Source organism: Spea bombifrons, chromosome 12 (genome assembly GCF_027358695.1).
Source record: "Spea bombifrons isolate aSpeBom1 chromosome 12, aSpeBom1.2.pri, whole genome shotgun sequence".
NCBI classification, from domain to species: Eukaryota; Metazoa; Chordata; class Amphibia; order Anura; family Pelobatidae; genus Spea; species Spea bombifrons.
The window spans coordinates 28,319,572-28,390,982 of NC_071098.1; the positions used below are offsets into that span (position 1 = coordinate 28,319,572).

The following is a 71,411-nucleotide window of genomic DNA, read 5'->3' on the forward strand; positions in this document are numbered from 1 at the left end:
AATAGTTGGTTTTTTTTACCCCGTTGGAGAGACAAAATAGTGATATTTTCGTAATATCTTGAGAATGAGAAAATGCATATGCTGGAAGACGTTAGCAAATCTATCTTTATTCTCCAAAACTAATTAAACAGGAATTAAATAAATATATATATTTTTTTTTTATTTTTTTATTCGAGGGGTTTGTGATTATTTCTAGAATTTAGCGCAAAGTCGAGGGCCGGATACATCCCATTCCGTATTAAAATTCCCTAATACCTGGCTCGAAGGTATACATTAAGGGTTGGATAAACGTATATAGAATTTAGGAACCATATACAATATATAATTGTGGTCAGGCTCAACCAAAAAAAGCAAAAATTGCAAAAAAAAATAAAATAAAATTAAAAAAAAAAAAAACAGCAAAAGCCAAGTAAATAATTGAGCGCGCGTTTCGTAGGATTCCTCCCGTAAGATATATAATTTATTGATCACGTTTCCCTTGAAACGAAGCGGCTATATTAAACTGGAGTTGGCTTTAAATCACGGGAAGAATAAGTGGGTCGCTTGCAGCTACAACGGGGAAGCCGTGAATACCGACTTTGCGGCGCGTTAAAATATTTATTTCACGCTTTTTTTTTTTTTTTTTTAGCGCCAGCGGCTCGATACAGAATCACCCGGATAACAGGGACGGTGAAGACAAACAATTTGATCTTCATCATCACAAAAAAAAGCCGAGACCCTGCCGGTCATATATCATATATATCATCATATAATAAAGCGAGTCGCTCGGCGGACTATGGCCTGTGTCAACGCGGAGTCCTAGCGGCAACGGAAAGGCAGGGGTAGTCCGGCCGTTAACAGATAGCTAGTCGTAGGGAGATATCACCTAAACGCTGTATATCTGCGGTCCCCTTCGTACGGCCAATGGAATGTACCCACAGTGGGTATAATGTATAAAAAAGGAGTTTTGGTAAAAGTCAAAAAGGTGCAATCGCTGTAGCAATCACTAGGATCCTCCTGAGTGCCTGGCAGTGGTTTCAGGACTTACATTTAAGTCCAAAGGGATTGGTCTATGATGTCATCAGAAAGTCCTATTTGTCAAAATAACTTAATAGTTAGAGTTCTATTAATATATTTTGTTAACTCTTTGTGAATCTTCCCCTTTAACAATATTTCACAAAGAATTCAAGTTAAACGATATACACAAATATAACATAATATAATTTCTTTGCGGAACAATAAAAGGAGATTAAGCTACCTCCACCGCTACCGAAAATGGCTTATTCTAGACCCGCGTCATTTTAAGGAACATCTCACATATTTCTAGCTCAGGCAAAGGGTGAAGGCTTGGAACGCCATGATACCTATCAGACTATGTACGGTTTATATTAATCTTTGGATCTGCACACGTAGTGTAGAGTTATGATATACACAAGACAAAAAGTGGGGGGAAAAAACCCAAAAAATATTTATAAAGCAAATGATGTCATCAGCTTGGCTTTGTCCATGTTGCCTGCCACAGTACATACGCGTTTTACTATGTTACATACGTAAAAGTAGTATGATGTGTCGAATACATACAGAATTCCTGACAACCATCACAATTTTTATTGGCCAAAGAGGACCGTTTGTGGTTGGAGATGTGGCCAGAGAGCTGGGCTTCAATAACCTTTCATGTGCTACTGATGTATAGAACTAAGACATATAGAGGAAGAGAGAATGCCTGTTGGATGTGTGAAGTAAAACAATGACCGTACAATGGGTATCATTTATACCCATTGTACAACGCTGCGGAATATGACGGCGCTATAAAAAACAACAAATAATGAATACTTGTGATTACGTGGTCCACAAGACCCCATGTGTGCTGTCTGTCGCTAAATAAAAGTGTCTGAAGATTCACTGAGGATACTGATCTCATTGACCATCTTACATCAAACCATAAACTCGTTTCTTGGCTTCTCCTTAGCCCTCCATACACGTTTTCTTTGGACATGGACAAGAACCTGTCAAGGTCCACAGAACTCACCGAGCAGCTTTTACTATTAGCTTGGGGCATCGTGGTTCTGATGGACCCACGGATGTCTTGAGTTCCACGGACATCAGTGATCAAGCATTGAGAAGAAGATCATCCACATAAGTTGGGACGGCCTATAACAAGTAGGAAAAGCATGGCTAAAGATGTTGGAGGCCCTCTAAAGGATTCAAAGGTTTGGAAGAACCATTTACCTGCTTTGGTTGGTTTTATTGCATTTGCATTATTTTATATTAAACACTTTCTATTTATATACGCCATCCTAGTAAAAGGGCGCATGTTGTTGAATGTGTCTGTAAAAGGGTCAGTAGTATACTGGTTGTGTAGGCTACATATACTGGTTTGAGCAAGGAATGGCTCCTGCCAAGGAAAGAAGTGGAAGCGCTAGATCTGACCTTGAGCTTAAATAACATGCCATTTGTGATGGGTGGGAGAGGCACAAACGGGAAGGGCCAAGGGCCAACCAACGAAGGTTCAAAGCATTGACCGGTTTCCGTTGAGAAAGACTAACATGTCCACGTGTTCGGCGGCCAGCGCAGACCGCTTTCTGTAAACGGTCACACCGGCATCTGTGAAGAGCCAACTCGAGGGCACCGAGGTGGCAGGTATGGCCAACAGTTTACGGGCGGCCCGAGCAAGAAGCGGGTACTGGGTGTGATGCATTTTCCACCATTGTAACGGATCCTGACATAAGGAAGAAGCTTCGCTGGTCTGGAAGCTGCTAATCTCCTGCTCTGCTTGTTGGTTGACGGTACTGGCTGAAGAATTTCTGACGTTGCATAAATCCCCCAAAAGAAACTCAATTCCAGAGTCCAGCTTGGTTTTCTTTAGAGGAGGCCTGGAGTTTGGAGGTTCAGGTGCGCTAAAAAGAGAATCCGTAGCCGGTATCTTTGACAAATTTGATGCTTCGTGCTTTAGTAAGTGGAGGGTCTCCACGCGATCCGACTGGCTGAGGAAGTCGAGGCCCCGGAAACGCGGATCCAAGGCACATGCCAAGTTAAGAACCTGATTGACCTCACAGTCCGAGAACTTAAAGCTCAAATCTTCGTGAATGGCCTTTTTAATGTTTTTTGAAAACTCGGAGTCCCATTCATTGGGTGCTAAGTGTTTATAAAGCAAGCTGGTTATCACGGGCTTCACCAGCGATAAACCAGCAAACTGATCTTTGGTGAACGTTGAGGTAGCAATAGCTAAGGGTTTGAGGATATCGACCATGTCCTGAAGAACGGACCAATCGTCACGCTGCAGAATAGCGTTATTTTCTGTCGTTGTTTCAATTAAGCTTTTGAAAAACTTGCCGTGGTCTACTATGCTCTGCAGCGCAGCGTACACAGCGTACCACTTGGTTCCATCACATAGGAACGTTTTCAGATGGACCTTCAGCACTGGACCATGTGTAGTTAGCTCCTCACTTTGAGTGGATGAGGAGCAAAGGGTAGCGACTAGTCTTCGAAACCTATCTAGCGCGCCATTTATGGTGGGATGCTGAAGTACGGCTTCTATGCAGCCCCTCAACACCTGTCCTACGCAAGGTAGAGATTTCCATCCCACCTTTGAGGCTGCTGCCTTAACACAGGGGCTGTTGAGTCCTACTGCGTAGAAGGTGTTCTCGCGGATTGCCCACTCTTCTGCAAAATCAACAAGCACCGACGTCAGGTTGTCTTCGGAAACCTCTTCCGGAACAACCTTGCTGGACAGCACCATATTCCTGAATTCAAAAGCTTCGTCTACATAGTGGATAGTGATTGTGAGGTAGGACAGCGAACCGCCGTGTTTCCAGACGTCAAGGCTCACAGAGCATTCCTGTAGACCCTTCACCAACTCAACCACTTTGAGCTTGGCTTGAATGTACATCTCCTGTAGGACTGTATGGGCCAAGAACGAGGCAGCTGGTAACTTGTAATTTGGATCCATGATTGACAGCATCTGAGAAAACCCTTCTCCTTCGATGATTTCTACAGGCATCAGGTCCCGGACAATAAACTCTGCTACGGCCTTAGTTGTTCTCCCAACAGTGGGAGTCACTATTGCTCGGGAAGCCGTTTCTCGCGGGGAGACGGAGTCTATGTTGTTTTTTTGTGGGTCAACTACAGCACCCTGCGTTCCTACCAACTCGTTATATTCCCGCCTGTGCTTGTATATTAAGTGCTGTCTTAAATTCGTGGTGTTACCGCTGTAAGAGAGTCTTACGCCACACAGCTTGCAAATGATCTTCGTCTTGTCAATGATCCGGCCGTAGGCATCTCCATGAAAGCCAAAAAAAGTCCAGTAGCGGCTCTGAGCTCGACCGAGGCTCACCAAATTCTGGGTTCCCTCGAGTAGTTGGAAGCCGGAAGAAGGATGTCCTGCGTTGTTCAACGAGTAGCTCGATTTGTGTGGCTGTATTAGCGGCGTGACGACATCGCTGGCTACGAGATACTGGCTACGAGGTATGTGACTGGATCCCGAATCCAATGTCTTCACGTGTAGGTCCTGGAATAGCTTCATCAGTAGTTCCTTCTCTCCAAATTCATATTTAAAATGCTCACCTAAGAAGAACAATGCAAACAAATATGATCCAAGTCTCCTTACATGTAGGACATGAGTGTTTATATGGCGCGGCGAGACATCTAATTACCCAGTCTGAGTCCGAGCGTCCTGGCGTACTCTTCTCCGATCCAAACCAGGAGCTCTGTGCCCGAGGGAATTAACTGACAAGCTCGGTAATAGATTTTACCCCGGTACTGAAACACGGTCAGGTTGTGCTCTTCCTCGGTGGATGCGCAGGCCACGTACCTGAAAGGAGAATGAAGAGAAAACGTGATACATTGACGCAGCCGAAGGACGGCCGTGGAACGAAGTGGCCGATACCTACTTAGAAGCAAATGTTATACCGCCGATAGAACGAGGCTGTAAATGTGTCTGGGCTAGTCCATTGTGTTCAACCATTCACTAAACCTATATTAGATCCAGAAGAAGGCAAAAAATCCTTCTTGACTCCAAGGAAGTCGGACTCACCCTGGATCATCATTCCCTTATCTCCTTCCACTCGTCATAACCCTGCATGCATTTCATATCTTTTTTATATATTGACCGAATTGGCCAAAACCACTTCCGATGGCGTCTATTCCACAATGTGTCCGCCATAACCGTAACGGGACCTTCTCTGTGTTTAAGACGAAAGCTCCTTTCTTCCAGTCTGAAGGGGATTGAAATTCAGCAGTTGTTTCAATCCCCTAACGAAGAAACAAAGAATCTGTTGGCAGATCGGCCCCATTCGGCCCCCGTCTAGTCGCCCATTTCTCCTGCTGTAAAGACTCAAACCAGTCGTTGGTCTCATCGTAGATTCAGGAGCCATATGCCTATCCCATGTATGTTTAAATCCCCTCATGGTATTACCCTCTACCACTTCTGCTGGGAAGCCGTTCCATGTATCTACCGCCCTCTTCCATTTCCTTAAACCACATCTTAGTAGTAGATAGATGGCTGAGATCTGCACTGATTCTTTATACATAATGCTGATTAGGGTTTATTTACAGAAATATTAAACATCCTCAACATTTTTAGCATAAAAAAAAATTTAAGCATTCAAATCTCTTACCTCATCCAGCTGCTTTTTGAATCATCGCTGGCATCGATGTAAAAATATGACCCATTCTCTCGTACCTAAAGCCAAAATATAAACATTCCAGAATAGATTATCCATACCATGAAGATATCCTTATTATTAGTAGTCAGCTAGGATTCTGCCAGCTCTACACACCTGATGTAAAGGTATACGTTAAGCAGGGGGTATACTTGGGAGGCATGTGCTTTCACTTCAATGAACAACGCATGGAACATTTCTGAATAAGAATGTACTTAAAGATAATATAAATATATATTGTATTTGTCTGCGTTCACTTAAACTGGGTTTATAAAGTTTGAACATCCAAAATGATCCGGGGGGGGGTTACACACAGCCCTCATGCCATTGGCTGAAAACACCATCTAAGGCAGGACGATGGGAGGAGCATGTGCAATAGAAGCGTAAGGTATGCTTATGGGAGGATCAGAAGGCGGGGCGATGGGCGGAATATGGGCAGGGCAATGGGATGGACATGGTGCTGGCTGATGGAAGGGACATAGGGGGCTCCGGCTTTACGCCCCTACTGGCCCCCATGACGGTGTTGCATGGCAATGAGGTAGAACTCTGCAATTCAAAAGTGACCGTATTCTAGAATTCACCGAAAATCGCCCGAGAATTCTATGTATGTATTTATTGCAGTGGTAACGTTTGTCCCTTGTTTGGATGTCACAGGGGTGATCAGAAAGACCTACTAAGACCTTAAAGTAGAGCGGTCCTTACCGCCCAAGAATATAGCGTGCAGTCGTTCCTCTCCACTAAGATATCCCCTTCATAGGGGCCAAAGATGCAGCCTCGAGGGATGACTGGGATTGTGCACCATACGCCAAACCCTCCCTGGGACCTCTCTTTGACCACCAGCCCCTCCGGCAGGGACAGCAGAGCTCGGGAAGGCACGTTTTCTGGAACAGGCGTGTCCAAGATAAACGTCGGGGACCCATGTTGCGGGCAGGAGTCTCTGAAGTATAAGCGGCAGTCCTCGCAAACTGCAACACAGAGGAGAAAAGAACGTACAAGTGAAGCCAACCTGAAGCCAACAAGATCAACCTTATCTTCAGGCCCTCAAGAAGCAACCTCCCCCTCCCTATTTAGTCCATCTTAAGATGGGAAGAGGTTCTTTGTATCGAGTCTCTTCTCATGATCCATGAGACAAACGATACTTACAAAGTAACTCGTCCTCCAGCTGAGCGCAGGCCTCCTCCGCAGACTGCATCATTTGACTGACGTCCAAGAACCTGCGGAGGAAAGGCAGCTCATCATGGTTACTCAGATAACTCTTCGCTTCATACTGTGTTCTACATGACATAAAACAAACACTAATTAGGACAAGGACATCAATCAAGCGCTCAGTATTTACAGCTGCTTCCCGTAAATGTCTCCTTTAAAGGCTAAACTCGTTAAAGGGGTAGTAAAGCGTCTTTATAAACCAGGGAGGTGGCTTATAAAGCGGTTCTGGAGACGTGCGAGATCGGGGTCATGCAGCCTTTCCTTCGGCCAGAGGCACGTGCTGAGCCCGGGTTCGTAATCCTAAACGAGAGGAGGAATCTGAGGCGACTCGCGCCCCATCACTCTTGTTGGGGGTAGAGGAAGCCAATACCACTTTGGGCAGTTAGAGGTACGGCTGCCATGATGTAATATAGAGTTGAGCATCAGCCAACATGATACTGTTACAGGCTGAGCTGAATTAGAGTGTGAGCTTTCAAGGCAAAATGTCCAAACAGGAGACTTAAATTGCCCTGAAAGTAATAATATTATATCAGGTTTCACATACTGCTTTTATTAAGTTATACAGGGCAAACACACACTCTCTCTCTAACACACACACACACACACACACACACACTCTCTCTCTAACACAAACACTCTCTCTAACACACTCTCTCTTAATAAAACATACACGACTTGGAACTAGTGATGTGCGGTTCATGAACGAATCGTTCTTTTGAACCGATTCTTTTCAGTGATCCGGATGAATCGGTTCAGTAGACTGAACGATTCATTTGTAACAGTTCAGTCTGTGAATCAAGAACTGCAGTCGTAACCTGAGGTTACAGCTCATTGATTCACAGACTCGTTCGCAGCACACAGACACCATACTGTTATAAATCAATACAGGATTAATCTTCACTGCCTTCCCACCTTTACCTCTAACTGCACCTTAAATTAACCTGATTAATGCTCAGTCCTCAGCATTAGATTAACCCTAAAGACCACATTAACCATAACTGCCCCTAAAATAACCCTAAAGACCCCATCAACCATAACTGCCCCTAAATTAACCCTAACGACCCCATCAACCATAACTGCCCCTAAAATAACCCTAAAGACCACATTAACCATAACTGCCCCTAAATTAACCGTAAACACCCCATCAACCATAACTGCCCCTAAATTAACCCCACCCCCCCTAACTTTCAGCAGCCCAAATATTAATTTTATACTTACCATTAGATGAGTTGCTTAACAGTGTAGTTATAAGGAAAGGGGCGGGGCCAACCGTCAGTGTGACTGCAGGGAGGGGCTGGGAAGCAGTAACTGCTGTGGGTGACACTGAGTGAACCGAAGAATCGGATCATGAATCGGTTTATTTCAGTGAACGACTCGAAATGAACCGATTCACTTTACTGATCCGAACTTCCCATCACTACTTGGAACATCTGCATTGCTCCACTCCCACAATGCACTGCGCATGCGTGACCGGGATCGTGCGCGTGACCTGCATTCACTGCGATTTATCGATTAGTGGCCGCGCACCTATCTACCGCAAACCCACCCCCACCTCTTATTTCGGGTATCGGGAATAATCGCTGATACGGTTTCCGATTGTTCGCCGATGCCAGCGGCAGAGGATGCAGTTAGGGCAGCTGGGTCTAGCAACCGGATTCCCCACCCCCGTATCTACAAATATCGATATCGAATCGAGAATTATCGCCAGCCTTACCTTTACGATAGTCGAGTATCGCCGTTGCAGAGATGTTGCTCGCGCGCCATACGAACGCACGTAATTTCTTCAGAAATGTCGATTTTTCTCGGGCGAATGTACAGTCTGATACCGCGGGTCCAAGCCCCGCCCCCGCGGCCTTTACCGATTGGACATATCGATTGGTAATCAGTCCGTGATGGACGAGTGTAACAGCCAATAGCGTTTCTCGCCATCGTTTGAGCTACAGGTGCTCGGCCAATCAGAACCCCGAATTGTTAGTAATACTTAACTCGGCTTTGCGCTACGAAATATCTGATGGACAACTGACCTAACCAATGACAACGTTGGATGTGCAGGTCCAGTTCCTGTCTAAGAGGGAGACTACCATTAGCCAATCAAAGTGCCCTTCAGGGAAAGCTCCTGCCCACTTTCCTTTGGATTGATGTCCAAGGCGGCCAATCGGTACGGAATGCTGCTGGAAGGACTAGTAAACGCTCAGGCTTTTAAGACGGTCTGTCAGCTGCCGGGAAAGCGAACGGGAGGCGGGCAGCTGCAGAGCGGTGCTGCCTGCAAGGGAGTGCAGTGCCCCTGCTCGTTGTACAGCTCCACTGAATATGCTAGCGATATCATTTTTTTATTTTTATTTTTATTTGTTGGCCAAAATGCAGCAATAGCCACTAAAGTAGCTCCAGAAAGATATTGGTATTTAACACAGTCTCAGGGTGAAGGGGCAGATTATCCGGGTCACGCGGTCTGGAGCCGACCCCTTCCTATTCTCCCCCTGCTGTGATCATATATAAGACCCCCCAGTTGGTGCTTTTGCTCCCAGTATGTTATGGTTCATATCCCTGCTTTAACGCAGGTGACTCAAGTGTCTCTTTAAAAAAAATGACAAGTCAAGGTTTCCATGGGGGCCGGTATTAGAGCTATTTGGGTAACCCATGATGGGCTATGAAAGGGTTAATGTCTCAAGGTCGGTGCTTCTCCCTAACCCAATACAGCAAAGGTTAAGGCTCAGGGGTTTGAGGATCCTGAAAGTCTTTTTCTCACACAAATTATCGTGCACCTGTTTAGTCTTTTGGCCCTCGTGAGCATCCATACCGAACTGACTGCATGCGGCAGCCGTGTCCAGCTCATGCGCAGCTCCCTGGGGTTGGAAGCCAACCCAGCATGAATACCATTTTTATTTATCTCCAAAATATTTTTGACTTTTTTACATCTTTTGGTAAATGGAGTGTCGGTAGTGTGGAGATAACCGATCAATAATTTATCAATCAAGTCAATTTTTAATTTTAACGTGATTGGTTAAATAAATATGCAGTGTTAGGAAATATCCCCAAGGGGGCGCTGTTTCTTTTTTATCTAAAAAAGCACTTTTAGTTTAACTCTTGCTCGATCCGATAACCGTTTTATCAGGGCACGATACCGAGGTATCGTAACGTGAAAAAAGGCGCTCTACGTAGTGGGTGGCAGTCTCTTTATTACAAAAATACTATATTCTTTCCAAATTGGTTTTCAGCTTTTTGTTGTTGTTGTTGTTGTTTCTAAAAAGAGCTATTTGTAGCAAAAATGTACTTTCTGGTTCCCACGATTGGCATGGGGACTGTCTGCTTTTTTATTTGAGGCTAACCTTAGGGTCCATTGGGCCCTTCAAGATCTAGCAGGGACTGGAGTTCTGGAGGGCACATTAGAGGTTTCTGCGGCTGCCAACTTTGTTGCAAGACGATGCGGTTGGTTGGACACCTAGAAGATCTCTAAAGTACGATCCTGCGGTTTGATGCCTACAGAAGATTAACATAAATAATTACGGGAGAATACTGCATAACGTGTGATCTGGGGTGGCTTCAACCTGCTAGAGGCAACCTTCGCAGAGTAATGGAGACCAGCCACCAGCAGGTCCTCTTTGATCTGGGCAAACACGTTTCTTCAGTCCCCTTTAAAATTGTTGGATACATTTAATTTACTAGTTAATTAGCGAATTGTTATTGTTTAGCACATGGTGTATTGTGCAATTTCCATATCAAAGGGAAGTTAGTGGTTCCCTGCCCCCCCCCACCAAGATTGCTACTAGAAGCGTAGGTGACCGAGAGCTTCATCACAATACAAAAGCACCCTATTCACCCCAGATCTAGCACCTACACTTACTACACACATTTGTAGTGAGCTATAGATACACGGCGTGGGCATACATGCCATAAGCTTTTGAGCAGGATCCTCATTGCCCGATCCGTCAACGTCAATTAACCAACTTTATTAACAGCACTTGAAAAAATGAGTCCTTTTGGCTAAGAGCAAGTGAGTACCTGTGAGAGATGGAAAGCGTGATCCTCTGGACTGAAGGCCAAGAGTGCGTCTTGGAGCCCAAAGGATGTTTGGTCCACCAGGTCACTTGGTGAAAATATGCACTATTAACTTGTGCACAATGCCAATAAGGGCACCGTCTGCTCTCTAGGCCCCTCCTGTTCACCTTTTTTTTATTTTTCACTCCTCTCTTAAATGACCCCAGCTTATGGCTTTGGACCTTTTGAATTTTGGCTACAGTCAGCAGAATTCTGTCCAGTTTCTGGAGAATGGCTTTGGATCTTTCTGAGGAACTCATTTTGCTTATTTTATAGCCGATAGACTACACCAACCGTCTGTGATTATTACTCGGAAGAAGTACACCTTGATAGGTCTTTGACTCCAGCTACAAATGGATCCATCATCATGCCAAAGTTCTCTATTAGCCTATTGTTTACGCTGTTATGGACGGAAGTCTGTTATTCGCAGATACTGGTCCTTTTATCCTCACCAGTGGTCCACACAAACTTTTCTTAGGTGGCCACAAGGCATATGTAGTAAGTGAAATGTTGATGGACTTCTGGCACATGCAGTTGACCAAGACCACACGATACATAATTACAAAAGGCAGAAGAACATGTTCTAGAGGAACAGTATGGGGCATGGCCTAGGAGGGTATGTGTTGGCTAAGGGTTCACGGGCGTTCTCTCCAGTGCATATGAAAGGAAACTTTATCCTGTACTGGGCTACCAGAGGAGCATCTTAGGGCAGCAGGAGAGTCAAGCATGACCAAGGATTCTAAGACCCAATAAGAACAGCCAAGGATGACCGTGTTTTAACTACATTGCCAGGGGTACAGTAGGTAGATCTTAGACAGTATAGGTGACCCTACTCCGACATATGAGGACTGGCATCAACCTCCTTCTTCCTGTGAGCCCAACTCATAATGTCCTGGTCACTCAACCGGCCATTCCAACCCACGTTGGTTGTGGGTGGAATTCAAGCCTAGAATGTATACATTGTTACTGTTAAAGTAACTCAACAAAGACGCTATAAATATTTTGTCCTCTAATACAATGTATCTATAATCAGAGGCAAAAGTCTGTGTGCATGCAAACCCCGGGCGATGAATGAAGCCCTCTTGTTCCTGCGCGACATGCAAATTCCAAGGTGTGTTTAGATTGTCCGCGGCTCAGCGAAATCAGAGAAATTGTTCTCGTTTTCTTGTGTGAAATAAGTTTGTTTACCTGAATATTTAAATATTACCATTCATTGGAAATGTCAACGAAGAATAATTTAAACTAAGGTTATGCTGCGGCGGCGCAGGCACGAGCTACTTCAGGTATTCAACAATTACACAAAACATTGTAACAAAAACAATTAACACAATCCATTTTTATTGGTAATGCCCCTTAACTGTGGTCTTTCTTTGGTGGCAAAAGGACCTCTAGGACTAAAATATCTCCTGTGTGATGATCCTTTCGGCTTCGGTCAATACGAGTCCCCTGAGTTTTGGGGCAAAAGCCCTGAGACTCCCAGGTATGATTGTTTCCCGGAACCAGGACATCGTCACCCATCGCTCCCCGTGCTCTAAACCGACGTACAGGAGGGAGGGGATCGAGTTCCTGGGGGTTTAAAATTCATTTTAAATAAGAGATTTTTATTCATGCAAATCCTTAAAGGCTGCCTTATTTGCATGATTTGCATAGCTTTGCATAACTTTTTGATGGGCTCAATACATTTCAGACCTGTGAATGAAGGTGTGCCTCGTGCGAGAAGTGTTAACCCTTTCATTGCAGATTCACTCGACGCCAAAACAGAGCGGTGCTCAGTAAAGTAGGCTTAATATCAATAATAATGAACCCATTGCCTGGCGCAAAGGGTTAATACATTGTGTAGTTTAACCCCCAGGACGATAATTCTCCCTTTCTCATCCTTTAACCCCTTAATGACAAAGCCTGTAGCTCACAATGTATTGTTTTTAATGGGTTTAAGGACAACCCACTGTCCTTAAGGGGTTAAACCACTAGCGTACCTCCAAGTGTCCCTTAATAACACAGGCAGTCCCTTTTTGGGGACTTTTTTCCTCCCCTGATGCCGCTCTAGCAGGTGGCGGCTTGTGACAGATATTAAAACAGCTGGGACCTATGTGATACCCCTTCCAGCAAGATGCGCCATTTAATTTGAATTTCTTAATTTGTTGGCCCAAAAATTATTTTATTATTATTATTATTTTATTTATTTTTATTCTATCTAATTTTTTCACCCCGTAGACACTTTTTGTAAATGTGAGCGTTGTGTTATACGGAAGCCTTTACTATACCCGTAACTTTTTTCCGGAGCTTGGCTATAGTTTTAAGTAAAGCCCCTGGTAACTTCATTTGCATTATGGCCCCCAGAACCTCGTCCTTTGTTCCCGATCTCCTCCCTGATGCCACTAAAGAGAAATTCCAAAGCCCGGGGAAATCTCTTCCTGATGCTGCTGTGAATTCTAAAAGAAGGATAAAGAGACGCTTTTTCCTCCGAGCGGAATTCCACGGGAGGAGCTCCAGCCCATTCAAGGAACAATAGCGGGGGTCTCGACAACACAGAGACCGTTTAGGTCCTCCACCTATACATTTGCTAGTGAAATAGATAGCTCTAGGCATAGGTGAAATGCGCAAGGAACGTATATTGGTGAAGCATTAAGCCATATAAAACGACAGCAATGTGTTTTTACCAATAATTGCATTTATTTTAATAAAAAATAGTTGTCTTTATTGCAATTTATACAGATTTTGTGCAATATGCACACATTACATGACGTTTGCTAATAGAACGCCATCAGATTCTCTAGCGCTGTTGCAGTAGGGGAGTGTGAGATAAAACGTAACCTTTAATACAGTCTAAACTAAAAAGTCCCATAATGGGGCTAAAAACAAACTAAAGAATAATACATACAATAGTAAATAAATGCTATATATATATATATTATATATTTATATTATATTACCCTATATAAGGAGTAATCGAAGAACCCAAGGGTCCTCACAACCCGAAGATCACATTCTAGGGATTGCTTATAGCGACCGGCTCGGAGTTACTAACTAGACACCCGACGCATTGACGAAGCCGGTCGTTTGGCGCTTGGGTTGTTTTTTACCCTGTTTGGGGGCTTTATAGTTGAGACTTTTTTAAAGGTTATGCTTTAACCAAACGGGGTTCCTATACTAGCAATCCCAGAGGTGTATTCTACATCTCAACCGCATGTCCAGCGGGTGTCCTTGCCAGCGAGTGTTATAGATATATAGATAGAGATTATATATATATATATATCACACACAGATATTTTTACTTAATCAGTCAACGGCAGATCTATTTAATCTCTTCATGTTGGTTCATAGAAATTAATACGGTGCCAGCCAGCCAACCACATTATGCAATGGTGAGCGATGCCCAGAGTTGGGTAACCTGGTACGTTTTGTTTTTGAAGCGACGCAGCCGCCGCTAACTCAGCATTAAAACTGTCCTTATTTATAGAAACCGAATCTGCCGACAGATTGGCCCCATTCGGCCCCTCCAGGTTTCTCCTGCTGTAAAGACTCAAACCTTAATCAGTCGTTGGTCTCGTGTTAGATTCAGGAGCCGTATGTCTATCCCATGCACGTTTAAATTCCCTCACTGTGTTACCCTCTACCACTTCTGCTGGGAGGCTGTTCCACTTATATACCACCCTTTTATTAAAGTAAAACGTTCCATTGAAGCCTGTGACCCTCTAGTTTTAGATTCTAATCTCCTCCTTTGAAATAATCTCCCCTCCTGCTCTTTGTCAAATCCCTTTAAGTAATTAGATGTCTCTCTTCTCTCCCCCAAGCCGGTCCTATTGAGATCCCTTGAGTCTTCCCTAATTTTTATCCTGTAAACCATTCGCCAATTTAGCCGTCCTCCTCTGAACTCTCTCCAATGTGTCAAAATCCACCCGGAGACGGGGTCTCCAGAACCGTCCCCACTACTCTAGGTGAGGTCTGACCACAGATCTGTCATTTCTGGTTGTCCACCTAAACCTACACAATTCTACAACGGCGCAAAGTAAACTTACCTGGTCATTTTTTATAGTTAGTTTTTTTGTGTCCTATTGTATAGAAAGTCATTGTGATCTCGGACAGCCGTGTAAAAACATTTGTCTGCAGAGGACTTTGTGACGATGCAGGGACTGTTCCAGAGTAATGTTTCTTATAAAAACACGGCCCTTCCCTGTTGGTTTTGGACGCAGAGCTGATGATGGTTTTATAGCCACAACGGTGTCGCGCAGCTTAGTAGATTAAATATTAAAACAGCCGGACTGACAATAACGTTGACTATTTATTTAATAGCTTTTCATGTTTTGACGCAATACCTACCAACAGACCTGGAGATCCCAACAGGGAAATGCAACCTAGTGTAGATTTTTTTTAATTTTTATTACTAGTAATTTTCCTTTGTTGAGCTGAGGCCTTCAAGAACATCGTAAATATATAGAATTGAAAAAAATGGTTGGTGTCACCCCCATAGACCTTCTCCAGAGAGAGGAGGCGAGACAACGCAATGGCGCCCGCGGCCTGGGGACGGTCACCGCGCAGTTACAAGACTAGACTACATCCCAGTGCGCGGACGTCACCGCGGTCTGTTGGGTCTGATCGGTCCCACCGGCGTCTCTCTATTGCCCCTCCCCGAGAGTGCTTAAACCTCCGATTTGGGCCACCGTGCCCCGGATGGAGGAAAGCAAGCTCCAAGCCTGTGGGGGGAGAAAAAAAAAAGGTCATCAGAGGACGGCAGGTTTGGGGGTCATCCCCAGTGATGGTCCACATCTGCCTCGGTATTGACACCACTGATTTTTTTTTTGATTTTTTTTTTTTACTGGAATTTAATTTTAAATTTAATTCAATTGAGTTTTTTTTTGTATTTGAGCTCCACTGGGAAATCTCTATAAAATATATACATTTTTAATATTTTTTTTATTTATTTAATATTTTTTTAGTATTAAAGTGCGTGTTGCGCTTAATATTTTGCACATGTTAATATCGTCAAAAATTAGGAAATATTTCTGGGGATGTGGCCTGAACCACCCAGTTTGGGGGGGGGGAAATGAATAAAAATCCTTAAAATATAAGGTGTCTTGCGGTATGTTTTGACTTTGTGGACCTACCTGTGCATTTACCGCATATTTTATTTGACTTGATTATATATGGGATTTATCTGTAGTCTCATTAGCAAAAAAAAAACCCTACGAGGAGCAGAAGAAATATTCGGAAAATCCCATTTTTAATCCAAAATTTGGTAAGGCCTTTTAATCGTTAAATTCCAATATTTTTTACACCTAGAATATTCTTGGTTTATCGCCCTGAATTTGGTGTCACGCGGACCTCCGACCCATTGTCTGAAGCAAGACTTCCAAGCGTCTTGTCTTGAGGTTTTAATAGATAACTTCTGAGGTTTTGAGGTCAGCAGAAGAAAGGGGCCTGATGGACAGCCTTCGTCCAAAGCACTTGTCACGCGCACAATAGGACCTCGGGGACACAGGCTATCTGTGTGGTTACCTCCTTAGGAATCCCATTGTTGGAGATGCATGCATTCGGGTGAATGGGACTTTCTTCCGTGGAACTTATTAAATTAGCTCCATCTTTGTGTCCGTGTTTACCGGTAATATTACGTGCATGTACCGAGGAAAAAGCAGCATTTAATGATCTTATTAGCCAATTACCAAGCAGTGTGGTCCTGTCTACAAAGACCCTTTAAAAAAGAAATGGCGTACGAGTCTTGCCATCATTGAATTAACACAATATGAATGAATTCAAGTGATAGTAACATTAAAAAATGAAGAGAATATATAAATTAAAATAATTTTATATATTTGGGTCGGTGGAATTGCTATTAAATATTCCCACTAATTTAATGTTAATTAAAAACCCAAAAAAATGATTGCTGGCTCGTCGGTGGGATTCACCAGTCATAATGAGCTTGGGTACACTTCAAGGCCATGTTTGGCTGGATGTACATGTATAAAAAAACATGGAATTGAAGGGAAGGATAAGGATTGGTGGCAACTTGGGGTATCTGTTCTTCGACTGGTTTACTGCTTGGTTAGGAATGTTAAAAACCAAGTAGATGAGGGGCAGATCAAGAAAAGGTTCCAAATATTACATTCCATGAATCATTTCATAGAAGTTCTAACACCCTGACACGTATCAAATGCTATTACTTAGAAATACTACAAAAGGATCCAGTATTGGGGGTATGTTTGCTTACTACAATTTTGAGATGCCCCTTGTGGGCATATGTGGAATTGCAGCAATGCTTTTGTGACCTGGTGGTGTTGTAGATTGTAATATAACTTTGTCTACTCCCACCTAGGTCCACCCATTTCTGACCCATCTTGCCCCCTTGACTACAGCTGCCTCTCTGGCACCACATTCCACCATATACACTAAATAGACACCTGACCATTACACCAACAGGGACTTTGATGACATCACATTCTAAATACATAGACATTAATATGTAGTTGGTCCTCCCCTTTGCAGCTATAACGGCTTCCACTCTTCTGGGAAGGATTTCCACAAGATTGTGGCGAGTTTATGTCGGCATACCAAGACATTGTGGACAATGCTCTGCTTCCAACTTTGTGGGAAGAGTTTGAAGAAGGCTCCTTTCTAATTCAGCATGACTGCACCCCAGCGTACAAAGCAAGCTCCATAAAGACATGGTTGGATGAGTTTGGGGTGGAAGAACTTGACCGGCCGCACAGAGCCCTGACCTCAGCCCCATCAAACACCTTTGGGATGAACTGGAACGGAGATTGCGAGCCAGGTCTTCTCATCCAACATCAGCGCCTGACCTCACAAACGCTCTACTGGATGAACGGGCAAAATCCCACAGAAACTCTCCAAAATCTTGTGGAAAGCCTTTGTTGTTATAACTGCAAAGAAGGGACCAACTTCATAGTAATGTCAATGTTTTTTAGGATGTGATGTCATCAAAGTCCCTAATGGTCAGCTGTCCCAATAGTGTATGTTGACAGGCCGACAGCCACGGGCTTTGAGGTGAAGACTTCTCTATAATGCCCAAAGAACATCGCTGTTTTCCATCAGTATCATGCTGAACATCAGCATGCAGTTTACCTTTCTTCAGCTTTATGGAGTGATTCATATTTCTGCCTTAGGATATCAAAAAATATTTCTTTTATACTCACTGCCCCCTTCTCTTTTTGTTTTCACCCCGAGGATTGTATCAGGAGGAGTTAACAGGTGGGTTTTTTACCATTTATTTACTCCAAACTCGGTAAATGTGATCATTATGACCATAATATATTGTTTCTCCAGGGCGTGAATTCCTTACTCTGTTTGAAAACTAAGAAAAACATGGGGCCTCTCCTCTATCGAAACACATATCGTAATTATACGGGCTGGTTTGTAAGTTACAGTTAAAAAAGATAGTTATGTAATTATAAAATACTTATTTAAAATAAAAAAATAAAAGTGACATGAATAAAATGCCCATGGATTTCGTAGATAATTCCACCCAACTTTGTCCATTTTAATTCCTTCTCCATAAAAAATGGACTTTTAATCTTTCTTTTACGATTTTTTTTTTCTGCCAATTCTGTATGTTCTATATGTTCTTATTACTGCGTGATTTTTTTTATTTTTTAATTTAAAAAAAAAAAACAAATGCAAATTAAAAAATAACCCTTCTTTAATATACAAAATTTGAAATCTTTCAATTTATGTCCTGATAGATCACCAAAAAGATAAATCGATGAATGTCCACAATCTACTCTTTCGAGCATAAAAAAAAAAAAAAAAAAACTTTATAAAACTCGGAAGATTTACCTATTTTGAGTCTGATTTTAATAATCATATTTATTTAAAAAAATGGTAAGAAGCACGTTGGTTGATGTAATTGGAAGGAAGCTGAGGTTTTCATGTAGAAATGATAGAGTGGTCTTGTGAATTCAAGGATCCCTTCTGTCCCAATGGCTGCTTAGATACCAGAGGTTTAAGAAGCCACATGCTTTTCTTTATGTTCTTCTTAATCCGTGCTTACGCCGAACAGAAGGGAGGGGAGTGACCACCATACGCTCCATCAATGGAAACCTCCCCTGTTTTCTTTCTGGAGAAAAAGACTTCCATTTAATGGGATAAATGAGCCATGTTTGAAAAAATAGCAGCACGCAGTGGAAGGACCATGTATCAGTCTGGTGCTGGCATGGGGAACAAAGCTCGGTGGCCACCTTCATTCGGAAAATTAGGACGGAGGTCTGTATGAGAGGCTGGTCTGCAGCTGTTAGCTACTTGGCTTCTGAATGCCTTCCTAACAACAAGAATCCTAGGGGCCCAGCGGGGAAGGGAACACGAACACTAATTACACGGGTCAAGGGTCCTATCCAACAAGAAGATCTTGGATAAATCATTGCAATGCCCACTTGAGTCATTAACACTCTACACAGAGCAGCTCGTTTCAAATATGATAATCCTGCTGGCGAAGCATTGTGGCCCAGAGATATAAAGACTTTTAATATCAATGAGCGGCTAATGCTGAGACAGAAGAAACGTGGATCTCGTTAATGAGATTTAAGGAAAGAAGGCAATGACGATATCTATAGAATGGACATCCTCATTCCAACTCAGAAGACAATAGTTTGCCACATGGTGCCAGATGCTTGAGGTGGCTTATTATTTATATACGAAGATCAGGCCCACCAGCACACAACAGGGGCCGATATCTTATTACATGGGGAACATGAGATCTAGAGGAGAAGAGGCTGGGAATAGGTTCAGACCTACAAGGCTGGAGGACCCTGGATTCAATATGTCCAATTCCATGACATTTATCCAGATGGAAAAGACCACCGGTATTCTGGTATGGAGAATGTACTTCCAGTCCAATATAACATAGCAGCACCCAACAAAGTACAGGAGGGGTGCAACAGGTTGAGGTGGTCAATATATATGAATATATAGAGATACATCAGGGTAGTCCTGGAGATAGAGCTAGCTAAAGGCTGGAGATGAGCATTGTGTGTACTTGGGGTGTGATGGTGGTAGCTACATCATATATTTCCCTAGAAAATACTACCATTAATGCACTCTCCATTCTACAACTTAAGAAGGGTCATCAAATTCAGAGGAACAACTTAATGGTGAAGAATAATCATCATCATCATCATCAAAGTGATAGGTCCACTTCAAGGGTTTAAAAAGACCTCCCAAGGGACAATTTTGAAGTCTTACATTATTTCCTTTAAATTCTAAATTCAGAAGAAGGTCTGGCAACACAGTCCAGGATGAAAACTAGGCTAGGACAGGATGGTCCCATGACACCTGTCTCCGCAACTGGGCATCTAGTCTGCCCATCTTTTGGTAAGTCTTTGGTCTCGTAAGGAGCCATATCCCCACCCCACCCATGTTTAAATTCCCTCACTGTATTAGCTTCTACCACTACCGTCGGGAGGCTGTTCCACTTATCTACCACCAGCTCAACGAAGTAAAACTTGCTTGCATTTCTTAGCCTCTGACGCTCTGGTTTTAGAATACATGCTCAACTCCTAACGTTACTCCTCCTGGTGCTTTTACTGAAGCCTGCCATGCATTTACATACGTATGTAATTAAACAGATAAGCACGGGATCGGCCCTCGCGGATCACTTGTAGGGCGGCTTCTGCCCCCAACACTGACATTGACATTGAATCCTGGATGACCCCATAAACTATAAACTGTCCACTATATTTGCACAAAAACCCGATGCTGTATTGCATGAAAATAATTTTGTGCAACGATGAAGATTCCCCAACTGTGGGGTGAAAGTGTCAGGTATGACAAGTATTTATTTTTTTTTCACTTATTTTTGAGCGTGCATATCTCTCTCTCTTTTTTCGCCCGATTCAGACAAGTGATTGATTCGCCCTGAGGTCTAGCAATCTAATTCAGTAGCAAAACACCCCGCCTTGCAAAACAGACCCCTTAGTGAATAGAAACGATGAGGTGTACTAACCCACCCACTAATCTACTTTTAATACAGTTCAACGTAATGCGGTGCGTTGATTGCATTTTTATTAACGGTCTCCAGTTTTAATTTAACCCAGGGGTGGACTCCAACTCTGGCACTGCATGGGTTAATTCAGTTTCATAGAGATTCCCATTGGACATTTTATATTGGTTTTGAAAATATAGGAATACACTGAAGCTTAGAGGGATTTTTATGAGTCACTTAACCTCCTAAGAGTTTTCAATTCACTAAAAAATGTTAGATTGTATACAAATGCACATACTTATTTTTGTTAACGTGAAATTGTATCTGTTTTGCGTAAAATAATCACTTGAGCTATTACAAACAGATCTCTGTAGAGATACAGTGTACATCCGAGCCCCCTCTTCATGACTAACCTCAGTTCTATTTAAAAAACACATCAGATTATGTAAAAATTGCACATACTTGCTTTTGTTAACATGAAACCTTAACTATTTGCATGCTTTAAGTCATTAATCACCTGCACTATTACAAACAGATCTCTGTAGAGATACAATATACATCTATGTAACTGCAGTTCAAAAGTCAGACCATAAGAAAATCGTTTTTTTTTCATAAAACTTTTTTCTTAAGAAACTGCAAAGCTAATAGAACATTTTATAAAAATATATATTGTAAACATAAGCAAAAATGTTTGCTTTTACAAAACTCGGGTTAGATATTTTTTAATGAATTAAATACATTTTAAAAGGAAATACTGATAAAATATATTTTCTAGATTCTTTTTCTGATTATGTGGCTATTTGTAACAATATTTTTGTTTGGCATATATGGAAAGTTTTTTTTGTATAATTTCCCAGATTACAGTAACCTCTACTGTTCCCATTCACAGCCCTCTAGTGTATGTGTGTGATATACAGATTATCTAGATTTCTTCAGAAATCTGTGGCATCATCTTCCAAGGTAAAGTGTTTCCTTGTGAAAGAAGAGCTGGTAGTCCTAGTGGGAGGGAGGAGAGAAGGTGGTGGTGGTTGGGGGGGTTGGTTATCTGGAGGAGAAAGTGATATGTGTAACATGCTGCTTAAGGAAGTACACAATGAGAATAAAAAAGGCATGTCATGACCAGTTGACAGAGGGGAGTTACCTCTTTTATAAAGATCCTGCCTCATTCCGGGATACAGCTCAGCAAAGGGAGGAGAGGGAAGGTCAGATTAGACCAGGAGCTACAACCAATAAACCCCATCATTCCAACTGAGAAGTCACTGGGTAGCTAAGGAGAGCACCTGTTACAATTGCCTGAAGCTCTGTCTCCAGCATGGACCTCTCAGAAGAGCAGGATGTGCATCACACAAGCCCCCAAAAGCATCTGCCTAGAGGACACCGCAAAGGGACAGCTGCCACAGGGTCCCCCCAGAGATTAAGGTGTCAGAAAATTGTTAACGATGGGGTTTTGTCCTCTACCTCTGAAAGGCGCAACGAGAGGGAGAGGAACAGGGTGAAACTGGTCAACATGGGTTTTGCCAAGCTCAGGCAGCATGTGCCCCAGGCTCAGGGTCCCAACAAGAAGATGAGCAAGGTGGAGACCCTGCGCTCAGCTGTTGAGTATATCAGGGCTCTGCAGGCTCTGCTGATGGAGAGGCAGGGAGGAGGACCAGCTGGAGATGGTCAAGGAGGAGGACCTACCTCTGATGGACTTTCCCCGTGTGGGAGCAGCTGTTCTGGTGATTCTGGGTCCATGCCTTTGTCACCGAGGTCCTGCTCATCCTGCACTTCTGAAGAATGCTCTAGGGAGGACAGCAGCGTTTCTGATCCAGACTTCTTCCTAAGGCTACATGGCTGGGGATAGCAGGGCATCAAGGTTAGTGCTCCCACCATTTAACCCTTTTACTTTAGCAATGGGTAGCCCTTGTTTCACAGGGGGCAACTATGTGTGAATACTTAGACTGTAAGCTCTTCAAGCCAGAGATCTCCTTTCCTGATGTATCCATGTCTATTGTACCCCAATCATACCGTGGCAGAGGTTATGACAAGTTTTTACATTTGTTATAATCGTTTGCTTAGATGTAATAAGGACGTTTCACTTTACTGAGAGGGAGGTAGATAAGTGGAACAGCCTCCCAGTAGAAGTGGTAGAGTTTAATATAGTGAGGGAATTGAACTATGCACAGGATAGGCATACGGCTCCGGAATCTAAGACCAAGGATTGATTAAGGTTTGAGTCTTTACAGCAATACACACAGGAGACTAGCTTGACCAAACCATCATTTTCTGCTGTCAAACTTCTTTTCTGCTGGGTTAGGCATGGGCTGAACTCCTTTTCAGTTTGTGATCTAACACCCATCACTGCCAACCAGACTGAAGAAGGAGGTGAAGGATGGCTCTAATTCAGCTGTCCAGCCTTTTACAGAAGCATACAAATTGTCCAAAAACCATAATGCATGGGTTCAAACCCTTTTACAGTGTGATACATCTCATTGCAGTGATGGGTCAATACTTCTTGCTGCCTTGGCTCCCTTGCCAAACAATTATTGTGTTGCCCTCTAGGCAGATGCTCCTTTAGACCATATGGACAGTCCGGACTTGTTGTGATAGATTTTACTGCTTGTACAAACTTTGATACATTGAAAAGTATATACAATGGGCAGGGATTCGTGGTTGTAACTCAACAGTTTCCACCCATCATCTTCTAGCCAAGTAAAAGAAGACCTTGATGTCCACCACCAGGGTCCTTGTAGAAGAGACGCAGCCAGATTTGTGTTCATTTTAATTGAGCTCCATCAAAAGACCTGTCTGTGTCCCTAGTCTAATCCGTGTTGAATTCTAAACCGGATAGTTATGGAAACAAATCCTAGCATCAGATGAGAACCAAGTGGCCAATATTTGGCCATTCCCTCTAAGAATGCCATCACAGGCTGAGATAAGTGTCCTACTCCTTAAATCCTTATCTGTCCATCATGTCTACTAGAAGCAGATTCCAGGCTCCAGTGGCCTTTCTCTAAAAGTTACCTCTTCTTAATGTCCTTCTCTATCTCTTGTTCTGTCCAGCCCCCCCCACGTTGGCCATTTGATAATTTGAGAAGCATGGGAGTATACTGGGGAGCAGGATATATTGAGTTACAGATTAGACCTAGAAATAAGAACTTTTTCAATTGTCCAGAAGTTCCATTTTCCTACCTGGTCCTCCTTAGCATTGTCTTATGTTCAGGATATAAGTTCTCTCTTTCCATCAACCTACACCACTTCTCCTGGAACACTCGTCCATGGATCCACCACCCATCCACTGAAAGAATGCCTAATCACATGACATCGAAGCCTCTGACCTAGCAGTAGAGAATTACTTATTGTCCTAGCTTTTCTCATCCTATCAATTAGTCGTCTCTCCTGCGTTTTATTTTCCCTTCTTTGTGTTTTCGAATGTTTTCTCCCTCTTACCTTCTCTATCCCCCAAGCTATAAATCATACGTCTATTATTCTTCATATTAAAGATTCTTTAAGCTTCTTAGATTTCTTCTCCTTATAGATTCTCTAAGCTTCCCTGATAATACGTATCCTCTAAACCAGGATTTAGTAGCCCCTTCCACGGATTTTCTCCATGGTATCAATATCCTCCTTGGAGGGTTTCCAATACCGAAGTCAATACTCCAACTTCAGTCTATAAAGTGACCCGAGCGCCTCCCACGGCCGGTTTGTTTGGTAGAAAGAGAAAGTTTACTCTTGGTATTGAGGTTCTCAGTGTTTGTTGAAATTCCCTCTCCTTGTCTGTGTTTGCTGAAATCGTCTTTTAATGGAGACCAATTCAGAGTCTCCTTTTTTTAAGATGCATTTGTGATTTTTTAGGCTTATCTCCTGACATCACTGGAACCCGCTCTCGTATTTGTTTTAGCTGTCTCTGTGTTTTCTAAGACCCCCCCTGTGTCAATATTACATATTTTAGAGAATTTAAATGAAAGCTCTTCATCGATCTCTCTTGAGTAGGATTTTAGAGCAGAACTTGTTCTCACCGTGTTTTTTTATCACTGTGTATCTTTAAATACAATATATTTCAACATTTTTGTAGCAAATTTTCAATATTATAAAGTATATTTCCAGAAAGCAACAACAGTTGGAGTTTGTGGCTGTTAAGAGAAGATGTGTCAGGTTTTATTAAACCCTAGGACATTGGTAGCTCCATCTCTTTAGAATGCGGGCAGAAAACCCACCACTAGCCATGAGGCTTCTTCCCAAAAAATTAGACCTTAATCACCTAAATGTGGCCTCAACTCCAGAGCGCATATTGTTTGGGACAAAAATAGTCTAAATTGGTGTTTCTACACCAATGTAGGCCCGTGGTAGGGCTGCCGATGGGTTTTATCCACATCATGGTCCCAGGTGCCCAACGAGCTCACCAAGACTCTTGGCCAAGAAGAAGTTGAGGAACACCCATGGACCATCTCCAGTCTGTTTTGAATGCTTATGGTTACGTTTTATGGAGTCCTCTTCCTAAAATCTATACATTTTTTTTAATTCACAGGCTCCATCATTGAAAGACGTCACATCACCGATGAAATGAATGACCGCAAGCTGCAGCAGATACACGGACAAACATCTACAGAGAGAATACGCCTTCTGCCAGGATGGCAACGAAGTCACTTTGACTATAAAATAGAATATAATATATACAGACCTATATTTATGTGGAATGTTGTATATAGACGCTGTCATTTCACGCTGCCATCTACCGTAGGCGGGACTAATATATTTTGGTTAAATCAGTATTTAATGCCTGATAGGTCAGGGGTTACACGGACAATTCACTAAGAACCGTGCAGAGATAAAGAAAGCCCAGAGAAGCCACAAATCCATGCCTTAAGACTTTTTTTTTTGTTTTTTTAAATAGAACCACGTCTATTGTTTTCCGAAATACTTTTTTTTTTTAGAAGTCAAAAAGGCCCCGATGCGCTGCGGGCAACGAGTGACACCGAGTATAACTCAGAATAAGTCAACTAATGGATCCAAATGCAAACAGAGCCACGGCTTACTAACCAAACACGAAACAATGAATGAAAGATCTGGGAAGTATTGATGGTTACAATAATATTTGTCTTGTTTTAGACCTTGGGTTTGTTTTTTAGGTATACCGGGTACGGTACGGAGTTAACCGACTTTCTTTTTTTGGTTTCTTTAATAACAAAAAGTTTTTAGATCGGATTTGAATACCGCGTGCGTAAAGGTAGAGGCATTAAATGCACTTTTTGGTTTCTTTTGTAAATACCTTTTTTTTTTTTTTTTATTGTCCGCCGATCACATGACCCGGTCTACTTCAAAACACGTTATAATCTCAGTTTACGGTTCATCTGATCTGTCAGAGAGGTCGTTAATCAGCTAAGGGCTCGGATACAATGTAAGAAAAATGATGAACAGATGCCAAATAAGTCTAAAAGTCAGTTTCTGAATACAAAAAAATGTGCAAACTCATAACTATATTCTTAAAATATTTTTTTTAGTAATAGTTTATGCTCTATAGGCCAATTTAAAAAAGGATAGTGTCCCTTTAAATTATTTTTTTGCATTTTTTAATGCATATCACCTAAGAAAACTGCCCAAAATGTAATGAATATTAAAATCTAGGAAGGATCTTCATGTATGAAAATATAAGATGTATATATATATTATTTTTAATTATTTTGTTTTAATTTTTATTTTTTTTTGGCAATAATGTTAATTTTATTTTAATTTTAATAATGTGGACGATGGTGGGGAGGGATCGCCGCAAGAATAACCTTCTAAGATGAGACTGATCTAAGATTCGGGTCTTTAAAGCAGCCTAGATGAGCCGGCTGGGGCCGATCTGCCTCCGAATGCTATGTATCTATCACCCCAACACGTGTACATACGGAATGAAATGTGTATCTACCTCCAACTACTAGTTATTTCCACGCGCCAATATTTTAACCCCCTTCATGACAATGGCCGTACATGTACGGGCTCAGAATGCATTGTCCTTAAGGGGTTAAACACGATTTGGTATTGAATTATCTATGTAGTCTTTCATTTTATTATTATTATTGTTAATTTTGCTGATAAAAAATAATTTTTAACTGGAACATTCGGGGGGGGGGGGGACTGAAAATACCATGGAATTGGAGAGGATAAATCAAAATTACAAATTTATTACCAAAAAAAAATGTGGACATAATTTCAAGAGCCCACAGCAGCCTAATGTTGAGGAGAAATCCGTCTTTTGGATGGACGGACGGACTGGTGCCTTAACCTTCTATTGCGCAATCGTGATAGGAAGTGCCCAATATCCGGTTAGATACCACGGAGCTACTCCTCGGGAAGGAGAGTCGCTCAGTCACCAAGTGCATGATGGGAACGCACGTTAAACAAAAACCAGACGCTGGGTCGAAACGCAGCTACGTATTCACACAAAAAAATTTAAAAAAAAAAACAGAACTGTAAAAAATAATTTATTTGTAGATATTTCATTTTCTCGGATTTTATAGGCTGGAATTTTTCCATAAAGCTATTTTTCTATTAAAAATCTGTAAATAAATATATATATTTTGTCCTGTATTTTATTTTGTTGAATTGGATTAGCGTTTGGGGGGTATTTCGTCCAAAACTCATTTGCATTGCTGTGATATTTTTACTGGAGGGAGGGGAGAGGATCAGTTGGGGATCGAAGAGAGGAGGGGGTGGGGTTGAAAAAGGAAAGGGACCCCCCGCCGCTTTATTATGGAACTAGCTGCAGAACTATAGGTGATTGATATGGGATTATCATCCAGACAGTCCCCCTTTCTGCATTTCTTTGCTTCCCTAGTTACTTTTTAACTAGTTGTGAAGTCCAGGTCACATCCCAACATGCCTACTAACCTCAGTTTCCCTATTTCCTCCCCTGATGCCCCTCTTTCTTCCCCTGATGCCCCTCTTTCCTCCCCTGATGCCCCTCTTTCCTCCCCGGTGTCTCTTTCCTCTTCTGATGCCCTCTTTCCTCTTCTGATGCCCTCTTTCCTCCCCTGGTGCCCCTCTTTTCTCCTTCTCTGATGTCCCTCTTTCCTCCCCTGGTGCCCCTCTTTCCTCCTTCTCTGATGTCCCTCTTTCCTCCCCTGGTGCCCCTCTTTTCTCCTTCTCTGATACCCCTCTTTCCTCCCCTGGTGCCCCTCTTTCCTCCTTCTCTGATGTCCCTCTTTCCTCCCCCGTGTCTCTTTCCTCCCCTGGTGCCCCTCTTTTCTAGGAGCTCGGAATGTTTGCTGGGTATGAGGGCATCAAAGGGTTCTACAGCCCTAAAAGCCCCGATAATGTACAAATTGAATGCATTAATGTTTCTCCAAATACCTTCAATAATCTCAAACTAAAGTTTTCCTTTACTGAGAGCGTAGTAGGTAAATGAAACGGCCTTCCAGCAGAGTTGGTAGAGGCTAATAGCTAATAGAGGGAATTTAAGCATGCATGGGATGAGGCGAGACAGATAGAATGCACTGTGGGGTGCAGTCAGGCCCAAAATACAAATAATAAAGTAAATAAAATAAGGTAAATGACTCAGAATTATTCATTCAGGTGTAAAAATAGATCATGCGTGTGATTGCGCCTGTGTCATAGATTAACACGCGCACAGAGCTGAATCACGGAAATAGCTCTTCATTGCTTAATATGTTGGGTTTCAGCTTAGTCCTCCATTAACCTGACTAAATTAAAGCATCCTAAAAAAAAGACTAAAGAGCAGAGACTTATCATGGTGGGCTACGCCACTTGGCCTGATCCGGGACATCGCCCCAGCTGCCCCCCACTCCACCGCCATCGTCTGTGTTGAGTGCCAAGATATGGTGGCCAAGCACAGAGCTCCGCCATGTATATGGGCCGCTTACAAGGGAGATCTATCTGTGATCTCCTCAACCTGTGGTGCGTCAGGGAGGAGATCTGCCCCCCGACCACCCGGCAGAGGAGCGGACAACCTCTAGGCCAAAAAGGAGCAAGAGAACTCTCCAGGACAGTTGGTAGCTTCCACACAGGACCTTCAAGAAAGCCCATTCCCATTGAATGACCCCAACGGATGATGGACAGGGTCAACGTTATATTATATATTATGTATATACCCCATACTGCCAACACGAAACGACTTTGGACACATGGTTGACAGCCAATAGGTGCTCTATTCACCGGCAACAGAACTGGACAGATTACACCTGATCTAAAGTATACATTTGTAAGTAAAAAAAAAAAGTATAAAAATGTGAAATCTAGAAATTAATGACACTGGCCTGTCCTTCTCTTATACATTGGCCTGTTGAGGCTTGCAGGTTGTGGCGTGCTCGAAGGAGGAATGTATATTTTCTTTTGTGTTTATATACAAGCTTGATATACGAGTCATGAACCGGACCCCTTATTGTTTTAGGGCCTTAGGCGTAACGTGCTATTGTAGCAATATATGTAAAGCAGGGTGTTTGAAGCAGCCGGGAACGCGTATGGATAGAGAGCGCGGGCCGAGCCGACGGCACACACGTAAACCCACACACACACACACACAACATAAAGCAAAGACAAAGGAGCACGCATGCACATTGACATGCAAATCCAGCCATAGGCAAACACGGTGACACACACACACACAAAGGGAACCGGGCAGGCGGTATCCCATCCCCGCTCCCGCTTTTCATTTTAACTCCTTGATGCCAGGGTTTTAAAGACAAAAGTTTGTAAAAAGCCAACAATTTTTTTTGTGTTGCTGCTCCCATTTACTTCAACAAAAACAAAAAAAGCCACTTCCGCCCCCGCGAGACCCCTTGGCAGGTTCTTGTGGTGGGCTTCCGACAACCTTCTAGTTTGGACCAAGAGCGGCGTGAATAGGATCTGGAATAGATCCGTTCCCAGAGACGTCTTCGTTTCTAGAACCACCTGCAGGATCCGGAGAAGCCAAAGAAAGTTTCCCCCCCCCCCATTAATTAATTAAATGTAATAAAAAGACTCAGAAGGTCCTTTTAAATGTAGGTTGAAAAAAAATATTACTTTTAGAAGGTTTACGCACACAAATAGACAGGGGGTATGTGCTGACGAGGTCAATATTTCATTTTTCACGGTTGTCACCGGTTTGAAGTAATAACTTTTTTATGACATCATTTTATTACTGTCTCAAATATATGGCTCTCTGGAAATTCTGGCAATAGTTACGCGTCGTCGAGAAGGTACCTGTCTCTAGAGCATGACATTCCACCAATTTGGGGCAGAAATACCAGTAATACAGAAACCTGCCGAGACTTGGAGGAAATATATTCTCAATCTGTAAGGTTGTACCCAGAGGGATGAGATACGCTGGGGGAGAGGAGTCAAAAGGATCTACATTTCTAATGAGACTATAATGAGGACTTTGCCTCCTGAAGCTTCATTCATCTTAGATCCCATGATAGCTCGCAGGTGCCCACAGCTTATATAAAATGCTTCAAACAGGAATGGTTAGAGAGGTAGGGTGAGGCATTCGAAGAGCCACGCGTCCAGTAGACGTAGGCATGATCAAAGTCACCATGGGTGATTTTTACTTATCGGTCAATTGCCAGAAGGATCCCTGACATAACATGGATTCACCCAAGGTTCTCAGCTCAGAATCCACACTGGGTGAAGCGGCATGGAATTCTAGACCAGAAGTAGCCATTAGCCACCGATGGAAATCAGAGTTTCTCCATCGGTGGCATATTCCTTGGCGTCCCTCTGAGAGCCCTTGTACTGAGTTTCAGAAGTCAATGTCCTTTTAGGTCTTCTATTAGAACATGAATTGTATATATGGGATCATTCTTTGAAGGCATCTGATGAAACATTGAGTCTTGGTTAACAAAGGGACAGAACTTCAAGATGTTCCAGGATTTTAGCCTACTCACTCTCCAGAACACCACATTCACTCTCTATTTGCCTAGTTTACGTCGTGTCTCTCTTAAGTCCTCGCTGTTTTTTTACTCCAGATGTTTGATCACTCATCAGCTTTTCAATGGGCACAATACAGAATTTCTCTTTGATAACCTGTTCTCTGGCCCTAAAACAGGTGGAACCCACCTTTTTAAACAAAAAAATCTAATGTATCATACAGGTAAATGGTAATTAACGATACTTTCAGAGGAAGTGGTAGACACATGGAATGTTCTCCCAGACATTTAAAAAGTTTAATGCTGTATGGCAATTCTCATAGTGTCCAGAAATCTAAATTAAGGTGAATGGTTAAATTGAGTATGTAGTTTCAAATCAGCTGTAAAAAAAAAATGGTGAGACATAGCTAAAAAAATGGGGTGGGTCGAATACTTTCAGTTTGTGATAACATAAATAAGTTTATGCAGACCCCTTACTAGACGTGTTCCATCTGCTGGGATTCTATCCAACTGGCCATGTCACCCAACCAACGTCCCATCACACATGCGTTCAGGACTAAGGCATCTCCTGGACAGAAAGTGGTGTCATGTCACATCACCAACAACTAATGTGGAAAAAGATTGATGTTTCGTCCCGACAAACCCCACCGGTAACATCGCCACCTCATTCTGTCCTAACAAATTCCGAGAGAGAGAACACTGGAGATGTTAGAGGTCATTTCCCGGCAGTCGCCATGAAGGACTGATTTATGGAGCCAACTTCGTGGTTCCAGTTCCTCGCTTCATGTTCCGTGCATACTAGGGTACCATAAATCGTGAACTTCTAGCTGAGTTCTAGGAACACCTGACCTCTTCTTCTTTTTTTGATTGTCCAATTGGTATCTTTTTAAGACTATTCAGAGAAGATGGCAGCAGGCCGGGCAATAGTAGGTCGGGACCTCAACAAAAATGACTAGATAAAGCGTGTTACTGCAGAACTCATCCCGTGGAGCAGTGTCTTCTCAGAGAAAAACTAGGATAGTCATATTAGGTATTAAGAGTGACTTCAATGGATCGCACGTCTGAATATTATTCGTACCTCTCCCAATGTGCGATGGTTGACCTTCCACTCTCAAGGTTCCGCCTGTGCTTGAGTGATGAGTATCGGTATGTGTGTTCAACATGTCCCGTCACAAAAGCAGCAAGCTCAGACCTGTGAACATTCTGAACATTCCTCGGCTATTACTATCATTTATAATATTAGCACCGGGAGCAAGACTCTTCTACCTGTCTGTCCCTGTGATGTGAAAGCAATATTAGAGTGTTCGATAACATCTTGTAGAAAGGAGTCAAATCACCAGGGCAGGTTGTTGATGTACTTAGAACCAGCCTCGGGGCCGATACATCTCACCCTCTATGCTAAAAATAGGCAAGTCATATGCTAAAAAAAAACAATATATACCAAAAAAAAAATCCATCCCTTGTCATATATATCTGGGGTCAACCAAAATAACAACTTTTTGAAGGTCGCAACCTTGGCGGTTCTAATGCCAAAGGTCAACGGCATTCCTATTATGGAGGCTTTAACTCTAACCCTTCAAAAATGTCAACGAATCCTTCAATATACCGAGTAGAGAAGAGTTTTCCCTAAATATTTGAAATAGCCAAACACAACAAAAATATTTTTAGGAAATTATTACTTTTTTTTTTGATGTTATGGCAACAAAGGCTTTCAGCCTATCGGTTCCTTCTACTTGAGTCACATAAAATTAATAACATCCATATGAACGGGGCAGACGGTTTACCTGGAATTCTTCTAATTCACGCTAAGGATGTTTTTGATAATTTATTTCATTGTTAAACTAAATTTAATAGAGAAGTTGGAGAAACATCTACGTGGGTTTACAATTCCACCCCGTCGGGAACGGCTAAATACGAAAGTCGACATTTAGTTTTAGATGTTTTGGGTTCCTCTGAAGACGCTACTGCCTTAAGACAGGAGAGAAACATTTCTCATTCGACTCATTTAAATGTCACTGTGATATTAATCAGAAGAGGATCGTCAGCATTCCACCGTTCTTTGATACAGATCACAGTTGTGTGCAAGGAGAAATTATGTTACTGCTCCTTTAACCTTCCGGATGCCGGCGTAGAGCTAGAAAAATATGTTTTTCTACCCCTCTGGCATTTGTAGAGTTACAAATATATTAAAAAAAAAAAAAAAAAAAACCTCCAGGGCTGTAGTGAAAAAAGATAAATGAACCCAATGTTGTTGATTTAAAAAAAAAAAAAAAAACAGTAAAAATGCTTAGAAGTGATCAGAAAAAAAGAATATTTCAAAGAAAAAGATCGGGTTGTTATTTCAAAGAAAAAAAAAAATCAAAGAAATTTCTTGAGTAAAAAATGAATAACCCCCAACGCAACAATACAGAACCGCGCATGTGGCTTAGCTGTGTTTAAAATGCACCCTATTGCCCCTTCCGACCTGGAGAGCCATGTGTTGCAAGAAAGTAAGTGTGGAGTTTATCTTATATGAAGTCTCTTTCCCCAGCCTTTGGGTTACCAGGCTACCATGTATTTCCATCCAAAGTAGAGACGTTGGAGTGTACGTGACTCTACTTTTTATGTCGGTCCAATAAAAGGTATCGCCTTCTACTCCATCTTCTCTTGGACCAATATGGCTAATATCAGGCCATTTAAAAAAGAACCCTAATTAAGTTGATATCTAACCCGTGACCTTAGGTGTGAGAGAATTGTTTGGGGCACATTATCACCTACAGTATCATCATTATTAGCTTTTATTTGTATGGCGCTCACATGTTCCACTGCACCTCTTACATTCAAAGGGTCTGACAAAACTAGAACCGACAGCCCAAGACGAACCGATACAGTAGGGCCTGGCTCACAAGAGCTTACAATCTAGAGGGAATGGAGTCTTCTGATTGTTCTCTCCTGCACACCCTACCATTGGACATCGGGTCAGATCTCTTGTAGTCGAGTATAGCGGTGCGGAGTAGGATCTGTGCCCCTTACACATTCCTGTGATGCTCCCCTCAACTACTAACGAAGGCAACAAGATACCGGGGTTGACTACTACTGTTGTGGACCTTAGATGGAAAAAAAAAGTCCACCAAATTTAGTTACCAACCCCAAATTGAAATGTTACTATTCTATAAGCCCATTACCCAATAACTAAGTAATTAAATGCTTTGGGGGTTATGGATGAAAGTGATTCTGGTACAAAGTTTGAAAGGAATGGGATGGTTAGAGAATCCTTATCATTCTGAAATCATTCCTCAAATCACGTCACGTGGGTGTTTTTTTTTACGATCCGTGTAACACGTTTCCCCAGTTATGCCCGAACGGCTTGGGTGTCAAGTGGTGTTTAATGCAGATGCAGCGGTGTAAGAAGAATCTATTGGATAGGTTTCAGCTTGTGTTTGTGTCGAAAAATATTCATCCATGTAATAGGTACTTTAATGTTGTCTCAAAGGCCCTCAGGGGACAATAAATCAGCATCATTATCAGTTTTTCTTGAAATTATTATTTTGGTGCCAGGAAGATGTGTAATAATGCAATGTAACAAGTATGCTGTGTTGTAGTTTCCTCAACCATGGATAGAAATGGTACGGTCGCCTGTCTCAGTATGAATTCCATACATTGATGCCTAGAACCATTAAAAAAAACATGGGTAGGGGCCAGAATGCAGGGCCAGGTGGAGGGACTGAGAAAGGATTCATAGCACCCAACAAGACTTCGCCCATAAATCTGGCCCCAAGCAAGGTCTACGGTGCTGCAGACCCAAGAGGTCCAACCTCCAACAAGAGGTCCAACCAACCAAGGACATTTTAAAAGGGTTCCTGGGCAGGCTGTGAACTTTTAGCTCAGTGTTAACCAAGAAATGTATGTATAATGTGTCAAAAACCCACAATTTTCCGGATAAAAATTCGGTTTACTCGTGAAACAGCCAGTTGTAACGAGTTGATCCATTTAATCGACTTATGTAGGTCTAGCCACCAACAAGCTTCTTATTCAAGATCTCCTTGACATGAGTTAGATGTTTGTGCCAGAAATTAACTCACTTATTTGTCTATTATTTGGCTCAGAATAGAGGAATATTTTTGTAAAATTATATAAATTCTATTATTATTATTATTCAATTTTCAGTTTAAGTCAGACCGTGAAGGAAACCTAATCGCCTATAACACGAGTTCCTACTGTGTAGAGCAGACATGAATACAATGTGAATTCATCATCCGTCCACACGGCCCTTGCTCAAGCTTTTCGCAAAAAAACCTGTTGACCTCTAACCCTTCTGAAAGTTGATGGTAATTACAAGGCTCATCACCCACTAAACAGGCGCTTAGGGGTAGAGATTATCTCAATTAGGGACAGGTGTTCGGGACCCTACTCATGAAGCACCATGGATGGAAAGCGAGAATAAGCAGGTGCACGTGTTGTAGAGATTTTGTACCTGGACCTTTGAAGCTAACGGTCTGGTGGATGACTTGTGTTACAACGTTTGGGGTGCATCTCGTAAACCTGTGATGTTTAGCTGGGGCGTCATGTTTAATTACAGATCCATTAACGATTTTGGTGCCTACTACAAAAAAGTAATGGAAAAAGTGTCTATTTATGGATACATTACCAACTCAAAAGCTACTGAGTTTTTGGCTACCAGAAGCCCGTGAGATATCTGACGATGATGCGAGGTTTGGGTTAGCTACTTTAGAAAGCTTTCATCCATTGACTATGAACCTGGGTCTGCACGTTGGTCAAACTCAACGAGACAAAGAGGAAGATGATCATGAGTCGATTGAAACAGATCTGGACCTTCTTCTGATATCTCCGGGCCGCACAGAGAGACTCCACCAGGTTCGGCAAGTTGTGATTATCTAAAGTACCTTTCAAGTTAATCAGTCGGGGGTGTCACTGGGGTCACATTATATGTCTACACGCTTCTCACTAAATAAGTCCTCATTACCAGTTTGCACATTATCGGGGCTTTTAGGACTGTAGAACCCTGCGATACCCTCATACCCAGCAAAAGGGGGCATCAGGGATTTGTTTCCCAAAGAAGGAGGTATGACTAAGGCACGTTATATATTTAAAGCTTGTTTAAAAATACAAGTAATAATGTATCATTTTCTTTTAAAATGGTCCCGACGGGTCATTTTGGATAGTTTGGAGGTTTTGCAATGTTTTATTAGGTTTGTAAAATGCTGACAGGGAACGAACGCCTTTAGGAACAGGTTCTATTCATCTGATAAGATCTCTTCCCTGTTCTCAGAACACATTACTAAATTAACCCCTTACGGCCGCGCGCTGCACCAGGGACTGGCTGCGTATCCAAGTGATGGGGAAATAAGCGGTATGTTGCCCTCTTGTGGCCACTGCTTGAATTACCATTTCATTCTTACTGTCTTGCAGTAAACATTAGGTTAATTGTTAAAAGCTGTTAACCCCTGTGATCTACATGTACATTGGTGCAAGAAGGAAACACAGAGCTCAAATCACAGGGGTGACCTGTAACCCGTCTAATGGTTCTAAATATGCTGCTGACTGTAAATAGTGCGCGATTGATTAAATCGACTCTGGCCCTTTAAGGCTAGTGGACGGTAAACTACAAGAGTGCAACCACACGCTACACTTGGGAGATGGGGGGCACGGTCCGGCACCCACCAGGTCCAGTGTGGCCGACAGTCAGTCTACATCTAGTTATAAGCCAATGACTGTCAATCTGCGTCCAATCAAGTGTTAGCTGAGGATGATAGGAGTTATAGATCAGCAACAGCTGGTGTGGTACCTGCCAGCTACCACTATTATAATCCAATTAATTATCCCTGTCTCAGCCACGATTGAAGTGAATTCCCCGAAGACACAAGGGAATCGGGGAGTGGGACCCAAGCCAGGTTCAGCGATAAAAAAAATAATCTGCTTTAGGTGAAGTGCAGAAGTGTTTAGGTGAAGCTGAAGTTCACCTTGACAGCCGTGATGAATGAGCTCTCCCCTTAAGGCATCGTTGGAGGAGAGCATCACATTGTTACAAAAAAACAGTTAACTACGAGAAGACTCATGCAAGCTCTGTGCATACGCAGAACCCGGAGACCATTCCTAACCCTGAGCCATCGGAAGGATGGAACCGGAAGAAGACCCTGCCTGCTGTCAACGAGGGAGCTCCGCAGATCACACAAACCATGTCTTATACATTTATAATGGTTCTAAAATCATGTTCTCATCCGCTCAGACAATATGACAACAGATCAGACCCATTCGGCCCCCGAAACTCAATCAGACCCAAAACTCAATCAGTCGTCGGTCTCGTCTTAGATTCAGGAGCCGTATGTCTATCCCATGCATGTTTAATCCCCTCACTGTATTACCCTCTACCACTTCTACTGGGGAGCTGTTCCACTTAACTACCAGCTTCTCACAGGACAACCAGACATCCAGCAGTATCCTGATGCTACAAGCTGTAGTTCTGTGTGACGTCATATATTTCATCAATTATGAGTTGTCTTGATTGAACTCACTCCATCCAGGTAGAACTCATTTCAATGGAATCATCTGATGACCAAGGTCTATGACTATCGTTGACCAACTCTCTTCATTCTCAGGGTGAGAGAGGCCATAAACCCCGCTGTAGCCACGATCTGTCTCAACAGCCTTGTGCTGCGTTGGCTTATTCGTATCTATGTGCGCTATGATTGGAATGCTGTCATACCCTCCAAGCATCCACGTGTTATTCATCTGATATAACAAGGTGACTGAATTATAAACCCGTAGCTACGTTTTACGCCAAGAACTATTTGGTTTTTGTGCCAGAATCACCGTCTGAGGCTATAAATTTTTTTTTTTGATTTATTATTTATTTATTTTTTCTTTTTGAAGCAGGCTGTCTAACAGGTTTTACCGGAATGCACGATTACAGCAAGGAAACGGTACACTCCCCTCTACCAGGGCATCGTTCTATACAACTCCCGAAATTCCACGCAACGGCTTCTCCGAAACATGAAGAAGAAGAAGAAAAAACAAAGATCTAAAAATCATTGAAAAGGAAGATCTTGATGAGCTGGACCCATATCGCCTGCCAACGAACATAAAGTTGGAACGACCGAGTCCAAGTAGCGCTACACCAAAGGTCGAGTCTTCTGGACCAAGTGTTCTTTTCGAGTGACCTCTCTGTCCTTCATATCTAAGATCAAACTGCTAACACGTTCTCTGATTGAGAAGGCCTTCTATGTAGAGACATGTCTACGAAGCAGTGAAGATAATATTCAATGCTAGGTCTCGGCGTGTAAGACCTTTCAGTCTCTGTTTCTTGGGGTTGTCCCCTAAACGAGCCTTTAATGCTACTGGTGTCCTGTTGACTGCTCTATAGCCGAGGTCTCTCAAATACATCTACAGCAGTCTAGATTATTTTTCCTTATGTGTGCAGTGTCTGGGTAAGAGTTTGTTGTACGCTCTCTCTCTCTCCGGTCTCGGCTTGTGCTTGGCTCAGGTTCTGGATTTGACCTCTTCTGGAGAATTCTTTAGTCCGAGTCGGACTCCAAGTCCGATGACTCTTGTTGTTGCAGCATCTTCTGCGCGGCCTCATCCAGAGCTTCTAATCTACCGTCGGACGTTACCCCCATCGGCTGGATGATCTGTTCCCTGCTTCGGAAAGTAGAAGGAAACACAATGCCGTTATTTCGGTACTTTAAGGACATAAACAATAACGTCTATGACCACGGGTTACGTGGAAAGCGACATCTCCAACGGTTATTCAAGAATCACGCCCGTCGTCGGAGATAGATTGTACTTCATCTAGAGCCGAGGGTTATCCAGAACGGGTTTTAAGGAGAAGTACAATATTTCGCTGTAGCTCACCTGGATAATTTGTCAAACATACTGACTAGCTTCATGGCCTCGTACTCCTTCTGTTCTTCTGTCATTCCGTCCATTGGGTTGGGTTGCTTTTCTTCTACACGGCCAGTCACAGGGTTAATGCTGCAACAACAAAAAAAGAAAAGAACATAAATAGTTTGGGTTTTGGGGGGGGCACCTGAAGAAATTAAGACCCCTTTATAATCCTAATTATTTCTACCCAAGATATCGGAAATGAACATTCCGGTGGAGAGTTGAATTGTGAACCACGAATTTTTGAAAGTTCGCAACTGAAGCTTTTGTGAAATCAGCTTGAGGTCCACAGAGTTTTCCCGACTTACTTGGGTTTGGCTTCTCTGTACTCTTCTGTATCGGTGTCCTCGTCTTCTGAGTAATGACCTTCCCCTCGTCCGCCTGCCAGGAGTCCACGTGCAGCAAGCAAGCCGGCCGCATTGCCGTAGCCCGTATATTTCACGAAACGAGACACTGCATTCGAGGAAGGACAACGAGTCAGACGTTAAAGCGCAAGTACAGCAGATCACTTAGAACCTCGAGAGGGACTAGCGAAAGGTAAACGTGGATACTGAGCCAGACTATAAGTTTGTGTACGGACGTCACATCTAAGGATTCACCAATAATAATATTACTTATTTTCCATAAACAGCACGTTTAAGGACCCCAAAGCTTCTTGTCCTACTAGTTTTATCATTAACTAGAGTCTTCTCCACTTCACTCTAGAACAAAAGACGTTCTGGTCACAAATGATGACCCCACATTGTCTTCTCCATATCACTTGAGCGCCATACAGGTTTTATTTCCCGAGTCATTATTAAGTTGTCTTCTCTATATCACTTTTGTACCCGACACGTTATTTCAATCTCATTCTTCTACTAATGATTCCATCCCCCGAGCTCTGCTCACCACTGTCCCGCACAATATCTCCCTCCAGCAGGAGAAAGGTAGAACGTCCCCAGTCCTCACTCACCGTTTTCCTTGCAAAGGACAAACAGGAACTCGGCGGCACAATGCTTCACGTCTGTATCGACGTGCGTCATCAGTCGCACCAGCTTATTGCGCAGCGTGTTACCCACTTCCGGGCGATTTTTCACATCTCTCAGAGGTGGAAGAACCTGCAACGAAATAACCCATAACTTACCATTATAGCAGCCATGAAGCTTATAAGGGGAAAGCCAGATGCACAGCTACGTACGTTGGATGTTGTCTGCATGGACATCAGGCAAACATGCAAGAAACACTTTGGAGGAGACATGTATGATGTGTATCGAGGAACCTCAATATGAGTTTATATGGAATATCATAAGGACTACAATAGATATATGCAACCATGAAGGAATGTCAGAAGACTCTGGGATGGAAGGATTCACAGTTTAAGATTCAGTACTAAGAATGTTGGAAGAAGCGGCTCCAAGGTGCTTCCTAACTTGTTGTTTCGTTTGGCATTACTGGGATCTCCAGTTCAATGTTAAGGTCTTACCTTTGCGCGGAGGAACTTTCGCGTCTCGCGATGAACTCGTGAACTTTCCGTGAGCAGGTTTAGGACGGGCGTTAATGTTTCCCGTAACTTGTGACCCTGTCGTAACAAAAATTCATATTGAGAAATCATGTGTGATTTATAAGAGTAACCTCATATTATTATATCCCATTATCCCGTGTAGGGAAAAAGTCATTAATTGTTCTCGCTTGTTTATCTTCTGGGAGTTGACTTAAATTAACAAGTTTAATTAAGTTACATTTTATTGGGAGGCGACTCACCCTGTCCAGTCTTCTGTCGAGGAACTGTAGGAGGACTTCTACCGTGTCCATGTTCATTCCCATGTACTCCACCGAGCCATGCTCTACTTTGGGGGTCAGCAGAACATCGAGGCACATGAGGGGTAGGTTAACCAGAAGGTTCACGGTGTGTCTGTAAACAACAAGTGGTTTAATGTCTTCGTCGAGAAGAAGACCACACTGTTCTAAGTCTCCTAGGGGTCTTCCACCTAATAACTCACCCATGAAACTCTTCTGTTCGGTCCTCCCCATCGCTCTGCCGGAGCAAGCAGTGCCTGAGGATAGCTGCCAGGTGGCGATAGAGAGCAGCGTCTTCCTGCACGGAATAGAGGAAAGGAGATTACCGGAAGCGGTCAGAATAATTAGAGAATCTGCGGAGCAGTCTAATCCTCGATGTCAACAAAAAAACAGGGGTTCTTCCCTTAAAACAGGTCATGGAAATTCTTTAATAAAAGCGAATTTGGTTGATTAAATTCAGAATTGTTATAAAGAAAATGGACACAGTCATATTGGTCCAAGAGAAGACAGTCTTTAGTCGACATCATTAACCCCTTAATGACAAAGCCCGTACTCAAAATGCATTGTTTTCAATGGGTTAAGGGACTGCCCATTGTCCTTAAGAGATAATAAACCTCATAATATTTTATATTTAATATTTTTAACCGTAAGGGTATTTTAATGTATCATTAAAGGTATAAGACGTGGATTCGCTTCCATAGCGGTGAGTGTTACTTAGTCTTCTCAAGACTAGAGAATGCTGAGAGTTCCAGAGCTAGACCAAGAGATTAAGAACAGAGAAAAAGTTTTGGAACAGAAAAGGATATAACTCAACCCAGCCAGGAGGTTAACACACACGCTACTCAACAGCACGTGGAGAACATATTATATGGAATCACCTCCAACCCTGGAGAGGCTTCACTATGTTACAGAAAGGGCAGTTAAACTACCTTCCAGTTTAAGTATTGAAGATTACGTTATTAAAGATATCTGGGATAGCCGTTCACAAACAGATACTCCGGAATTATACATCACTTTCTACACAAAAATAAGAGTCTCTTTGAGCTAAAGATTCTTACAGAACAGAGTAAAATATTCCTTTCACACCACCCACAAAGACGTTCTCAGTGAAGTATTCTCTCTAGAATGCCTTTCCCCAGACCCTTACCTCGTCTACCTCTCTGCGGCTGATGTCAAAGGTGATGTTGAAGAGGGTCTTCAGGATTTCCATAACCCTCTCCGTCTCCTCTTTGCCCAGAGGAGGAGCGAGACGGTCTGTCACCACCTCGTAAATATCAGACCACTTCAGTGCCAGGGTACTTTCCAAGGCATCGGTTAGGAGACTCACACCCCTGAGCTCTTGGGCCAGCTGTCTCCGCACATCCACCCTCAGAGCAGTGAGGAGGAAGAGAAGTCGAAGGTCGAAGAACTTGCTCTCGTGGGACGACCGGGTTTCATTATATAGCTTTAGACGTCGAGCTAGGCCACGCACCAGACGCAGCTCCTTGGCCATCTCCTGGGCTTCCACGCTGTTATATATGATGTTGCACAGTCCCTTCAGCGCTTCAACGACGCTCTCGCTGTCTGGGATACGTGGAACTTCGACCTCTTCTGAATAGTCCAGCCCCGCGTACTGAGCGAGGATGTGCATTGCTGAAGGGGTGGTGAAGGAGGACAAGCCGTGCTTGTCCCGAGATAAAATGCGGATAGTTTCCAAGCAGACCACCTGACAAGAAGGCTGCAGGTCTCGTTCCAAGATCTTTATTACCATCTCTCCAAGTTTCTGGAAAGCAAACAACAATGAGCTAATTTACAAGAGTGTAAATAATCAATCGGAACTGCCCAAACCCATGTTCCAAAAATATTAGCTGCTAAGGCCCAATGAGGTCTCTGCTACACCTTGAGCAGACCTCTTTCACCACCTACCATGAGACACATTGACCTACCATGAGATATTGACCTCCAGAGGTGACTGGACGTGGACCTGCTCCTCATTAATCCCACTACAATTTTACAGTTTTTCTAATACTCCAAAAGTGGGCATCGTACCTCACCGAGCAATACTTCTGTTATCCTACATATGGACCTGAAATGCAAGAGGTGCAGCTTCCAAATTGTGATGCCCCCATTACCACTACCTCTTATTTCTCTGTACTCAAAACACACGGCCGGTTCCCAGTGCAAGGGATACGAAAAGTCCATTTCGGCCAAAAGCGAGGAACCCGGGGAAATTTAATAACTAGTCCGTGCCTGAGAAATTCCGTATTCTCCCGAGCAAAAAGTATGGCCCTTCTCGGAATAATAGAAATACGTTTTTGACCTCCATTTGTTCTAGAAACCTAGAATTAGATCTATTGCAGATATTCTTAGTGCTTTCATAATGACATCGACGCACACAGGGTTTTAAGAACAGACTGACCGTGAGTGAGAAGGACAGAGGTGACAGATGGTCAAAAACAAAAATCAACATGGACTAAATGGAATCTCAGGGTTACTCCAAATGGTGGCTGAGCAAGGAGTGGAGACCCCAGCTTTAAGGTCTTCCATCAAAGTATTTGGCATGAAGGCTTTCATATTGGGGTATTTGCGAATATGTGCGATCTTAGGAAAAGATGGAGCAACACTGATCTAGGTATAAATCACCAGATTTCACTACGTGGAGTAGGACAGAGACACTGGCTTGGAACGCCTTTTCACTTTGGTTTGTCCAATCTCACCTCTCGCATCTTGACCTCCTGATCATCTGAGTAATCAGAATCATAGTCAGAGTCAGATTTGGCGACCCAGTCCCGGAATTTCTTTTTCTTGAACTAAAGAGGCATGATGGAGTGAAGATGAAAGATGGGAAAAAAAAAACGGAGGAACACGGTGGGGCACTAATACAAAACAGAAATGGCTCACACGGGACAGACGGACGGGTAAGGAACAGGCTACAGGAACACTACTGAATACTAAAGTCCATCTAAAGGCATTACTATGCTGGGGTACAATATATGAGTCTATAAGCATATAACACTTCAGTGGGATCCATCAGTGATAGAAAAGATAGAAAAGACTGATTGTAGAGCGTTTGTGAGGTCAGGCACTGATGTTGGACGAGACGCCCGGCTCACACACACTGCTCAAGTTCATCTCAAAGGTGTTTGATGGGGTTGAGGTCAGTTCTTCCACACCAAACTCATCCAACCATGTCTTTATGGACAGTCATGCTGGAATAGAAAAGGGCCTTCCCCAAACTGTTAACACAAAGTTTAACCCTGATTTCAATAATTAAGAGGTCTGTCCCAATACTTTTGTCCATATAGCGGTGCACAAAGCAAGGTCAATTAAGATATGGTTGGATGAGTTTGGTGAGGAAGAACTTGACCGGCCGCACAGAGCCCCGACCTCAACCTCATCCAACACCTTTGGGATGAACTGGAATGGAGATTGTGAGCCGGGCGTCTCGTCCAACATCAGTGGAATCTGGTGGAACGCCTTCCCAGAAGAGTGGAAGCTGTTAGAGCTGCAAAGAGGGACAACTACATATTAATGTCTATTTAGTTAGAATGTGATGTCATCAACTTCACCATGTTTGAGAAGGAAGTAATTATATCATTTGTCAGCGCATTGCCTTCCAAGCACCATGGGGCATCATCCTCAGGGGAATGGGCAGGCATCTGACATGGGGCATCTGACATGGCGCTTTCTAACGGTCCGCTTGGAAACAGCTGCTACTATAGCAAAAGGACTCGGCAAGGCGGGCGAAGATAAAACACACCAAGCCTCTCATCCCGTTTCTCTCAATGACTAATTTGCTTTGATTTACATTTGCCCTAGATACACATGCCACAAGTGTCCTGCTCCAAAATCCTCTGTCGGAGACGGTATGACCATTAAAATAATTTATTCACTATGCCGGGAGATTGAAGTTTTATGAAGGGCTGACCAGGTTGTACCAAAACAGGCACCCGTAACGTCTAAACTCATCAGTAGGGTGGCTTTCAAGACATCTCACTGACTTAATGTATTGAGAGGACCATCCTAGACCATCCTAGACCATCCTAGCCCTCGCTGTAGGAGACGCAAGCTAGAGATGACTCTTTAAAATGCATAGTGAAGTCCGTGGGATGGATTAAGAGGGACCCAGACCGGCCATCAGACACCGACGGCAAACGCCCGTCGGTGCCCCGTACTCAGCAGGGGCGCCTCGTGATCACCAGTATGGCCCTAGATGAAGGCCCTCTCATTCACACGCTAATTAGACTAGGTCTAAGCATTAGGGAAGAAGAAGCCTCTACTTTCTGCGCCTAATACACCAAGTTACCTCTTCCAGCTCTTGTCGCTGCCGTTCAGATGTAAAACAGCAATAAATAAAAAAAAAAGAAGAGTCAACAGACATTCAAGGCCATTAGCATTGTTACACCAGGACCCGCCGGGGAGGAAAGAGAAGACTCCACAGCGATTACAAACAGATACTATTTCGGCCACAACATCCATCTGGGCCTCGGATCTGCCCCGGGCAGGGGAAGAAACGGTGAAGGAATAACGATAGCCATGGATTACGATTCCATCGGCTGCAAACACTTTAAAATGTTGAAGGGTAAAGGATCAGAGAGTATTAGGGCGAGGGTCTCGGAATAGGGTGTGCGGGGTCAGGGCAGTGAGTTTGGAGGGGACCTTAGTGCTTCACCCAGTGTGAAGACCAAGGAGACCAGGAGGCTCTTTTAACAAGGTTCTCTTATAAAACATCTAATGACAGGGTTTTAACGCAGCCCCGCATTATATCTTTACTATAAGCATCCCCGGATATGGTCGCCCTATAGGGGGTTCAGTGAAATCTATGGGATGAATCCATTTAATTTCAAGTGTTTGTTTCTCATAGAGCATTCTCACGGGGTGGGATAAGTGGGTCATAGAACCTGCCGGCAGATCGGCCCCATTCGGCCCCATACGGCCTGCCCGTCCTTCCTGCTGTAAAAGACTCAAACCGTAAGAAAGAGCGGGAAATAAGATAGAAGCTCACCTTACGCTGCTCCCTCTGTTCTGCATTAAAGAAAAAACACTGTGAATTCTGGGGGAAAAAAAGAAAAAAAAAGAAAAATGTTACATTTTGGCTTAAACAAAATAAACAATAATAATTAGTATTGTTAATAAAATAGTATTATTATTAGTAATAATAATAAATAATACATTTACAATAATATGATACTTGCCATTATTAATGTTAAGATGCTATGTTATATTAATACATTTCTGCTCACATAAAAACTACTAAAGAAAGTATTTTTTAACAAATAAAGTGAGAATTTTTGTTTTAGAAAACATTAATTACATCGTCTAGCAGATGAAGCAAATAAACTTTAGCAGATCTTCCGCCGAGGGGTTAATTACACCGTGGCAACATTTTTAAGAAGCGTTTTCCGTTTATATGGCAACAACCTATCCGTGCATGCGTCTGCATCATGTGACAAATAAGTGATCCCAGTGATTTTTCGGGAGTGATGCATTTTGGTGTAAAAGCCGCACTTCCCATATGTGAAAATTCTCAAAATTGGTTAAAAAAACCCCCACAAGAATCATTTTTTATTATTATTATTTATTATTATTATTTTTTTAGCATGAAGGTGCTTTCCTCCAAAGTGTAGAAATGCAAATTAGCGGAAGTTTCCCCAAGAAGAGACCCCCACCCCCTCCTCGGACTTCACTACCAAGGAATTCCGGACAGCTGAGAAAACCCAGAAGAAAAGAAAATCCTCATGCGCGAGACGCTTTCGATAGAAGAGGAAGTCCCCTGCGGATGGTCAGCAGCGCCGTTTATACACCTTCCCCTTTTCCCATCAAAAAAACATCAAATAAATCAAAAAGCTAAATTCAGTCTCCTTCCCTGAACCTTTGTACAGCGCTGCGGAATATGATGGCGCTATATAAATCAATAATAATGCGGGTAATATTATTTCAGTCCCGGAGGGCCAAGCAACTGATTAGCAAGCGATTATATTATGGAATTATGTTACTGTTTAACAGCAAAAATATTGATTTTATAACCATGGCTTTACCATGTGCACCAGAAAGGGGGGGATGGAGAGGAAATGTAAGAGCAAAAGGCTTAGATGGAATGGAAGGAAGTTTTACTTTACACAGAAGGTGGTGGATAAGTGGAGCAGCCTCCCAGCAGAAGTGGTAGAAGGTAATACAGCGAGGGAATTTAAACATGCATGGGATAGACATACGGCTCCTGAATCTAAGACGAGACCAACGACTGATTAAGGTTTGAGTCTTAAGGAGAAACGAGCAGACCAGATGGGGGCCGAATGGGGCCGAGCTGCTGGCAAATTGTATTTAATTCATTAATCTTGAAGATTAAATAGACCTGTCTCCATCTGCCTGCTGTCGATATACCGACATATTATATATATTTATTATATATTATATATATATATCTCATTATAAAACCAAGAGGAAAAAAAGGATAAACATTTGCGTTATTTATTATTTTTTTATTTATTTTAACAAAATAATTGGCGTCGGGAGCTACAAACCCCATGTCTTTGTATGAAATAATTCAAATAGGTTTTTTTTCCTCTTTTCCTCCTGGTTTTGCAATCATATATATATATATATATACACAAGACCACGAGTGATCACTCAGAGCGAGGCCGCAGCGGACTCTGGGCAGGCAGGAGTTAAAAGGCCTCCCCAGAGACCCCGGCGCTCCCAGGAGGAATAATTAAACGCTGTTTGTGTGATCGCTTACCGGTATATATATATACACAGCGTTCCGGGAAAGCTGCTTTACTGGCCAGCCCCCGCCGCGGGTACTAATAGGGCCAAAAAAACAACCTGGCCCTTTAAATACAAAAAATATATATCTTTGCCTTGCCCTAAAATTCCGCAAACTGCCCCATTTAAAGGGACCCTCCAGCCAATCATATTTAATGCATACGATAGACGCCAGGTGCCCCCTGGTTCGGCCCGACATCTCCATGCGCGTGATGTACTCGCCTCCAGTCAGGGTAACGCTCCTTTTAATTTTAATGGGAGTGCTTTCATGCCACCGATTGGCTGCTTCAAGCAGCCAATCAATGGCAAGAATTATTGGACCACAGCGGAGGAGGGCAGCTGTAGGGCTGCAGCTTCTACCTCAGGATGCGTATTAAAGTACTCAGAGGTTTAGGGCCAATAAAAAAGCAGCTTTACCATCCTGTTACTCTCATTAAGTAAGAGACCGGCCCTCGTAACGGCGCAGCGAGGAGAAGGGGAGAGGAAATTAATTTCAGCGTCCCTGATATATTACAGGCCCCAGGCCCAGACTAGCCACCCGGCACACTGGGCAAATGGCCGACGGCCACTCCAACGGCAGATCGGACGCTGCAGCGCGTGGCCAGCAGGTAGATATACCCGGCCGCACGCAACGCGAGCACAAAACAACATCCACACACCAGCAGGCGGCCCTGGCCTTAAAGTGCCGGGGGCCACCTCATTGTCATCAGTCCGGCCCTGATAGCCCCCTACCTTTTATCCAAGAATATCTACAAAACATCTCCAAAACAAAATCTACTAATATCAGGGGATATAAGCGAACGTGAACATTTTATCCTTTATTAAGAAATTAATATAAATCCTTCATGGTTTTTGTCTGGGAATTTTTGTGTCTACTAATTAGGGATTTTTTTTTAATTTTTGAGGCCAAGGGGTGACCTGGAGGCCACATCTAAGATAAGGCTGGCCAACTGAAACCTTGCTTGCGGGATGTGGCTAGTGACCCGATATCTTTGGCTATTTCCTTGAGCCCCCGTTAATATCCTTTAACGCAAACCGCTTGCTGCCGGGCCGGCGCGTTTCGCTCCACGTGAGGACGCGCTGGCTACAAACGGTTAAACGAGATCTGCTTAGCGGAGTAGCAGATGTAGAACGCTGACCCGCAGGACTTAGATTAGTAGATTAAGCCACCTAACCTGTACACACCCACCCCGTAACTAATAGGAGAAAGCAAGGGTAGGCAAAGGGGGCGTTTAACCCTTTCACCACCCAAAATATACTCTATATAGTATCTAGAGTATAATTACACGCTTCCGGCCCCAAATATTATAAACATATAACATGATATGCAAACTCCAACACTCATCAGGCAGTACCAGATCAGAACAATCTGGGGTACAGATATTATGACACGGGGGAAGCACAGGTGGGACGGAGGGTGAGGGTCCTGATTTAGCCACCCCCCCCTTAAAAAAATGTGATTCAAACCACTTAAAATTTATTTTAAGGGGTTTTCAAATAGTAATAGATCCAGATTTACGGTTAAGGAGAAAAAAAGCTATTTTAGGTAAAAAAAAAAAAAAAAAAAAAGTAAAATCATATGATAAGTGGAAATATTGCATCGTTTCGAGTCCTGGGGCTTGTTAGACCACCCACTAGCAGAACAACTTGGACTCCCCGGCAAGGTGCGTTTATTAAACATAGTACATGCCCGACGCGTTTCGCACATGGGATTGGGTAGACAGGGCCATGAAAATGGGTTCTTTTCACCCAAAAGGCGCTCCAAGTCCTATTTATTATTTTTCACCTGCCCTCCTCCCGTGGCCATGCGCGCCTCCATCCACCCCACTCCTCCTTAGGGACTGCGCCTCCTCGGGCTGTGGATCCGCCACCCGCTGTTTTGTCTTTTTAATATTTTATGTCTATTATATTGACCTTTCTTCCCGCGTGAAACGCGACGCGTGGGCGAATAAAGCCGTTTCTCATGAATAAGAGATGGAATTTGCGCCCGGCTTCCTTTCTTATGGAAAGAGTCATCCGGGTCTTTATTATTCCTAATTGTTTTTAAAGAATCGGAATATTGCATATTTATTACCGACGCGCCATTTAGTGATAGATCCCCCTCTAGCTATGTAGGTGCAGATCGGGGTCCATTAATCACACAGGGAGACCCCATTAGAAACTATCAACGGGCTACTGCTCGATTTTGGGCTGTGGTTCCAATTATAGGGTATTTTAGTAACATTTTTGTACAAATAATTATAAAAAAAAAAGATATATTGTGTGTTATATTAAAGCAATGTCTTGTTACAGTGGACTGCGAATCCCATTATCCACAGGCAGCCATGATGGGAGTTGCAGTCCAAAGCAGCTTTAGGGGTTAACAAGGGGTGATTTTTTGGCCCCAAGCTACTTGAAAACTGTAATGCTGAAGAGCTGTCTAGATGTTTGCTGAGCATGATGGGAGTTATAGTCCTCTATAACTGTAATGTCAGAGGCTGCCTGGCCTGCACCTTCTAGGGCTGTTTCCTATACATGTTATCACAATCTCTTTTTTAACCCAAAATGTGCCAAGAATTAGAACCACTCTTCATATTCAGATAATCCCCCCCCCCCCAAAAAAAAATAGCATTTGCAGAAATCCTGCAATTTACTAATTGTCCTGCAAGCTGTCTCCAAAATGGACAGATGTGCGATCAGTGGGAGGTTTAAATCCTGGGGGGGGGGCTTTAGGAAGACACCCACATGCATTAATAACAAGTATCACCCACACACAGAAATACAATGTAGCAACATCATTCACAGAAGGTCTCCACTCACCCTCAAAGTGCTAGATCTCTCCAGATCCGGGGGGGGGGGTGAGCAGACAGGATCTGATGATCCATTACACACAGTCCCACCCACCCAAGCCCCCCATAGATAAGCCCTGAGCATCCCTCCCTTACCTCCTTATTATACTCCATCAGGGTCTTCTGGACCAGCTCCTGCTCCCCTGCTTCCAGCTTCTCCAGAATGCCATCCAGATCCATGTCTGCCAGGGAGAGTGAGGGTGAGAGAGAGGCAGAGTGTGAGTGTGAGTGTGTAAGCGCGTGTGTGTGAATGCAATGGGTGCCTGCCCTGTGTTTTGCAGGAAGTAAAGCAGGCAGTGCTGCCTCTGTTCACTGGCACAATGACATCAGAGGGAGGGGGGAGGAGCCCTGGGCCAGGACTGGCCTCACAATCACATACATGGCTCAGGGTCTGCAGGATCACATCTCAGACAGCGTGTCTGGATCAGGGCAGATCGGGGGGGCTCAGATACCGATCTCTTTCATGTTTGCAGGTGCTGATGGGTATATATAGCCTGTTATTAGTTCTATACGGGTTACAATGTATACACCCTGCCATTGGACAGTTTTCACACCATTTAAAGGGGCAGCAGCCAATATGTAGGTTTGTTTTTGTTTATTTGTTGCTCTGCCTGTTCTGGGATACAATGTAGCAAAAGTGATAACATTCGAATTTAATGTCAACAGTGGGGGGGGGGGGCAGGCAGCAAATATGCTCCTGGTCTGGAGTGCTTGCTTTGATCCCCTGCTTGATCACCGATATCCCATGTGCTCTAAGGCATGGTGCCTGCTGCAAGCAGCAACCCTTGCCAGGTTGTCCATAAGAAAAGACCCACTTTGTCTGGAAATCAGCAGCTCTGATGGGTTTTTTGTTTTTCTGCTGGAGATATAAATATTGCATACAGCTGGTATATGTAACAATTATCTGATCCAGGAGGGAATGGGTTAATCAGCTGATTTTTCTCCTGTGAGCTCTTGCTGTTTACATGCCGGTGGTAATCGCTGGGTATACAGGGGGGGTCTGAGCTGATGAAATGGGGACCTTCTGCAGGGTTTGGGATACGGGAATTATTTTCTAAACTACCCACAGATAGCGCTTCACTTATTTTGCTATTTTTCATGTAACTTTTACCTGGATTGAGTGGGGAACGCCTACCAATATCTAATCAATTCTGAATATATCTCCTTGCCCCACCTTTACAACAGGTGAGATCACGGCTGGGAGCATGATATTAAGGCATCCATGGCACACAAGGTGGGTTTCCAAGATGTTATATATATATATATATATATAATGTTTTTTTGTTTGTTTTAATCGTTGAACGCTGTAACATAAGTATATTTAATGCACACAAATATAAAATGTAGATGCTGGGGCGCTGAATGACAGGTAGTTTACTGCACTTATACCCGGGTGTAAGAACTGTAACATACTGTGCTTTAGTTGTATAAAATCTATGGAAAATCTGCATTATTATTATTATTATTATTAATTTTAAAATATATTTTTGACACTATGAGTTTTTTTTATATGCTATAAGTTGCGTTAAGGACTAAAAATAACTGACTTTGGGAATATGATTTTGATGCGTAAACAAGGCCCGGGGATATTGGCAATGGTGTCAAAACTGGGGTTAACTCCTTGATAAAGATACAGAAATCTGGCAGGTCCTCATTCACACAGACAAGGCATTATTTGGTGTGATGTCATAGCGCCAATGCGCTGGACAGGCACACTTGAGTGTGATGTCATAGCTCCAATACACCAGACAAGGCATGCTTGTGTGTGACTTCATAGCGTCAACCCACTGGACAGAACAGGCTTGAGTGTGATGTCATAGCTCCAATGTGCCAGACAAGCCACGTTTTGGGTGTGATGTCATAGCTTTAACACACCAGACAAGGCATGCTTGTGTATGACTTCACAGCTTCAACGCAATGGCTTGGGTGTGATGTCATAGCTCCAACATGCCAGAGAAGGCATGCTTGGGTGTGACTTCATAGCTTTAATGTGCTGGACCAGAGCAGTCTTGGGTATGATGTCATAGCTCCAACGCGCTGCACAGAGCAGTTTTGGGTGTGATGTCATAGTATTAACACGCAGGCATATTAAGGAGAAATGAATGTACAGATGTTACCAGAATATTTGCCTCCTTCCGATGCTGTTGTCCGATTCCAGGTAAATTTTTTTGGTTAAGGCCTGTGTTTTATTGTTTGTGTTCTGCGATCTCCGCGTATTCTGTTTGTGTGCTCTGTAGCGCTTGGCACATCTGGCTCTGTTCCCAGGGTGACTTTGTATTGCCATGGTAACAGAACAGCTGGAAATAGTTTTCCGAAAGACAGGGATGCGGCGTCTGCCACTCTATTATAACGCGACGGAGATGCAGATGATCGGCAGCAAAACCAGCCCCTATGCCGGAATATTCCGGGTATATCCCAGGCCGTATATATCTGCCATATTCAGCTTAAAATGGATTCATGTTTTATTTACCTAGTCTAGGTCTAATTTAGATTTTTTTTCACATATAGTCAAAGGATCTGTGGTTAAAATGAAAACCCTGTGCCCCCTGGAATAATACGTGCAAGAAAACCTGGTACGAACACATTATTTGGAGGATATCCCTTTTGGTTTCCATGGTGATTGCTCCAAATTTAGAAACTGGCTCTGGAGTTTTCTTAGGTGAACTGAATAAGCTTTCGGTGTCTGAAAGACATTGCTTATTCCAGCTGTGCTGAAGGGGTCCTGATGAACGTTCTTGTGGACCAACGTGAAGACCCTCTGAAGTGGGATATTATTCCCCTCTTGTCCTCACTTAGAACGTTGGGTTTAGTTGCACCATGTAGACTCATTGACAAAACAAATTGCTTTCTAGACGGAGGCCAACCTAGGCCTGACCAAGGGTCACATCCTCCTACGGCGTATAAGTCTTCCCCTCCCTGAGGTGGCCTAGCGTTTAGCATGAAGATCGATCTAGAGTAAGGGGGGCATCTGTCCTCCTCTAGAACAGAGGACTCTAGTGATTGACCCTCTGTGAAACGCATAACCAGATATCTAGACATCTCCTCTTCCTTCTAGGAACCTTGCTGTGGTCTTTCTGTGGTGGTTCTAGATGTTGCTATTCAGCTGGAGCTAGAATGTCTAGATGAGACATTAAACAACTGTGGGTAAAAAGCGTTAAGGAAATCGTACAATTAAATGGGAACGGTGTCCGTCCGAGGTGGACATGTTGACATCTGAAATATGGAGTGCAGCTGGCCAAGTGGATCACTGACCTTCTCAGAGAAGACATCCGAGACAATAAACGTAGAATCTCATATTTATTAAAGGAGACAAACAAGTATGGCGGCAGATTTCTGACCGTGGCATAGAATAACAAGCTGTAAGTGTAATTATATCGACTGTATCGCCGCGTAGAAGGCTGGGCGGGTAATTAGCGGACTCGTTATGGTGACACCAAGACTTGTATCGGGTGCAGCTATTATTGACTAGTCTAGAGAAAAAAAAAAAAAAAAAGGAGCTCGTAGTCCGCGGCTGGGTGACCCCATTCTATGTCAGCTATTCTGCTTAATTAAAACCCATTTATTTCTTCCGGAATGTCTTCATTTGATGAGTTGGAGAAATTGGACGATTCTTGTCTTCTGCGTATACTAAACTTCATCCGTAAATGTGTCCAATCTTCATTAAAACGTCTAATAATCCTGCGCAATAGGGAAAAAATACTTTAATTAAAAAAAACGTAGATTTTTTAATGAAATTCTCGAAAACACAGAATTTGACATCAGGTTTTCCTTAATCAGTCGTTGGTCTCGTCTTAGATTCAGGAGCCGTATGCCTATCCCATGCATGTTTAAATCCCCTCGCGTTATTAACCTCTACCACACGTGATGGGAGGCTGTTCCACTTATCTACTACCATATACCCTAGACGCTCCTGCCTAGTCAGACTTTTATTGCTAGATAAATCTGCAGATGCACGACACTGAGCATTGATTTCATTCAGAAATAATCCTGTCGCCTCTGGAGTCGTGTACAGGCAGCGTCGGGCACGTGGCCGGTCTGCGGAGGTGGGGGGGAATAACATAGCTGCCTCGCAGATTAACGTCTTTGCTACATTATCTCCTTCCCGGACGTACTGCTTACACAAAATAATCGTATTATTTGCTGCGTAAAGGGATATTTTTTCCACTGCAGGTAGACGCACGCCGGAAACTTTAAGCACAGTAATAATTTGAATTGCTGATAAGAAGTTTGGATTTGTATATAGAGGATGCATTATGACATCATAACCTTATAGGGATTAATATTTTTTTTTTTCTCCCTTTTTATAATCCTATTGATATAATAATCACAGAAACACATTGGTAGGTGGTCCTGTGTTCTAGTGGTCTGGATAGGGGAGGAGGGACAGATAAATCCACTATAGGGTTATGATGTCATAACCAAGCACCCTACATCACTGGATGCAGAACAAAGCCGAGGGGCCGGGAGAGTGGCTCTCGTATAAAACCTATCTATACGTATACAGTATACATTATTTTACCACTCGTTGGTCTGTGCTATAATCGCATAGAAGCGATCTCCAAACGCCTGCACTGATTGCCCAATATCAAGATATCAAGCACTCGTCTCAGCCTTTTAAAGGGTTAATTTGTTATGCGTCATACCCATCCCCATAGACCTCAGGCGTAAGCACTACAGGCGGATCTCCCCGTGTGATTAGGAGGCACAAGGCTGCAAGACAGACTATAGATCCGAGTTCCCGGCGTTCTTAACCCTATGAGAGCAGAAAGCCTCGCGCAGCCAATCAGGGCAGCGTTATTCTGTATTCATGGATTAAAAACTCGTGGAACATTAATAACCGGGAGAACGTCTTTATGAAAAGCGCATACTTCAGGGCTGCATTAACATCGTTGCTGCCCTGGGTGATATATTCCAGTTATATATAATGCTTATGATAGGTCGCTATGATGTCACTGTTATTACCTGTGTAATATGCGTGGACTGGTATGGTGCTGTTTTAAGCAGATACAAGATAGCTGAGCACACCTGACTGTCCGTCACATCCTGGCCGTCCATCTCCTTATTCTCTGACCTGGAGAGGCGATGGGAACAGCATTGGAAGAGTTAATTTCATTTCACAGAACCGGTTCATTTTAATGGTGAATTGGTGTTTATTTAACCAAAATATATTGACGCATCTACAAATAAAATCCCTTCTGTATTAGAAGACGATGAGACTGCTTCCTAATTCCAGAATATGTAATTTTATATAAAAACTGTTATTACATCAATAATCCGTATTTGACCCGATGGAATGTTCTATAGACAGTGTCTATTCCGTGAAGGGTTTGTTGGCTTTAATGGAGTAACTCGTATCTCCTCTAAACTCAACTCAACTGCTAACTTGACCTCATTCAATACTTTATTTGAGTTAAATTGCAAAAAAAAAGAGCACAGAGAACCAGCTATTCACTAACAGGGTTGAGTCAAGTTGAAAAAATACTCCAACTCAACCAAATTGGCTTTATTTCTCTGGAAGAGAGAAGTGGATCTAGAAACGATCAAACTCACAAAACCTACTAAAGAGCTCAGTAATGGCACAGATCCCAACTCGATGGGAGGCCGGGAACGGAAAGGTACTCGACGGCCCACTCCTCGAGGCAAATAACTGCACTGTTTAGTAACCGCCACATTCTATTCCAGTCGGAAGATCCAACAAAAACAAATGAATGAATTGTTCTTATGCCTTAAGGACTGGGTTGGGAGTCGTTGGCGTTGACAAGTTGAAGGTTGAGTTTAGTCGAGGTTGTCCTGCGTAGGAACCTGAATGAGTGACGTTTTGGATCAATATCGTGATGCTAAATGTGTGGATTCTATTAAAGGGTCTTCTGTTGACTTACGAGTCCCTAACTCTGGTTCTTTTAGCCGTCCCTTCAACAGGTCAAGATATCCTCAAAAAAAAGCCTGATTCCACCTTAAATAAGCACAGGTGGATCTGTCAGAAAGACCAAGTAACTGGTTGATCCGCTTGTGTTGGCACGAGAGGACACGGAAGATGTTAAGTTTCTGGAGAGGACTTCTTGGAGACCAGATCTGGAGACCACTGGTTTCCACTAACCACTGCCAGATTTAGAATTTTGTATTTGAATCGCAACTCACACTCCTTGGCTCTGCCGAACACAGTGTGGGTAGAGCCAAGGAGAGGAACAAAACAAGTAAAGAACACAACTGGGGATCACAAAATGGATCAGTGATATGCCGAATAAAATAATGACGCAAAAGCCCGTATTATAAGAGCGGTTTTAGGGCAAGGTTCTAAACGTGGAGCCATCAGCAGGACCATTCCTGTGGTCCCCACGCCAACTGTTTAATATGAAACATGTTCTAGAGCTTTTCTTTATAAATATTGCCCACTCCGTGTAGTTCTGTTAGCAAGACACTTACCGAAGTTCTGGAAGAGCGTTATACCCGGTCAAAGCCTTCTTCTGGGCAGTAGCTTCAGGTCCAACATTCATCATGGCGTCAGGCTGGTAAATGTTCTCTGTATCTCTGTTAATAACGAGAAATTGGTATTATTTAGTATAACTGATGATATCAGATGAAGTTACATAATCTTTTTCGATTGTTATTTTTGTGTCATGTGGCAACTTTGTATTCCTGGCCACGTTTTACATGATTAAAGGAAAAGTTTCTGGGGAGGGTTCAGAAACGCTTATCAGTTTTAGGAATTATGAAGCTCATGATGAATTTGTATCTTTGTGGCACTCACCGCTTCCCTGCCAGCGCGGAGTTAATGTACTTGCGGATGGCAGCTGATCCCCGCGCCCGGCTGAATTCGCTGGTGAACATGCCATCCACGTGACGCTTGTTCCTGTTGAAACACCCAACATTTTTGGTTAGAGATCAGGCTGGTAGAACCCTGCGATACCCTCATACCCAGCAAACATTCTAACCTCCTAGAAAAGAGGGGCATCGGTGGAGGAAAGAAGGGCGTCGGAGGAGGAAAGAGGGGCGTCGGAGGAGGAAAGAGGGGCATTAGGGGTTTGAAGACCAAAGAGTGACTGGTCCTCCTAAACAGGGACACTGGAGAGGTGTTCTTCGATGGTAAAATGGTATAAATCTCACCTGGATGGAAGTGGAGAGGACGCAACAAGCTGCAGGACAACTAGGAAAATGAGAACCAGTGATCTGAACTCCATTGTCAAATGCATAACTGAGGAAAATAAATAAAAATGTACTTTATCAGAAATATATATTTTTGATGTTCTCCGAGGCTCTACAAAGAAATGTCTGCTTTATGTTCTGATAATAAAACGTACATACCATGGCTCATTAATTTGAAAGAAACTAGGCTCTAGGCGGGGAAGTAAATTGGGGTTTCATGGTACATGGGGCCAGAGTGAGTATCAATGGCCCAGCACTGCCTACTTTGGCCCACAACAGGCCCCCTCGACAATGCCAAGTACCCCACGACGTAGTGTAGGTGGTCTTTGTACCGAATGTTAAACTCGGCTCCTATGTCTCTGAAGACTTCGAAGATTGGGGAAAAATGCTGTTGCTCACCATACTTGGCTGGAGACCACTTAAGTAACATCTATGGTGGCCACCAACATTGGGCTTTATTACTTTGCACTGAGGCGCTCTTATAAAGTATAGGCCCCAAAACTCATCGGGGCATTTAGAACCCTGTGATACCCTCACACCCAACAAACATTTTGAGCTCCTAGAAAAAGTTCATCGTGAGAGGAACGAGGGACATCAGGGGTTTGAAGCCCAAAGAGTGACTGGTCCTCCTAAACAGGGACACCGGGGAGGTGTTCTTCGATGATAAATTGCAATATATATCACTTACTCTTTCGGTGTTTCTGGTTTATCTTTTGGCAGCGTTGTCGTCTGTCTCCAGAGGTGATGAGGATGAGGATGAATCCCTCGTTTGGCTGAGATTTATACTCAACGCCTGCCCCTTCTTTGGGCATCTCGGCAGCTGCGTCGATGACAGTGGTACCCCCGAGGTTTATTGCTTTTGGCGTTAGTCACACGCGTCTCGATAGCGTTATTACATTGGCTAATTAAGACTTAATAGGCAATAACCTCTATGCAGATAAGCTAATTAGACAATTATGTAGGAATCGTGGCAGGTCGATAGATGAGCGTTGATGATACCATATGGTTGTCCTCCCTATCTGGGCCAAGCCCACCTTCGGCAAACACTTCCAGCTATACTTGATATTTGTGAACTACTTATTGAGTTTGCACAAACAAGGCGGACACTCGCCTCTCATGAGCGGTTACCTGGAATCCAAAATGCTGTAATCAATACCTGCGTGGACAGGGTGATAAAAAAAAAGACAACAGAAATTCCCCGGGGGTAAATATTTTAGACAGTGCTTAAGACACACAACGGGGTAACTAGAAAGCCTTGTTGCCCAAATTCTCTATTTCAGAGGTTGGTACATTAAATAAACCTGTATAATGGTGCTTACGGGATGAAATATGCAATATATTTATCAGAAGCCCCCCCTGTGTGTAAAATGAGAGCAGCCATAGTTTATTCAGCACTAAAGGTTCCGAGAATACAAATTATTATGGGCTGTCCTGTCTAAGAACCTTATAGACGGAATCGAGGTGTCGATGACAGATCGTAGAATGATTACATCTCGTGTTCTGTCTAAAAACAGCCCTAAAGCTACCGTCCCACCTACTCTGCAGAACGTAACACTTCTGTAACCAAATGCTGCGTTAGAAACATTATTCCAAGTGCCATTGGACGCTGAAAAGTTTTCTAGAAATAATTCTTTATTCTTATTACATTTTGACGTGTTCATAATATAGAGGCACAGACTTCATCAGCGCTGCCATAAAGCATCAGCTCAGTGCGGTGTTTGAGCCGGGAAAGTCACCCAAAATATCACATGACTGACAGCAACGGCGGCTCCAGGTCTGCAGATAAAGGGAGATTATTGGAACAAAATGGGATAAAAGCAGGTTTTTGTCAGTTTTTACTGTATACAGCGCTGGGGGGGTATATTACTGTATACAGCGCTGGGGGTTATATTACTGTATACAGCGCTGGGGGTTATTACTGTATACAGCGCTGGGGGGGTTATATTACTGTATACAGCGCTGGGGGTTATATTACTGTATACAGCGCTGGGGGGTTATATTACTGTATACAGCGCTGGGGGTTATATTACTGTATACATCGCTGGGGGGGTTATATTACTGTATACAGCGCTGGGGGGTTATTACTGTATACAGCGCTGGGGGTTATATTACTGTATACAGCGCTGGGGGGTTATATTACTATATACATCGCTGGGGGGTTATATTACTGTATACATCGCTGGGGGGGTTATATTACTGTATACAGCGCTGGGGGGTTATTACTGTATACAGCGCTGGGGGTTATATTACTGTATACAGCGCTGGGGGTTATATTACTGTATACAGCGCTGGGGGGTTATATTACTGTATACAGCGCTGGGGGGTTATATTACTGTATACAGCGCTGGGGGGTTATATTAATGTATACAGCGCTGGGGGTTATATTACTGTATACAGCACTGGGGGTTATATTACTGTATACAGTGCTGGGGGTTATATTACTGTATACAGCGCTGGGGGGTTATATTACTGTATATAGCGCTGAGGGGTTATTACTGTATACAGCGCTGGGGGGTTATATTACTGTATACAGCGCTGGGGGTTATATTACTGTATACAGCGCTGGGGGTTATATTACTGTAAACAGCGCTGGGGGTTATATTACTGTATACAGCGCTGGGGTTATATTAATGTATACAGCGCTGGGGGTTATATTACTGTATACAGCACTGGGGGGTTATATTACTGTATACAGCGCTGGGGGTTATATTACTGTATACAGCGCTGGGGGGTTATATCAATGTATACAGCGCTGGGGGTTATATTACTGTATACAGTGCTGGGGGTTATATTACTGTATACAGTGCTGGGGGTTATATTACTGTATACAGCGCTGGGGGTTATATTACTGTATACAGTGCTGGGGGGTTATATTACTGTATACAGCCCTGGGGGGTTATATTACTGTATACAGCCCTGGGGGGTTATATTACTGTATACAGCGCTGAGGGTTTTATTACTGTATACAGCGCTGGGGGTTATATTACTGTATACAGCGCTGGGGGTTATCACTGTATACAGTGCTGGGGGGTTATATTACTGTATACAGCGCTGGGGGGTTATTACTGTATACAGCGCTGGGGGTTATATTACTGTATACAGCGCTGGGGGTTATATTACTGTATACAGTGCTGGGGGGGTTATATTACTGTATACAGCCCTGGGGGGTTATATTACTGTATACAGTGCTGGGGGTTTTATTACTGTATACAGCGCTGGGGGTTATATTACTGTATACAGCGCTGGGGTTTATATTACTGTATACAGCGCTGGGGGTTATATTACTGTATACAGTGCTGGGGGTTATATTACTGTATACAGCGCTGGGGGGTTATTACTGTATACAGCGCTGGGGGGTTATATTATTGTATACAGCGCTGGGGGTTATATTACTGTATACAGCGCAGGGGGTTATATTACTGTATACAGCGCTGGGGGTTATATTACTGTATACAGCGCAGGGGGGGTTATTACTGTATACAGCGCTGGGGGTTATATCACTGTATACAGCGCTGGGGGGTTATATTATTGTATACAGCGCTGGGGGTTATATTACTGTATACAGCGCAGGGGGTTATATTACTGTATACAGCGCAGGGGGTTATATTACTGTATACAGTGCTGGGGGTTATATTACTGGGTACAGCGCTGGGGGTTATATTACTGTATACAGCGCTGGGGGTTATATTACTGTATACAGCGCAGGGGGTTATATTACTGTATACAGTGCTGGGGGTTATATTACTGGGTACAGCGCTGGGGGTTATATTACTGTATACAGCGCTGGGGTTATATTACTGTATACAGCGCTGGGGGGTATATTACTGTATACAGTGCTGGGAGGTATTACTGTATACAGCGCTGGGGGGAGATATTACTGTATACAGCGCTGGGGGGGTATTACTGTATACAGCGCTGGGGGGGGGTATTACTGTATACAGCGAGGGTTATGTGTCCACTTTTTAATGGGCCTTCCTATTAAAAAAACACAAATGCCGGTGCAGCTGCCGGCCGATCTGGTAGCTCCCGGGAAGTGGATCTTCAGTCGCTATCTGTGAAGTTGTCCTTATTTCCCAGTGGACTCGGCACGATCTCCAGTGCGGTTATTTGATGGATTACAGCCTGAGCTGCAAGCGATATTTTCTAATAAAGTCGTCCGGTAGGAGAGAATAATGAGAAAAGGATACAGTAAATCATGATACATTTTCTAGATTGTCGATACAATTTAAAGGAAAATGGATTCATTCTACTTGATGTTGAAGTTCCATTATGTGATTTTTATATTAATAGGGTGTTTCTGAGATGTAGCGCTGGAGTCGCCCCCCAAAAAAGCGGTGTGATGAGTAGTATACTTTTGTGGGTGCAACAAGACTTATTCACCATTCTTTTGGCTGTTGGGAGATATTTACCTTGGGATTACGATGGGAACCCAAATTCACAGCATAAATTCCTGAGGTCTAATTTCAGTACATATGGATGTGGACAAGTAACAGAATGAATGAATGAATGCACGAAGGGGCCCTCATTCATTCATTTCTAGGAGAATATAAGCAGGAGTCAAGTAGCTGAGGCCAGCTCGATTGAGGCGTCTACGGTGGAGGAACGTTCTACAAGCACAGGAATGGAAAAGCTGAAACTGAAGTAGGAAGCTGCGGAAGTGAAAGAATTATTTACTGGAACGTGAAAGAACTAGAGATATGAGAAAAAAAAACTAAATAACATTAAAATGCGAAGGAATTATACGTTCTGAAGGACAGCAGTGAGATAAAATAGAAGAGTGGTGGATGTCAAGAATAGGTCGGAATAACTCGAGGGCAGTGAAGAGGTAAATTTAATATAACAGGCATTAAAAGCTCAACTGAAGCTGGGTCTCATGCCATAAATCATGCACTTTAAGACAAAAAAATATACATTTATTAACATACATGTAAAATTCAAGTTTAATAAGCACACTCTACGATAAACTGCTTTATAGACTCTACTGGCCGTGTCTCAAAGCTCTCCACTCTTGACAAGATGTTGACTTTCTCTCTGTAATAATTATTATTTATTGTTTTTTTTTATAGTATCGCAGTATTATGAAGCAGGTAGTTCCCTCGCTTTTCAGGATCTTGAGCGTGAAGCGAGGAGACGCCTCCGCGAATCACGTTGCGTAGGTTGTACAGTCGGCATCAACCTTATCTGTTCAAACATGTTTTGCGGAAGACGCAGGCTTTTAATAGGTTAATGCAGTTTTGAAAAGGTTGTTTCATGAGTTTTAATTAAAGTGATGTTTACCCGCTTCATCCTGTTAAATGTCAGTTGGGCAGGAAGAGACATTTGATACGATGTCACATCGAGGTCATCTTGTAGGAAAATGGAACGCCCTGATATATATATATAATATGTTTTATGTACTTATAGTGATAGAATAAGTAAACCCAGAACCTTTATTTTATTCTATTTACCACATTTTTATTATTCGTCTTGGTGCGTCTGTGAGAACATTGTATCCACCCTGCTTTCTCTCTGTTTATTGACACATTTATGTCTGTTCCATAGGCTTACACTCCATCAGTAGCGATGGCAGCCCTCAGAGAAATGCATTGGGAACCCGCTCCCTCGTACTCCTTATCAGGGCTGGGGAGAGGATGACTTATCGGCCCCGGCACTTTAAGGCCAGTAGCCCCCCAAACGACGCACCCGAAGCCACCGGACTCCCACGCTGGAGTGGTCGATGGGGTAAGTATGATGCGCTGTCAGCCGGCGGCCTCCAGGCCTTTGCTCGGTGTGCCAGATCGCCAGTCCTCAGACAGGCCAGTGTATGTTAATGGGTTTTCCTAAATTATCCGAGAGCATCGCAATTTCAAAGATTTGGGGAATATACGTTGTTTTTGATATAGTTCTGAAGTGTGGGTCCATGCAGACTGTCCAGCCCAAAATACGTTTTTAGTAGACCACTCGAAAGGTTCTGGTCACTTTTGGTGGTCTTGACCTTTTTAGTGTTCTTCACAATAGATTGGGAGATGCGTCCACGAGGATGGAAGCCACAGGCTGATCATCCACGGCTTCCTCACAGCCTCCATTTGTGGCCTTAGAAGAACTAATTGCCACCAATCTACTTTTACCAAAATTCAATGTTTTCCTTTGGGGTTTTAGACAAATAAAAAGACGGGGAACAAAAATTCATGAGACCGGCTTGCTGAAAAATTGATACAAAACCCTAGGATTTCACAGTTAAAAAGAGATCTTAAAACAAAAGTTGGTCAATAAGTAACCACATTAGGAAAATAGAACGATCGGCCCCCGTCTAGTCTGCCCGTTTCTCCTCCTATAAAGACTCAAACCCTAATCAGTCGTTGGTCTCGTCTTAGATTCAGGAGCCGTATGCCTACCCCATACATGTTAAAATCCCCTCACTGTATTACCCTCTACCACTTCTGCTGGGAGGCTGTTCTACTTATCTACCACATTGAAAATAGACTATCACTTAGTACCAATGAGCTTTGGAGTATAGAAGTCCCTCCTCCTTTTTTTTGTTGAAGCTTCCTCTTAAGGGTTAATTGTGTGACATATACCCCCCCCCTTATCACTTATATCTGCTTAGTGAGAAAGTCCAGCCATTGTATGGTTTTTTTTCTCGCCTCTCATGCTATGACTCGGCTTGTGAGCTTCGGTCAAAATGCAGCAATAAAGCCTCGCGCTTATTTCATGTGAGTTTGGATTTAAAAGCTGGCACAATGTAATTTCAATTACTAGAGGTTTTTTGTTATTATTATTTTTTTTTAGTTTTTTTTTTATTATTATTATTTTTTTATATATATATTTATGTTTTTATTTTTTTTATTTTTTTGTATTGGGGAGCAATTAAAAAGGAAAGTATTTGAAAGAAATTCCAGCGAGATCGGGTTACGTACCAAGCCAGCAAGGGGGGAGTGGAAATGTCTACAGCGAGTAGAAGAAGGAGGAGAACAAGATATGAAAACGAAACTAATTCTAGAACAGAAGGCTGAGCTTCCCGGATTCACTTGTTGTGATCGTCCAAGGTAAGACCTCTCTATCAAATATTCTGATTTAAATCGATGAATTAAATCCGACGGCCCTTTTCACACGCGGGAATCTGAGCTTTAACCTCCTGCGAGCTTCAAACAAGATCCTACAAAGCTGTCTTTTATCCATTGTGCAGGGCAGGAATCCCCATTCACACGAGCCAGAGCCCATAGAATCGCTGATTGTGTCCGGTGGCCATCAAGGTTACCCTTGCTTTTATGTTATAGAGTCACGGTATATTAATTGCCCCTCTATTAACCCCCGTACCGGTTGGCTCACCTCCTACCCATTGCCTTTCACGCCAGTGTTGATTTACCAAAAAGCAGATTTTTTTTTTTAATTTGCTTGGGATGCTTATTTTTGGACTTGGCTATTTAAACAGTCTAAAATAAATATTTAAATAAATAAATCACGTCTGGTTTCAGTGGAACGCGTCGGCTACGTACCGGTAGGCTCCGTACACATAGAAATTACACACCCACCAATGATAATTACTATTGGGTAAATCGTACAGCCGGCTGGCGAGGGATTTTCATTGAGTAACTCGCATAGTTGGCGCTCCATCGGCCGACAGCGGGCGAGGTGCTTCACGACACTTTAATATAGTATGTATGACGTTTGTATTGTTCCATATTTTGTCAACATTTAACCCCCGACCCCCCCCCCCCGTTGTTTGCTTTAAATAGTCTTTTAAGAATTCTTATATATTCATGGTCAGGCCAGCTGGTGGTTCAACAAAAAGGGTCCAATGGGCTTTAGGTGGGACCTGACCATGTCTCCAACTTCACACAGCCAATTAATCTTTTTCTAGTCGTAGTCACTCTTTTATAGTTTTATCTATCTCATCCCGTGACGGCTACTATATGATCCTTTTGCGTATAAACATTGTATGTCCGTCGTTTCCAGCAGTTGGACACCTCGGTGGTAGGATGGACACCCAGAAGCCGCGCATTATTCCGTGGCTCGTAGAACAGATCGACAGCCAGAAATACCCGGGTCTCGTTTGGTTGAACAAAGAGCGGACGCAATTCCGTATCCCTTGGAAGCACGGTCTGAGACACGACCGGTCCGATGAGGATGTCAGGATCTTTGAGGTGAATATATAACCCAACGATGTCATATAAGAACAACCAATAACCCGGTGGGTTAAATGTGATGGATCTACGCATTAAAGCTTGAAACATCAGCGTGAAATATGAACGTTCTTATTTATCTCTCGTTTTCTTCCACGTTATTTTAATCTTTCATCTGTGAGAACGTTGTACTCCATTGAGGACGTAAAACTGGAACCACTAATGGTCCTTGAGAAATGATTTGAGGTCCACCTCTACACCCTACTGGACTTCTCTCCTGGAGCATAGTATACCTTCACATAATACAAGGTCAACTCTAGCTGGTCCAATAATGTATTGTTTTTTGACCATATTTGGAATGGGCAAACCAAAAAACTCATTAATGAAAGAGTATTTTATATATATGTATTCTGTATTTGGATAAAAACAGTATAGAACTTAAAGAGAGAAGCAAAACCTAACATTTTGATAACATCGCAAACTAGTAATAGTAAAAAAAACAAAAAAAAAACAAAAGTAGAAGTAAAAATTACAATAAGAATGTTGTAATTCAACATGCGGAACATGCAAGCAAATTTAGTAACAGAAGAGAGAATGAGGAGAAGTTGGAGGAAAAAAGAGGGGTTGACAAAGAGGTAAAAGAAATACTTACAAGATCCTCCTAGAAAAGTTCTTTGGAGGTACCTCTTGTTTTTGGGGTTCATGCCCCAGTTGGAAGGGAATAAGAGATCCCTTGGTCTCATTGACGTCAGATCTTCCAGCTCTTGCCGAGGAGACCCTTTGCGATCTTTTGTAGGACGCTTGGTATTCCAGGCCCTTCACGTTGGATTTTAAATCCAAATTTAGTTTTCGTTATTTTATAAGTTTGTTCTTGTTTTTTTTTAATTCAGGCGTGGGCTATTGCCAGCCGTAGTTACGATCCCAGCAAGGACGAGAGAAACCCGGCCATATGGAAGAGGAACGTCCGTTCGGCGCTCAACCGCAAGGCTGGCATACGGGTGATCTGTGACAACAGCACTAATGCAACCAGCCCCCACAAGATCTACGAGATGTCAAGCGGCCATAGTGTCGAGGGTAAGTGCTGGGGGGCGCCGGGCTGAATTACAACCCGAGGTGAACAGAACCTGAGAATTCAGAGAATTCGAGGTAGACCTGGCGTAACCTTTAGTATCCATGTTTGCAAGTAAAAAAAATAACAGATTTATATATCAGAAGTCCAACTTTACTAAAGCTTATCTGATTTTTGGAGAATTTGTAATAGATTGCAAGCTCATAAGATTAGGACCCCCTTTTTCTTCTGTACCATTATCTCAAAGTGTGTTTAAGTTATTTTTTGATGTTTGAAGTTAGGCCTGGACTTGGCCCCTGAGTGCCGCACGCTCACCAGATCTACCACTCCAGAGGTAAAGCGGGTGCTGCAATTAATTGTTTTTCCCTATAATTTTTATTTTCGTACAGATGATGGGACGGCTGAAGAGGTGTATTTAAATAGCAGTCCAACTTCAGATCAAACCTGCCTTTCCAGCCCCCAAAGCATCATAAGTTTGGTTGGTTCATTTTTTTTTGTTCTTTTATTTTGTTTTTTTTAATTTAATTTTTATATATATATATATATTTATTTATTTTGTTTAGCTTTTGTACAAACACTGATTGCTACTGGCCATCCAGAGGATGAATTTGGTATATCGGCTGTAGAAAGGATGCATAAACAGTATTCCGTATAGACTATTGTGTACGGGCATGAGAAGGAAAAAAAAAAAAAGCCTAAATTAGTTAATAAATAGCAAAATAACTTAATAGTGATGGCTAATGCGATAAACCAAGTATACAATTTATCTACTAATTAATCTATCAAAGGTAAGCGGGCTACGGAATTCTACTATGCATTTCTGGGAAATTCTAAATGAATGGACTAATTAAAATAGAGCAATTAAATTAAAATTTACATATATATTTGAACATGTTGAAATTTGAAGCTTCGTTTTATCTTGAAGTTTGAGGGAAAATTCAAGATAAAAAAGTACTTAAACAATATAAATTAATAATAGAACATATTATACATTATATATACATTATATTATATTTATATTCATATTATAATGTGACCGTTATGGATAATTACATAATTTTTTGTGATATTTTGATTTTTTTTAATTTTTTTTTTCCCTCCCCTAGACTAGAAATCTATCTGATGACTTGATGCAGATGCAACTTTCCCACCATGAGGAAGGTAAAAAAAATACCATCTGAACACTTAATTTGGTTTAATTTCCTAAAATAAAATAAAATAAATAAAAATTATCAAATTTTATTTCATTAATATTGAAATTCTGGATTTTTCCTGTTTAAATTTTTGATTTTATCATATTAAATTGATAAAAAAAAATGATAATAAAATAGATATAACTATTAGCTTTTTATTGGGCCAACATCCTTTCCCACTTTGGCCCCAAAAAAGCTATCAAACGCCAACTAAAGACTCCATATTAGATAAAATGTATATCCGTATAGATTTATTTAATAAATATTGACATAAAATATCATGGTTATCCCATTGGTGGCTGCCAGAGCTGGGAAAAAAATAAATCATAATAACTTAAAACCAAACCATTTACATAAAAATAATACCAACGCAGGGTTTTATCTTCGATGTGATAAATAATAAGTTATGATTTCTGAGAGCACCTATAGTTCTGTATTAATAATGTGTAACAAAGGGATTTTTTTTGGATTGTCAGATCTGTATCGTAGCCCCGAGGAGATGGCTACATGGCCGGGACACCCCAGTAATCCTTTTTCAGTCGAGGGGGACCGGCACTCGGATATTTCATTGCCTAACGTGTTTGGGCCTGTTTCTGTCTATGATGAGCTGTCACGTCACGCGGTCACTGAGGCGCAGGCCGGTAAAGTACACTTTTCTTTAAACTTAAGTTGGGTCACCAAAATGAAAGAAACTTCGAGCATTTTTTGGGGAATACATACAATGACCTTGGATACGTAATCGACCCTAGCGTGAGTTTTTCCTTGATTCCCAAGGATACAACAAAATATTACCCTAAATATGCTGTTCTTATTCAGAATCTCTACCTTGTATGGTTAAGATGGATCTTCGGGGTTGAGTGTGCCCGGTGGCAATTACTCCTAATGATGGATGATGATGTGTGACGGGTGGTGAAATCCATTCCTGACCTTGTATAATAATAATAATAATTATTTAATATGTTTTAGGGTCACATGTTACAGATGTTCCATCACACCAACAGGAAAGCGTCCATCAGCACAGCCTTGCTGCGTTGTTCCCCAACAATACATTTGGTAAGGATCTTGGGCCCAGCCTGTGGAAAAATAAGTTAAGCCTAACTCTGTGGCACCATGAAAATCACGGAAGGTTTCAACCATCAACATCTTTGATGGAAACGTGATAACTTTTACCGATATTGTGTGTTTATGGAGCAAAGACTATATCGTTGGCTTGTTCTTCTACCTTCTGTAAGGCCTTGGACGTCCATTTGGTATCTACACAGGCTTTAATCCCCCTCGTGCCCGTTAATAAGTTGAACACTAATTATCGAGATGTTTCATGTTTTCTGCAGAAACACAATTCGACGTGAAGATTTATTACCGAGGAACTCTAATTAAGAGCAAGCTAGTAAAAAACCCTCGCGGATTCTGTATAACTTCGAGGCAGCAGGAAAATCCAGAAGGCTATTTGGAAGACGTGAGCTTGCCAATTCCTGTGATCAACGATCAAGTCGTAGCAAAGAAAATAACAGAGCTACTGGAGAACTTGGAACACGGAACACTGATCGAGGCGAGGGAAGGATTGATCTGTGGAACGAGAAGGGGCAAGTGCAGAAGCTACTGGAGTGTGACAGAGACCCCGGCCACAAGGCAACCCAATGCCATCGACAAGACCGACTACAGTGTTCTATATTCCATGCAGCAGTTTGTGACAGGTATCCGTGTGCATGTTTTCTTCTAGATATTGCTCTAAAAAATGAAAGGAAATAAAAAGCTCTCCATTTTCTCGTCTCTGAGATAGGTCTTGCAGCTGCCACTTGTTCTCATCTGATGAGGTCCTAAGAACCTACATTGTTTTTATAGGATCCTTCAAGGGTTCTTGACCAACATTGGCAGGTTCTACCAACACAATCGCCTAGAGATGTTCAGTTTTTGGTGTAGAGTTTGTTGACCCAGAGTCACCACCCATGCAGACGTCTCCTCATGTAGGAGCGAGAATCCATCTGTCAGATGGGGAGGACACGCTAATAGAAAGTTCAGGCTTTCACACTTTTTCACCTACCTCCAAGTCTGGAATTTGACCTTTTGACCTGGAATTTGAAATACCAGCCTGTCCAGTCGCATATACGACTCAGGGGGGTTAGTTGACTTGATGGCCCCATCGATGAGTAGCTCGTTTAAAAGAATATTTATAAAGCAAAACAGACAAAACCAGAGAGTACATTAACTATAGGTCCCCGTGTTTTTTTTTGCGGTAAAATTGATACACGCCAATCATTTCAACTCCAATGGGGTTGAAACGAGGGATACTGGGTTAGGGGGACTGGGACCTGATTAATGAACCCCATGTTGTTGAGTTGTCTTTATTTCTTGTTTCAGAGTTAATTGAATTCATTGAAGGCAAGAGGAAGGAATCCCCAGAATATTCTATTTGGGTTTGTCTTGGAGAACTTTGGCCAGACAACAGACCATGGAAAAAGAAACTAATTATGGTGCAAGTGAGTCCTGACATCGTTTGGCACAGCTAGAGGGGTGGTATCTGTGTTTTAATATTTCCGGGGCTATTTCCAGGGCCATATGTGAGAATAAAGCTTATTTAGTATACCGTGAACGGTAAGAAGGTGGGAGCACCTTATATCATGTAATTACTTATATTAGTTGCTTTCCTATCAGTAAATTACGGGACATACGGGGTCCTTAAAGGGATACTAACAAGTTCTACAATATGAAGGGTTTATGGGGTAAAATTCCTTCTATAAACAATCTGTAACAATAATTTTAAACATGCTGCCACTCTGTCCCCCCCCCCCCGGGTGTCTTACGGGGCCGGAGGGGGACATCTATGCACATCGTGTATACAACTCCCGGTGCCGGCACTCAGCGGAAGTACCGGCACCGGAAGTTGTATACGCGTATTGCGTAGGTGTCTTCCGCCGGCCCTGCAAGACACCCGGGAGTCTGCCCTGGTAAGTCGGGGGGGTTAAAATGCATTGTGCGGACGTTCACCGGCAACGGCGCATCGCCGCTGCCGGTGAACGTCCGTGCGATGCGCTTAGACAACCTCCCGTGCCGGTACTCCCCCCGTGGAAAGTGCCGGCAGGGGAGGCTGTCTGAGCGTATCAGACAGTAGGATGCAGGTCCCCTGCACCGCTGCGGGGGATCTGTATCCTAACCCCGCTGCCTGCCTGGCGCCCGGGACTGCATGTCCCGGGCGTCGGGCGCTAGACCCCGAATATAGGCCGCACCCCCACTTTAAAGACTTAAAGGGGGGGAATATTCGGGCCAATACGGTATATATAATAATATGATATATAGAATCTAAAAATATATAATAATATGATATATAATATGATATATATATAATAATGATAGAATATAAATATATAATATGATGTATAGAATATAAATATATAATATGATATATAGCATATAAATATATATATATTCTATATATATTCTATATATCATATCATATTATATATATATATTCTATATATCATATTATATATATATATATATATACATACATATATATGATATATAGAATATATGTAATAAGATTGTTGGTAAAATGACAGTGTGAGCCAGCGAAGAACTGCACACATACGTGTTATGTATACAGAAGTGGTCTTAGATACATAACCTACCCCTCTTATTTCATTCTATATGTAGATTACCCCGGTGGTGATGCAGATGCTTCATGAGATGAGTTACCACTGCGGTGCCTCCTCGCTACACAGCGACGAGCTGAACCTGCAGATTTCCGACTCTCTCTCTTTCTCCAGTACGGCTGATATGCTGCCATTGCTACGAGACATACAAGAGATGATGGATTTTGAATGAGGGAATGGATGAATTAGAACGTCGGATCATTAACACTTTGACTCCATTAAAATGTTGCTAACGAAGGCTCCTCTCGAGGCACGGATTTTTTAATGAAATACATAGGGAATAACATAGGATAATATTGGGGGGGACAAGTATTGGAGGTATCATGAGATCCATTGCTGCTTGTTTCAATGAAGTCCTCGTTTTAATGAGACCTCGGTCGAACCAGGAATGGTTAT

The 71,411-nt window shown here is 42.7% G+C and overlaps 4 protein-coding genes across 7 annotated transcripts; 2 read left to right on the plus strand and 2 right to left on the minus strand.

Annotated features, from left to right (window-relative positions):
• Window positions 1-2,078: 2,078 nt before the first annotated feature.
• On the minus strand, window positions 2,079-8,818 carry LOC128470171 (E3 SUMO-protein ligase ZBED1-like). The gene is made up of 6 exons (XM_053452013.1): window positions 8,560-8,818; window positions 6,783-6,853; window positions 6,342-6,604; window positions 5,595-5,659; window positions 4,632-4,789; window positions 2,079-4,542 (listed from the first exon to the last, which is right to left on the minus strand). The coding sequence occupies exons 2-6, from the start codon at window positions 6,832-6,834 to the stop codon at window positions 2,489-2,491; spliced, it is 2,592 nt and encodes an 863-aa protein (XP_053307988.1). The 5' UTR covers window positions 6,835-6,853; window positions 8,560-8,818; the 3' UTR covers window positions 2,079-2,488.
• A 13,191-nt stretch (window positions 8,819-22,009) lies between these two features.
• LOC128470643 (achaete-scute homolog 2-like) lies at window positions 22,010-25,561 on the plus strand. Its single transcript, XM_053452546.1, has 2 exons — window positions 22,010-22,663; window positions 25,316-25,561. The coding sequence occupies exon 1, from the start codon at window positions 22,121-22,123 to the stop codon at window positions 22,649-22,651; it is 531 nt and encodes a 176-aa protein (XP_053308521.1). The 5' UTR covers window positions 22,010-22,120; the 3' UTR covers window positions 22,652-22,663; window positions 25,316-25,561.
• Window positions 25,562-37,461: 11,900 nt separating this feature from the next.
• Window positions 37,462-50,165, minus strand: RIC8A (RIC8 guanine nucleotide exchange factor A). 3 transcript variants are annotated; one of them, XM_053452526.1, is made up of 11 exons: window positions 49,955-50,165; window positions 45,274-45,321; window positions 42,986-43,078; window positions 41,437-42,051; window positions 40,493-40,587; window positions 40,254-40,404; window positions 39,976-40,071; window positions 39,466-39,610; window positions 38,822-38,966; window positions 38,484-38,603; window positions 37,462-38,267 (listed from the first exon to the last, which is right to left on the minus strand). In XM_053452526.1, exons 1-11 carry the CDS (start codon window positions 50,036-50,038, stop codon window positions 38,147-38,149), a joined length of 1,713 nt encoding a protein of 570 aa, XP_053308501.1. In that variant the 5' UTR covers window positions 50,039-50,165; the 3' UTR covers window positions 37,462-38,146. The 3 variants fall into 3 exon arrangements, with proteins under 3 accessions (XP_053308501.1, XP_053308500.1, XP_053308499.1); XM_053452525.1 differs by lacking the exon at window positions 42,986-43,078; XM_053452524.1 differs by lacking the exon at window positions 42,986-43,078 and having other exon boundaries at window positions 37,462-38,270.
• Window positions 50,166-63,893: 13,728 nt separating this feature from the next.
• On the plus strand, window positions 63,894-71,252 carry LOC128470628 (interferon regulatory factor 3-like). Of its 2 annotated transcripts, none has more exons than XM_053452527.1 (10): window positions 63,894-64,026; window positions 64,937-65,124; window positions 65,994-66,177; window positions 66,562-66,650; window positions 67,279-67,333; window positions 67,842-68,006; window positions 68,332-68,418; window positions 68,697-69,059; window positions 69,724-69,842; window positions 71,017-71,252. In XM_053452527.1, the coding sequence occupies exons 2-10, from the start codon at window positions 64,960-64,962 to the stop codon at window positions 71,185-71,187; spliced, it is 1,398 nt and encodes a 465-aa protein (XP_053308502.1). In that variant the 5' UTR covers window positions 63,894-64,026; window positions 64,937-64,959; the 3' UTR covers window positions 71,188-71,252. The 2 variants fall into 2 exon arrangements, with proteins under 2 accessions (XP_053308502.1, XP_053308503.1); XM_053452528.1 differs by having other exon boundaries at window positions 63,963-64,026; window positions 64,940-65,124.
• Window positions 71,253-71,411: the final 159 nt, after the last annotated feature.

What these genes read in the sequence shown, in the direction of transcription:
- LOC128470171 (XM_053452013.1), bottom strand. Translation starts at nt 6,834, where the DNA reads ATGATGCAGTCTGCGGAGGAGGCCTGCGCTCAGCTGGAGGACGAGTTA. An exon ending in GCACGCTATATTCTTGGGCG is followed by an intron (nt 5,660 to 6,341) that starts GTAAGGACCGCT and finishes TTTTGGCTTTAG; the next exon opens with GTACGAGAGAATGGGTCATA. An exon ending in GACGCTCGGACTCAGACTGG is followed by an intron (nt 4,543 to 4,631) that starts GTAATTAGATGT and finishes TGTTCTTCTTAG; the next exon opens with GTGAGCATTTTAAATATGAA.
- RIC8A (XM_053452526.1), bottom strand. Translation starts at nt 50,038, where the DNA reads ATGGATCTGGATGGCATTCTGGAGAAGCTGGAAGCAGGGGAGCAGGAG. An exon ending in AGGAGGTCAAGATGCGAGAG is followed by an intron (nt 42,052 to 42,985) that starts GTGAGATTGGAC and finishes TTTGCTTTCCAG; the next exon opens with AAACTTGGAGAGATGGTAAT. An exon ending in GCCGCAGAGAGGTAGACGAG is followed by an intron (nt 40,588 to 41,436) that starts GTAAGGGTCTGG and finishes TATTCCGTGCAG; the next exon opens with GAAGACGCTGCTCTCTATCG.
- LOC128470628 (XM_053452527.1), top strand. Translation starts at nt 64,960, where the DNA reads ATGGACACCCAGAAGCCGCGCATTATTCCGTGGCTCGTAGAACAGATC. An exon ending in GGTCACTGAGGCGCAGGCCG is followed by an intron (nt 68,007 to 68,331) that starts GTAAAGTACACT and finishes AATATGTTTTAG; the next exon opens with GGTCACATGTTACAGATGTT. An exon ending in CATGCAGCAGTTTGTGACAG is followed by an intron (nt 69,060 to 69,723) that starts GTATCCGTGTGC and finishes TTCTTGTTTCAG; the next exon opens with AGTTAATTGAATTCATTGAA.
- LOC128470643 (XM_053452546.1), top strand. Translation starts at nt 22,121, where the DNA reads ATGGACCTCTCAGAAGAGCAGGATGTGCATCACACAAGCCCCCAAAAG.